Source organism: Oncorhynchus mykiss, chromosome 5, assembly GCF_013265735.2.
Source record: "Oncorhynchus mykiss isolate Arlee chromosome 5, USDA_OmykA_1.1, whole genome shotgun sequence".
Classification (NCBI taxonomy): domain Eukaryota; kingdom Metazoa; phylum Chordata; class Actinopteri; order Salmoniformes; family Salmonidae; genus Oncorhynchus; species Oncorhynchus mykiss.
This window is the reverse complement of record NC_048569.1, coordinates 80,393,403-80,463,398: the sequence shown is the minus strand read 5'-3', so window position 1 is coordinate 80,463,398 and position 69,996 is coordinate 80,393,403. Positions and strand designations below refer to the sequence as shown.

The window sequence follows — 69,996 nt, the reverse complement described above, 5'->3', positions numbered from 1 at the left end:
CTTTTTAGCATATGCTATTGTTTCCATGGCATCTGTCAATAAGTTTTCCATGGATAGGATTCGCCCCTCTGCCTCGTCCAGGCGCCCCGCGTTTATGGTTATCTTGTTGTTGATGTCAGGCAAAGCGTTTTCCAGGATTGTCACATTGCCCCCTATCGCACTGAGCTGAGAGTTAATGGCATCTAATTTAGTGTTTAGTTCTGTACGTTGGGATCTCAACTCAGAATGGATGTCTTCGACAGAGTGCGAGGTTGGCATTCGTTGTGCCTCGTGGGGGAGCGGGTTCTCTTGCTCCTGGCTAATGGCGCTAGTTTTTTCTGAAGCTAGCTTCTTCTTGGAGGCTTTTTCCGTCGCTAATACTCGAGTCCGGGTAAAAATGTCACCTGTAGTGTCGCCGCCATGACTTTTTCTTACTAAAGCTAAATGAGTTTGAACTTGGAGTGGAGGTAAGATTAGGAATTGGAAACTACTTGTGCGGAGCTCTTAGTTCATGCGACCATCTCGTCCAAGGGTCACGTGATCCCCAACAGTGCTATTTTAAGTGATTTTCAAGACACCCAAAGTCAATTTAAATCCACAACAAAATCTGCAGGATAAAAATAAATATAATCAAACATTCAAATAAGTAAACAGGCTATATTAAAGTGCACTAAACATAGAGACAGATTAACCATGGAGAACACGAAACATGATGACAGATTAACCAGGGAAGTGAATTTAACAGAGGTTAAAGCTAAAACAACAGAATCTGGGTACGTCTGTGTGAAGAGGTGTGGCTTTAGTGTGGATTTGAATAGTACACAAGTAGGCCTACGCTATTTTTGCACTGTAAAACTTTTTTTTAAGTGTTATGTTTTCCCAGATTCATAGTGTTATGCAGCCCAGGCCTATCTAGGAAGGCTGGCCATAAATTGTTTGCTCACAGCATCACATGATGACGTGGGCAACATAAACACTTAAACTCTGTAGATTAAAGTTAATAGTAATCAAAACTAATTTCACCACGAAAGGAAGTGCAATCGAAATGAATGAAGAAGACAATGTAATTCTAGTGAGTTAATAAAATGACAAGGTGTTGCCTGTCAGCGTTGTAGACTACTGCCTCACAAGCCCGGGCTTTAGTGGCACTGGCATACGCGCTTGCATCTGCACTGAAGGAGCCACCGAACGCGTCCGCGTTGCAGCTCTCACTTTCTCCCGCTACAGTATGTCCTACAATGACATATTTGGTGGGGATTGGCAGCCAACAATAGGATTGGATTGGGACTAAATCAAAGAATAAAACGACATTGAAATGAATATTATTAACAAATATTTCCCAGCAGATTTTGGGTTCAACCTAAGGCTGACTAGGACAGATCAATCAACTTGATCCGACACAGTAAGCCTACATGTCATACGTAAGTAAATCCACAAGAGAGACAATATTGCAAAGGCAGGACCATGTTCGATGGAAGGCGTAGGGGTAGGCAATCGAAAACGTTTGACGGGGAAATTTCTGTCAATATTAGCTAGTCCTACTGAGTGGGCAAGTAACCTTTCCCGCGCTCTTCCTAAAAATACTATTTGTGATGTCATAAAGGTCTAACGTTCCATGACGTAGCATGTAGCCCTAAATTACAGTCCCTGCTTGCAATATTGTCCTCACTCTCGACCTGAACTCAACTTGAATGTAACCAACACAGACAAGGAAATGCTTTTTGAGATATAAAATAGCTTGAATGGATGAAGAAAGGGTATGCTAAATTACTTCATGCAATATTGGGGGAAAATAAAAAAGGGTAAAGCAATATAAGCGGATATTTCTTGTAAAAAGCTATAACATATTGTAAAGCAAATGTACCATTCTTTATAAAGTCACCAGCTTAGCGCTGATATGGCTGTAGCTCTATTTATGATGTCCTCTGCACAGATCTACTCTGACATTGACATATTATTACTTATTGGAATGTCTGTCCTTCAGGTAGCACAGAGGGAGGATGGTGATCCTCAGAGGGAAGGAAAGGAAGTTGTTGAGGAAGAACCGGTGGCCACGCCCAAAGAGGAGGCCAAGAAAGGAAGGAAGGTAAGATGGCAGGAGTGACAGAGCACATAATAGGCCTACTGGGTTACACTCTGTACCTGATAGCAGTCATACCATAGATATCTATATATCTCAGATAACAACATACGTAGTAGCTGTTTTCAAAACGTGTTTTAAGAGCTGCTTTGACCTGGCCCATAGCCTATTCATAAATTGTCTCAGAGTAGGAGTGCTTATCTAGGATCAGTTTTGCATTTGAGATCCTAATGAATACAATTATTTGGGCAAGGTTGAGCCCACTCCTTATCTGATGAACTTTATGTATACGGGCCCTGGTGTTACATGTCTGCCATCATTTGAGATCTAGAATCTGTTCTGTTCTATCCTAGGCAAAAAGTAAGAGGAGTGGCAAGAAGTCAAGGAAGCTGGGCACTGACAACGATGCAGGTCAGAGATTTACCTCTGTAGTACTACATTGTTTCTCTATTCTGTCTGTGATGTGCAGGTTGTGCTATCCATTTTCAATGAAACTGTAGTCTTCTGTAATCAGTAAGAAAGGTCACATAAATAGCTTTATTAAAATAGGCCTATTCTAAAACCCTTAAACAATGAAATCAGAGTATTAAGAGATAAAACGTCTGATTTCTCTTTAATTTTGTTTCTACTTCCTCTACGGCAATCACATCTTTAGTCTCCAGGAATAAACACCTGGATAGAGGATCTGTAATTGAGCTCCTGGAGAAGAAAGCTGTTAAGGCTGCATTCGGCCCAGGCAACAAGGATGAGATGGAATACTCCTACCCAATCCTCATCTCATTCCTGCGCAATCTTACTGATGAGTATGTTAAAAGTTTTTCTGTAATGTTCAACATTTATGAAATATTGTGCAGTGGGAACTAAACACTAACTAAAACACTTATTTTAAATTGTCTAGGCAGTGGCAAGTGATCTACAAAGGACTAAAAAACCCTGTAAGTTTCCCTACCTGCCTTTGACCTTTGATGTGTCAATGATCTGTTGAATTCAGAGATTAGCCATCAAGTCATATTCTGTTATTCATGTTCTCTGTCAGACTTCATCAAACTTTGAATTCAGTCACAGACAAGAATAACAATGTTGATCAAATGCATTCTGTTCGATCTAGAATACTTTACATCACAGTTCCATTGAAAAGACTGTTTTTGTTCTGTTTGTTCAAAACAGATGACGAAGGAACAGCTTGCCAAATTGTGCAAGACAATTGTAACCTTCATCGCACAGACCACCCTGCAGATCCTGCTGCCAGCCCTGGCCCGCGTACTTGGGGTAAAGGACTTTGCTGACGACGACACTGACTCACCCAAGAGGGGTGGCAGTGCAAGATCCTTTGCTGCCTTTGATCAGGAAAGACTGGAGCTCATCCAGGAAGTTAGATATCTGGCGAAGAAAATGTATAAGGGCGGCACAGGGGCTCAACATCTCAGGTCCCTAACACCCTCTTCTAAGAGGTATGTTCCCCTCAAGGTTTTCATGTATGGATTTCACCAAGATCATCTATCCCAGTGTTAGCCAATGCAATTTACTCTATCTGATGTAGTACAAAATGTCATGTATCAGCCTTTGAGCATATTCAAATGAATGAGCATGTAAAGCGATCAAAAGGACATGTAGATATTTAGAATACTAAAATTACAACGCTTGACCGATTTGCCAAGTTAAGACAGGAATTATCATGCTTTGCTTGTTCGTTTTAAAGTTCCCAGACTTCAGTGAAAGTCCTCCTGGGAATGACAGAGGACAGAATCATCAAAAGTGTCCAGGAGCAACTGTCTGATCATAATATCCTGTCCTCTTGCCCACCTGAGCTGACTGTTGGTCTTATCAAGGTGGTGGTCGAACAGCTTAACTCTGCCCTCTCTGCGACCATCAGCAGAGCCATTTCAGGGCGATCCTCCCCTATTTCTTCTGGTACCCAGGCCGCTGAACAAATGGTCAACATGGTCCAGAAATGTTTTGATGATCACACCACCCCAGAGGACCAGAGCTCTACCTCTGTATTAGAGTCATGCATTCCACCTGCAACAGAAGAAGTGATGACTGTTATCGCAGAGATGGTGGGTGAATTGGAAAAAGAAGATCCGGAATTGGCTAAGGTTTTTCGAGAAGTGGCTGTGAAAGTTAAAATGTTGGCATCTGGCAGTGACCTTGTAGTGGAGCACCTGGATGTTGAAGACTCTCCTGTTCCAGAGGAGCTGAACATAATATGTACATCTTGCAAAGCAATGATGCAAAATCTTGGCACTCTGTTTAGTGTGAAGTTCAAGACCAAAGCCTCAAAGGCTGTGAGTGAAATTCTTGTGAGAAGGTTAATGAGCGATATCTCTGGTATGGTTCAACCTTCTCATTCGTTTAGTACCACTCCAAGCTTGATGAATGCATCTAGCCCATCTGACAGGATCCTTGATTCTGCGGCCACTGAGCTCATACAGACCAAAGTAGAATCTGAGGCATCACAAATAATTGATAACTTTGTTGAAGATGTCAAGGACATTGTGCAGTATGCTGAATTAGATCAGCCAACAAGCACCCAGAGAGATACCCAAGTGGGACACTGTACGACAAAGCGGAAACCCTTCCATGCAGCTCGTAGACTCTGCGAGAGACTTCAGGCAAAGCTGGAGACATTGTTCCTCAGAATGGGTGGAGCTCCAGTCCAAGGGGAAGAACTTATGGAAAAAGCTGACTCCAGTGCTGTGCTTCTGGAGCATACTGACTCCAGTGATCTGCCTGTTTCAATCCTGAGCTTGCCTTCCCCATGTAGGAGTGAATCCCCTATATCAGAACGTAGTTCATCTTCTTTATCTGATGGATGTGATTCAACTGACTCTGTAGGAGAGAAAACACCAAAGCAACCTGAAACCAGTAAGAGTGAGGCAATACTGCAAGTGGTCAACTCAACAGGACTTGGTTCTCTCCGTCAATGCCAAAGTGAGAACTCTCAACCATTACTGTCTCTCTGTGATTCCAACATGGTGCCCTGCACCAAAGAGGTCTTGTCCCAGATTGTGACCATGTATAGGTCAGAGGTGGCAGATTTGGAATGCACATCATCTGTTGCAGAGGGTTCCTCTTACAACTCCCTTGAAGTCTGTGGCTTTTTGGACAGTGTCATGTCTTATCTAGAAGACATGCCTGTGTCTGGTTCTTCATGGTTGGAAGGATTAAGAGATACTCCAGCCTCAGTCATTGAGAAACTCTCCAGTGAGGAGTTCCAGATGAACGCTACCAACGAAGTGCGAAAAATACTGATCAAATCAGTCAGTAGCTTTCCCAGCAAAGTCAGTTCCAGCCAGACAGATTCTCAGATGTTGCCAGCAAAATCAACAATTTCCTTAAGGCATACAGATATAACTGCTTTTGAAATCGTTGGATCAATTACAAATGACATGAAGAGCCTTTTCCCACCCACAGAGTCTTCTACTACTCTATGGCAGGCAGACTCTATGCTTCAACAGAGTGATGAGAAAACCTCAGAGTACACTGAGGCCACACCCAAAGGCTCACAGTCTGGTTTGGAAGTATCTGAGAAGAAGATCTGGACAACTGCAAATACTATTTACCACAATGTGAAGACAAAGATGAGGAATTATTTTGCATGGCAAAATCAAGTCAAAGCAACAACGGCTCAAGCCAAAAAGACCCTCAGCCATATTCTGGTTTTAATTCAGAAAGAGCTGTCAAAATCTGACCAAACGGTGACTGCGCTTTCACAAATAGAGAATGTGGTTGGAATGATGCTGAAGGATGTTGAAAGGGTAAGCAGTGAATGTGGTGAGGAACTGATCTATCAAGCGCCACAGCGTTCTTCCTCCTCGTTGTCATCCTCATCTGCCAGATCAAAGAAGTCAGAGTGGGAATTTTCACTCCCTGGCACTCCCATCTCTTCTGATTTACCAGAGAGTATTACTCAGCCCATTGTGAGATGCTCAGTCATCGACATGGGCAAATCTACTAAGCCAAAAACATTGGTGTGTGATGCCAGGGAAAGCATGTCTGCAATAGTGGATACCATCATAAAGGAGGTACATCCAGAGGAAGAAGGGGAGGTTGCATTCCACCCTGATCTAACAGCTGCAATAGCAAGACTGGAGGAGCTCATATCTCAGGGTAGGATTGGTGCTCTCTCACGTGATCTTACTCACCAAGTCAACCGCATCATTTCTGAGAGCAACTTGACCCCTCTGGTTCTGACAGTGGCGGCTGGAAAGAGTGCATCCGATACAGTCCTTACTGAGCTGAAGAGGAATGACAAGACGGTGGGGAAGCCCACAGCTTACAAGCTGGTTCAGCTTTTTGCAGAGGAGTCTGTGAAGCGCCTCTTGCTTCCTAGCCTTGTGCCCTCTACAGCTTCAATGAGTTTGGCTCAGGGAGTTAGTGTGCCGGCTAGCGTATCTGAAGATAGGATTTCATGTTCTTTTTCTACATCAGCATTTAGTGACACAGTCAGCCTGTTTACCAAAGTAATGGTAAGCCAGGTCATGGACTCTGTGGTTTCTGATGCACAAAGCAGAGGGTCATCTCCAACCGGAACTGTAACTGATATAGGCAGTCTACTGAGTGGTAAGTCCTACCCTCTGCCATCTTTCTCCGCCATCAGCATGACAACAAGTGGGACCTCCAATGCTGCACGAGGCTTTGAGGACAACATAGATGCTGAGGAAAGGGATACCATCAGTTGTTTCGGTGTACCTCAGAGCATTGTTTGTGATCAGAATTCAACCAGCCCGGATGTTGCCTCGCTTTCAACCCCATCCACTGTTAACTTAGTCGGTGATGATGACTTCACCGGCCTCATCAGCATGTTAGTGGTGAGACTTCTGTCAAAAATACAAACCCAAACTGATCTGTACCCAACTGACGTCACACGCACGTCACAAGACCTGATTCCAAAAGTTATAGCTGCCTTCTGTGCATGGTCAGGCTGCTCTGAGACCCAAGCTTATCCCAAGAACCTGAAGAGTCACAAAGTATACAGCACCGTCTACAAACATCTGTTGAAGGAGTTTGGCTCAGAGAAAATACTCCAACTGGCCGTGTCGACTCAGGACTCCACTTTCAATAGGATTCTTGTGAAGTCATTGAGCAAGGAGCTTCTCCACAGTTGTAACGAGGCATCAAGAGCAGCCTCAAGAACATCTTTCGAAGCCACCAGGCCAGAAGCTCTTCTCATGGCTGAAGATGTGAAGGCTACCAGAGGGAAGCTGTCTTTCCTACAAAGGCTTGCCAGACTGAAATTCAACTTAAAGGTACATCACACTTATTTAAGTTAACAATTGTGTCAATGTGAGTAAACAATGTTATTTAGAGAAAATGTAAAACCATCCATTAATTCCAAAACCATTTATAAATCTTGTTGTGCTGGTGTGTAAGATGTGATCGTTATTACCGTGAGATTGTTCTGCTGTGACAGTTGTTTTGACATGTTTTTGTTTTAGCCATTCATGATGGGAAACAAGAAGAATTCCCGCCATTCTGAATCCAAAGACCAGACTACTGCTGAAGAGATCATGTGTAAGTCCATACAGCAGGACATTTACTGTTTGAGATATTGGTGTACAAAGCTGCTATTGCAAAAATATTAAACCCTATATACAGTACATTATATATTATCGATAGTAATCTCTTATGTAAAATTATTTATAGTTTCCAAATCTCAAGATTCTGGTTCTCATTTATTTGTGAAAGTAATAATGAGTTGAAACTAAGAATACAATATATCATCATTTCTAAATGAAAGTACATGTCAACTCTCTCTCTCTTCTGTCGCCCAACATAGTGGCACATCCTGCCACGTTTGGACTCCCAGAGGGTCTTCCCTCCACCTCTCAACAGGAGAAGCCTCGCAAACGTCCCCTTCTAATCAGGATGTTTTCCACCATCTCCATAGGCCTATCCAAGCCATTCAAACGGTTTTCAAAGCAAGCTTAATACAACAATTTCCTTTAATACAGTAATATTTGCATTGAATTGATGGCCTTTGTCTTCTTTTGTGTTGCCCTGTTAACACATTTGATTAGAAAATACATAGTATATTTAGTTTAGTTTATTATGCAGTCATAGTCACGGTGTAGGCTAAACAAAGTAATGTTGTCCTGAATAATGTATAGAACATGCACCCCCCCCCCCCCCCCCCCCCCCCACCCACACACACACACACACACACACACACACACACACACACACACACACACACAGTGTGATTCATTGAGCACACACACATACTACTTCAGATATGTCCCACTGTCACACCCTGACCATAGTTTGCTTTGTATGTTTCTATGTTTTGGTTGGTCAGGGTGTGATCTGAGTGGGCATTTTATGTTGGATGTCTTGTTTGTCTATTTCTATGTCTGGCCTGATATGGTTCTCAATCAGAGGCAGGTGTTAGTCATTGTCTCTGATTGGGAACCATATTTAGGTGGCCTGGGTTTCACTGTGTGTTTGTGGGTGATTGTTCCTGTCTCTGTGTTTGCACCAGATAGGACTGTTTAGGTTTTCACATTTCATTGTTTTGTAGTTTATTCATGTATAGTTTTCCTTTATTAAACAAACATGAATCATCACCATGCTGCGTTTTGGTCCGCCTCTCCTTCACCGCAAGAGAACCGTTACAGAATCACCCACCACAACAGGACCAAGCGGCGTGGTAACGGGCAACAGCTACAGCAGCGAAAAGAGGAATGGACATGGGAGGAAGAATTGGAAGGTAAAGGACCCTGGGCACAGCCTAGAGAATATCGCCGCCCCAAAGAAGAGCTGGAGGCGGCGAAGGCGGAGAGGCGCTGGTATGAGGAGGCAGCACGGCGGCGTGGATGGAAGCCCGAGAGTCAGCCCCAAAAATGTCTTGGGGGGGGGGGGGGGCACACAGGAAGTGTGGCGAAGCCAGGTAGGAGACCTGCGCCAACTTCCTGTGTTTACCGGTTGGGCTGGAGAGACCGGGCAGGCACCGTGTTATGCTGTGAAGCGCACGGTGTCCCCAGTGCGGGTGCATAGCCCGGTGCGGTACATTCCAGCTCCGCGTATCGGCCGGGCTAGAGTGGGCATCGAGCCAAGTGCCATGAAGCCGGCTCTACGCATCTGGTCTCCAGTGCGTCTCCTTGGGCCGGCTTACATGGCACCAGCCTTGCGCACGGTGTCCCCGGTTCGCCTGCATAGCCCAGTGCGGGCTATTCCACCTCGCCGCACTGGCAGGGCGACCGGGACCATTCAACCGGGTAAGGTTGGGCAGGCTCGGTGCTCAAGAGCTCCAGTGCGCCTGCACGGTCCGGTCTATCTGTCACCACCTCCACGCACCAGCCCTCCGGTGGCAGCCCCCTGCACCAGGCTGTCTCTCCGGCTCATCCTTACAGGGGCTCCCGCCTGTCCAGCGCTGCCGGAGCCTTCCTCCTCTCCAGCACTGTCGGAGTCTCCCTCCTCTCCAGCGCTGCCAGAGCCTTCCTCCTCTCCAGCGCAGCCGGAGTCTCCCGCCTGTTCGGCGCTACAAGAGCTACTCAGTCCAGCGTTGCCGGAGCCACCCGTCTGCCCAGCGCCGCCTGAGCCACCCGTCTGCCCAGCGCCGCCTGAGCCACCTGTCTGCCCAGCGCCGCCTGAGCCACCTGTCTGCCCAGCGCCGCCTGAGCCGCCAGTCTGCAAGGAGCCGCCAGTGCCGCCAGTCTGCAAGGGGCAGCCAGTGCCGCCAGTCTGCAAGGGGCAGCCAGTGCCGCCAGTCTGCCAGTGCCGCCAGTCTGCCAGGGGCCGCCAGTGCCGCCAGTCTGCCAGGGGCCGCCAGTCTGCCAGGGGCCGCCAGTCTGCCAGGGGCCGCCAGTCTGCCAGGTGCCGCCAGTCTGCCAGGGGCCGCCAGTGCCGCCAGTCTGCCAGGGGCCGCCAGTGCCGCCAGTCTGCCAGGGGCCGCCAGTCTGCCAGGGGCCGCCAGTGCCGCCAGTCTGCCAGGGGCCGCCAGTGCCGCCAGTCTGCCAGGGGCCGCCAGTCTGCCAGGGGCTGCCAGTGCCGCCAGTCTGCCAGGGGCCGCCAGTCTGCCAGGTGCCGCCAGTCAGCCAGGTGCCGCCAGTCTGCCAGGGGCCGCCAGGGGCCGCCAGTCTTCCAGGGGCCGCCAGTCTGCCAGAGGCCGCCAGGGGCCGCCAGTCTGCCAGGGGCCGCCAGTCTGCCAGAGGCCGCCAGGGGCCGCCAGTGCCGCAAGTCAGACAGGGGCCGCCAGAGCCCCTCAGCCCAGAGGGGCCAGAGCCCCTCAGCCCAGAGGCGCCAGTTACACCGTTACAACCACAACCAACATTCAACCAGATATCAATGATTCAGTGTAAAATACATGTACTGTAAAATAAACCGTATTTAATTTACAACCAATAAAATAATACATGATGCAGGACACTCAGTTATAAGGGAATTAACTGGTTTAACTTCTCAAACAGAAACACACACATTTTCTGTGGATCGCCCATGTTTACATTTTACTGAATGCCAGTCTGACCTTTGACCTGTAGATGACAATAAAGGTCTACTTTTGCTGCAGATCCACTTCTAAAGCTCAAACCTCTCTGGACAAGTAGCCAAAACATTTGTCCCTAGTGAGAGAGAGTATGTGTGTGTGGCAAAAAAGGGAATATTGCACTACACTTTTATGATACAGATACATTTTGCATTCGGTAGCATAGCACAGCTGTAGTTTTTTCAAATGCCAAATGTACATGTAGCATGCTTCTGCCTACAGATGCTTTTCTGAGTGACTTGTGTTGTGAGAGAACCAGAATTCAAACATAAACTCCTGGATTACATTTTATAATATTGTCAGCTCTTTTTAGTAACATATGGTAGCATACATGTTTCACACGGTGGCAAGTCAAGCTAGTTAGTTACATGTAACAACATTACATTATATGGTCAATGTTTGTGTGTATCCTCTTAGCTTTTACCTTTGACATCAGCAAGCGACGCACGGGCTGGTCCTGCAGACTCCCACGCCCATGGCCCAGGAGAAGGCTGGGGGCCACCTGCTCACTCACGTCACAGCCATCTCCTTTGAGACCGACTCTACTGTGGAGTGCACCTCCAAGAGGACTCCGGAAGAGAGGGAACGGGTGAAGGTTAAACTGGCCAACATGGCCTTGATGGGAAGGATCAAAAGTCTTGGCTGTGAAATGCCCATTATGTGTGATTATCGAATTGATCATTTTCCACTTTTGAAACAACAATGGGAAAGACAGGGTTTATAGCAAAGGTTGGTCAGATTGGGCTTTTGGAAAAATTGGGAGAATGAAAGTGCACTCCTGATTCAGAGAGAAAGATCCAGCTTAATCATCCATACCATTGTTTAAATTACAATAAAAAAACATTCAAACTGTTCCTGAGTTTCGAAAGACAGAGAAAGGAAAACATCATTATCTTCAGTCTGTTCACACCTGTTCACACAAGTCCTACTGTCCACAATCTCAGGGTTCTTCAATACAAACACACCTGTTTCAGAAAACCTGATCACTTTCACATTCGAACAATGTTTGTAGGATACTTTTCAATAACTCAATAAATGTAAGTGTTGAAACCATACATAGCTGGTAACTTGAGCTCGGCAGAGTAGTTTTGACCTGTGTCCAGATGCAGTCATTTATGTTGTCTAAAGGCAATTTGTCTCTTATAACAATGTTATTTTTCTGAATAATCTAATTTAATTGACTGGTAGGTAGTCACTAACTATTTGTAGCATGTGTTCCTCTGTTTATTGATATTTACATGGTGTGTATGTGTTAAGATGTTAAGTAATTAATGTTGATATTATCCAAAGGGTTTTTAACTGAAATGTTTAATGTTACATTTACGCTCATATTTGTAAATGGTATTTCAAAAATGGCGGAATCAAAAAGTATTGGAATAGTGACTTGTATTTTGCATCTAGAAGTGTAAGAATTTTAGAAGAATGCTATTTCATCAGTCAAATGTTGCACTGTTTGATAAGACAGGGTAAAGAAAACCTCCATTTTAATGAGTTTAGTTGTGAGTTTGACATTTTACCACAAGAAGTCACTATAATGCAAAAAAAACTTTCTCAAGCAATAATTTTGCTAGGACTGTCTGGGAGTGGTCAGTGTGGAGGGGAAATTAAAACTAGCTGTTATTGGCACTCTCATTGTCGTTGGTCTATAAACCAATTTACACATGGTGATGTCGCCATGGAAAGCCAAAATTCTGGCCCATGCAAACCTGCTGATTAGAAGGTGCTGTATAGATGTGAGAAACTCTTTTTTCATGGCACTTCAATATTGAAGTGAATTTTTCGTAGCAGGTTAGGAAACTGAGGTTAAGGTTAGGAAAAGGGTTAGTGAAAATGCTCTCCAAACCTTCTACGAAAATTACTTTGCATTGAAGTGCTGTGAAAAGAATGTGTCCCTGCTCAGGTGTTGTGTGCCAAGTCATCCATTGTGTCATCGACTGACAGATTGTTATAACATATGATGTGGTTAGCTGACACACAAAATACCTATCCAGGCAGTGTAAGATCTGGCAAGTGTCAGCAAGGCCTGGGCAGAGGAACATGCTCCGTATTTTCAACCAGAACTATCAGGAAGCAACCCCGATCACATTTTTGTAAAACACATTTACAGTGTTAGTTTCATCAGCTGTTGTACAATATGAAATACAATTATTTTGACTTCACAGGGCCTTTAAATGTAGGCAAACAAGTTTTCAGCATTCAAACTAATCTACCCAGCCAGATTCAGCACCATGGACAGTGAAGATCAGAATACCTGCGATCTGACGATTAGAACAACAGTGCTATTTTTTTTTTTTTTTCAATTTAAAGTTTTATTGAAGTTCTTTTTTTTTCAATCAACCAACAAAACACATTCCACATTCACAGGCTTAAAAAAAGAAAAAGTCAAAAAATAATAATACATGAAAAAATAAAAATACAATTAAAATGAATGATAAAGTCAAATAAAAGCATTTATTTTCCTTGGTGCACACGTACTCAAAAACGAAATTAAAATAAAAACACACAAAAAAAACATTTAACACTTGCAGCAGCACTATCAAGGTTCTTATCAGCTATTTCAAGCATTCGCTGAGACGACGGGCCAATAATTCGTTTTTAGGTTTTACAGTACCTTACACAACATGTATCTGCGCATTTCCCTAGTCACCCCGTTCACTCTGTCCAGTTTGAAATATAGTTGAATAGTGAAGACCAGAGTATATCAAACTTGGGCTGTCTCTTGTGGAGGTCATAAGTGAGCTTTTCAAGAGGAAGAAAGTCAACAATCTGGTCAATCCACATTTTAAATGTAGGAGGGGTATTTGAGGCCCACAATAGAAGAATACATTTCTTAGCAAAGTATGTAATAGTCATAAGCAAATTTTCTCTGTCAGGATCAAGAACAAAGTCCTGCTGGGCATTAAGAAGATAGATACACGGGGTCATATCAAACTGTACCTCTAGTATTTTCTGTGCAGCAGTAGGTAGATTGCCAGAATCTGGCAATCTCCCTACAGCTCCAAAATACATGCATATAGGTTCCACTTTCAGAGGTACATCTTTTACAGTTAGGAGACATATCTGTTTTCATTCTATGGAGTCTCAAAGGAGTATAATACAATTTGTACAAAAATTTGTAATTAGATTATTTCATTTTTACACTGGTAGAGGAGCAGTATACCCTGTCGCAAACCTCCGCCCATAACTCATCACTGATAGTCAGACCAAGGTCCTTTTCCAGATTATTTTCAAAGGAGTAAAGGAGGAGCTTCCTTTCTCAGAAAGGAGTCTATAGATGTAAGATATTTTGCCTTTAATGGATTGTGCTGTGACAAGAAGGGTTTCAACTTCATTCAACTGAGTTCTAAACCTCCTCTCGGAGGTAAATGAGGAAATTACATGTCTAATTTGGAAGATATTTGAAAAAATGGGATCTTGGCACATCGAATTCACTGCAGAGCTCTTGAAAGGATTTCAGTGTAGTGGTTTTCTGATGAAATAGGTCTGAAAAGGTCCTGATTCCTAGAGTATGCCAAAGATTAAAGTTGGCCTCCCTCAGGGCTTTTGGCAAGTCTGGGTTGCCCACTATAGGCGAGTGAGAACATATTTGGGAGGAAATGCCCAGGTATTTCTTACAGTCCCTCCACGCTAGTAGGGTGCTGTAAATCACAAAGGTTTTGGCTATGTTGCCCACTTCACTAAAGTTATTAATGAATATAATTGAGCTTAAGGGCAATGAACCACAGGATTGGGCTTCTATCTGAATCCACGTTGACTCTTGTCTGTTTGTGATCCATGTTAGCATGTTGCGGATTTGGGCAGACCAGTAGTACAATTGAAGGGAGGGAAGGGCAAGACCACCCTTAGATTCAGGTTTCGATAGAGTGGAAAACTTGATCCTAGGTTTTTTATTGCCCCATATAAATTTGGTGATGCTTTGGTTAGTTGTTTTGAAAAAGGAAACTGGGAGATAGCATGGGAGCATCTGAAATAAGTAGTTCAGCCTAGGGAGGACGTTCATACGGATTACATTAATTCTTCCTACTAAGCTAATTGGGAGGGAGATCCAGGTTTGGAGATCGTTCTTGATTCGGTCCAGGAGTGGAAGATCATTTTCCTTAAAAAGGCTATTCAGATCTGGTGTTATGAAGATCCCGAGGTATTGAAACCCCTGTGTTTTCCATTGGAAAGGACAAAGTGTCTTCATAGAGCTGGTGAGTGTAATATTGAGAGGTCAGGCAGTGGATTTGTTAAAATTGATCGTATAACCTGAAAACTTGCCATACTGAGCAATTGTGTCTAAAATGAGAGGGAGGGATTTCTCAGGGTTGGATATGTAGAGCAGGACATCATCCGCGTAAAGCGAAATCTTGTGCTGCAGGCTGCCTGCAGAAACACCCATAATACTTGGATTGCTCCTTATCAGCTCTGCCAGAGGCTCCGCCCCCAACAAGTAGAGCAGCGGGGACAGCGAGCACCCTTGTCTTGTGCCCCGTTCCAGAGGGAATCTGTCAGAGTTCAGTCCATTAGTAGTCACCATGGCATTTGGATGAGAGTATAGTGATTTGATCCATTTAATACAATTTGGGCCCATATTGAACTTTTCTAAGAATGAAAACAGAAAGTTCCACTCCATCCTGTCAAACGCCTTCTCAGCATCCAGTGAAGCCAGTAGGACAGGGGTCTTCTGTGCGTTTACTTGATCAATAATTTCAAAAAGACGGCGAATCTTATCAGAAGAGTATCTGTCTCTAATAAATCCAGTTTGGTCCGCTTTTATTATTTTGAGAAGAAGAGTGTTAAGTCTTTTGGCGAGCAATTTGGTAATGACCTTTAGGGGGTGGGTCTCTGGATATCGGCTATATGTCGTCTTACCTCCTTTAGTAATGGCATTAATCGCATTTAGTCATTGGTCTGTTTCTCATTGGCCAGGATTGTCTTTCAAAAAACGTTTTGCCTCTTCGGGAGTTTTGAAGTGTCGCAAGGCTCCTTGGTGAAGAATCCTGAGCTCGTTTGGGTATTTGAATCCCCTGAAGATGCCTCGGTCAATGGAGTATTTCTTCACTTCGTCAAATTCTTGGCGCTTTCGGCGTATTCCAGCTGACAGGTCCTGGTGTAAAGCGAGTTTGGCGTTTCCCACTGTGATGGTGTTGTTTTTCGCCGCCTGTAGGACTCGTTCCTTGTCGGTGAATCTCAGGAAACGTATGGTGATTGGGCGCGGTGGTTGTTTACCTCTTCTTTTTCGCCCAGGTTGAATAGAACACAATTATTCCTTCGCCCCCTGTTTTCCAGGTCCTCTGTTTTCTCTTCCAGATGCTCGATTTTCTTTTTAGCATATGCTATTGTTTCCATGGCATCTGTCAATAAGTTTTCCATGGATAGGATTCGCCCTTCTGCCTCGTCCAGGCGCCCCGCGTTTATGGTTATCTTGTTGTTGATGTCAGGCAAAGCGTTTTCCAGGATTGTCACCTTGCCCCCTATCGCACTGAGCTGAGAGTTAATGGTATCTAATTTAGTGTTTAGTTCTGTACGTTGGGATCTCAACTCAGAAAGGATGTCTTCGACAGAGTGTGAGGTTGGCATTCGTTGTGCCTCGTGGGGGAGCGGGTTCTCTTGCTCCTTGCTAATGGCGCTAGTTTTTTCTGAAGCTAGCTTCTTCTTGGAGGCTTTTTCCGTCGCTAATACTCGAGTCCGGGTAAAAATGTCACCTGTAGTGTCGCCGCCATGACTTTTTCTTACTAAAGCTAAATGAGTTTGAACTTGGAGTGGAGGTAAGATTAGGAATTGGAAACTACTTGTGCGGAGCTCTTAGTTCATGCGACCATCTCGTCCAAGGGTCACGTGATCCCCAACAGTGCTATTTTAAGTGATTTTCAAGACACCCAAAGTCAATTTAAATCCACAACAAAATCTGCAGGATAAAAATAAATATAATCAAACATTCAAATAAGTAAACAGGCTATATTAAAGTGCACTAAACATAGAGACAGATTAACCATGGAGAACACGAAACATGATGACAGATTAACCAGGGAAGTGAATTTAACAGAGGTTAAAGCTAAAACAACAGAATCTGGGTACGTCTGTGTGAAGAGGTGTGGCTTTAGTGTGGATTTGAATAGTACACAAGTAGGCCTACGCTATTTTTGCACTGTAAAACTTTTTTTTAAGTGTTATGTTTTCCCAGATTCATAGTGTTATGCAGCCCAGGCCTATCTAGGAAGGCTGGGTGTAACGGATGTGAAACGGCTAGCTTAGTTAGCGTGGGCGCTAAATAGCGTTTCAATCAGTGACGTCACTTGCTCTGAGACCTTGAAGTAGTAGTTCCCCTTGCTCTGCAAGGACGCGGATTTTGTGGAGCGATGGGTAACGACGCTTCGTAGGTGTCAGTTGTTTGATGTGTGCAGAAGGTCCCTGGTTCGCGCCCGGGTATGGGCGAGGGGACGGTTTAAACTTATACTGTTACATGGGCATAAATTGTTTGCTCACAGCATCACATGATGACGTGGGCAACATAAACACTTAAACTCTGTAGATTAAAGTTAATAGTGTTATATAAATATTCATACACATAGCTCATATAAACAAAGACATTCCGTCGTAAGAACACATACACCCAGCCATAAGACTGACCCCCTCTTCCTTATATAAACACACATCTCATCTCCCTCTAACTGGCCGGTCCCAAGAGCAAAGAACTTTTGCTGTGCACCAATGGGGCCCGCTCTGGCTAGAGCAAGGCCCGCCTCCAACCCTCCGACCAGTCAAGAAGACCGAAACGACAAGACTCCACCTACTTTATTCTATGTATAAAAATGTATGTAACCATTGTATAGGCCTCTTTTTCACCTGGCTCCTTGCCGAGTTATGTGAACTAGGTCCGTGCACGTAAAACTGCGGGACAAGATATCTCTGACTCATTAAAACTGTCTTTTGTTACAACTGAAATCCACTCTGTCCAGCGTCCGTGATTTGGTCTCAACTCTCCAGTATTTGAACACTAACAAAATTGGTAGCAGAGGATGGTTGTTCTTGAATTCGATCTATTATAAGTTAGTGTGAGAGGACGAGACTGATCACGGCTAAAAAATCAGACGGAAGAGTGACTTCCCCAGCCATTCATCTTGCCTCAGGAAATCTGATCGGAGCGCTCTATATAAAGGTGAGCAGAGCCCGTTATATCGAAATCTGCATATTGTATTATAGCCTAAACCAAATTTTGATCAGAAAGTACTGGGCGTGAGTATGAATCGGTGCCCAAATTTTTTACATAAGAACCTAAGACATTGATTAAAGATATCTTGTTTTGTAAAAATATATATATATTCTTATTAATGGGCCTATACTCAGTTATTTTAATAGGAATGTGTGAATTGTGATTGACCAATGTGTTAAATTCCTCCAGGGACCCTATTTGTTCTGAAATCTGCATAGAAAACTGTCCTAATTATATATGTATTGGGTTGTGTATAGAGGTGACGTTAAATAGTGGCTGTGTTTTAACACGTAAAGGACACAATTATGGATGTTGGAAATTCAATGAGAATTTCATACGAATGAATGAATGATAGATGAACCGAATCTGCAAGTAAAAATGTTCTATACTATCGAATAAGGTCTTGTGGAGGTGTGGTTATAGATGAACCGAATCTGCAAGTAAAAATTTCCTATTTTTGATACGTTCTATACTATCGAATAAGGTCTTGTGGAGGTGTGGTTATAGTTGAATTATGGATGAACCAGATCTGCAAGTAAAATCTCCTGTTGATACATATAACATCGAATAGGTCTTGTGGAGGTGTGGTTGGATTGAATGAATCTGCATGAAAAATGCCCTATTAAAAAAGCTGTGTATTATTTAATAGGTTTTGTAAGAGGTGTAGTCGAGTAGATACAGGATATGTAAGTTTGGCGTTCCACAAGACAGAGATCGGGAATGAGGTGGCTATTGCACATCAAACAATAAACATAATATGAACCAGAGTTGACATTCCATGATTTGGAGATGGGGGAAATTAAATTGAAAGAAACGTTTGTTGCGGAGTAGGTTGGGATACGTACCTGGGCTATTAGGCACACGTCCTGGTAGACAAAGCCACCTTAGTATCGAATGGCCGTGCAATTTTGATTGACAGCAGCCGGGCTGGAATACTGATTTTCGTTTTTTTCATTCCTGTTGATATTGCCTAAAGTTTAAAATTATTCTGACAATTGCTATAGAATCGCTGGAATTTACTGATATAAGTTCATAAAGGAACTTACTGAATTGTTTCTAGAAATTATTTAAATAAGCCGCCGAGCTTAGTACAGACTTTGTTTGACAGACGCTAAAAGCTACACACTGATTTTTGGGTTTTTCTATTCTATCCATATTTCCTAAAGATATAGAATTATTCTGACAATTGCTATAGAATCGTTCGAATTTACTGATATAAGTTCATAAAGGAATTTACCGAATTGTTTACAGAAAGTATTTAAATAATTCACTGAACAACTCTTAGTTGTCTAGAAATTCTATCTATATTTCCTAAAGAGCTAGAATTACTCTGAAAATTGTTATAGAACCGCATATATTCACTGATATATTGTTCCAAAAGGAAATCGCCGAATCATTTTTAGAAAATACCTAAACGAATCGCTGAACAAATTCAAATAAAATACCAGAGAAACAGACACGTGGCGGGCGTCACATACTGATAACCCCCTTTGTATGCGAGGGTGGGGGTAGAAGAGATAAGCCATTGCCAGTACAGCAGTATATCTAAGCATACAACGATAGAAATAAACACCACATAGTAAGGATTGAATATACCTAAATAACGCATTATACACATTATCAGACGAACTAGATAAAATGTCTGCAGCTACCACGCCCAAACTAAAATTCAATGAATATTTAGATCAGAGTATGATTGATAGAGCGTGAGGTAAAGAACAGATTGGGAAAGTGGAGAAAGTGTGGATAGGATTACGGATAAGATGGACACAAGCAGGTTATTTTAGTGGAGGACCACCTACAGGGGGGAAACTCCAAGATATGCAGACAGAATTAGAGGACGCAGTAGAGCATGCAAAAGCGAGTGAGGCGGAGAGAAACAAGATACACAGGTTCAAAAAAGTAGGTACAAGAGAGAGAGAGAGAGCGGAGGGGGAGCTCAAGATAGGTACATGGGCCATACAGGAGAGTAGGAGGGTGCTACCCAAAAACACACCAGACATGATTTGCGTGGCTATTGTGGCGTCGGGGGATGTTAAAGCTCCGCCTGAGAACTTGCCCACGGCTCCCCCTGTGGCCGTTTCTCCCTCACTATATCCACAATTGACAATGGAGGCAGTTCAGCCCCAGCCATACTCAAAGGGACAAAATCACCGGAGCCCGTCACACAACCCATTCCTGCCCAGGGCACCTCCCACAATACAGGCTCCAGTTCTGAGAATAGACCAAGGGGAGTTAAAAGGGGAAATTACCCTGGGGATAACGGCTGGCCATATGGTATGTGAACAGTTCGAAACTGGGATTCCAGGAGCAGGAGACCTCCCCCAGGAACGGAGGCCGCAATGCTCCTCTGTGAACTCTCTCACCTCTGAAACCAGAGGACACCTACAAACAAGATTAGATTCAAACCACTTCTATCAGACGGATAGGGAGGACTGTCATCAGAACATGGATATCGAAAACGAAGAAGAAATTGACATGGTGCTCACCCCAGCTCCGATGGGAGCTCCAAACGTGACTAAGATGCAGGAGCTGCTGAAATCATCAATAGCTCGAGCTAAGGAACTCAGGGAGCTAATAGCTAACCAAGATAACAACAGAGAGGGAGCCTACCGTGTGGAAGGCATAATGAGAGGAACAGTAACCAAAGTTACCGAATCAATGGGGTCCGAAACACTCCGTCGGTCCTCCAGAATTGCTGATAGAAGAGAGCGAGAGCAGGAGATGGCAGGACAGTACCCCCTGCGACCGACACCAGGTGATGCACACACTGTGGAGTACCAGCCCTGGAAAATGACTGATTTAACAACACTGATGGGACAGATGCCTAGCCTACATGGAGGAGCTTCAGCGTGGCTACTTCAACTGCAGACACTTACGTCAGGCCTGCAACTCTGCCTAGGAGACATGAAAGCACTTCTAGCAAGAGCCACCGACCACGGAACCATGGAGGCCCTCATGACAGCAGCTGACCTTGGATGGCGGGCCCCAACACTGCCCATAGACCACTTCCATACCAGATTATGGGAAGTTCTACGGAGAGCATACCCTACAGAAAGAAACCATGCCACCTTATCCTCCTTCACAATCAACCCAGGTGAGCAACCTGCAGCATACCTGGACAGGGCTAAGACCACATGGAGATCGGTCCACGAAGAACCATTCGATCACACTGATACCACACTCAGCATGTGGAAGGAAATGGTGGTCAACGGGTGTCCTGGAGATGTTAAAACCAAACTCAGAGGAACGGTAGGGTTGATTGCACTTCCTCTGACCCAATTCAATACGCATGTGCACCACCATGTGACCCAGCACAACAAGGAAAGAGGGGGTGCTGAGAGCCAGGTGCAGTCCCTCCAGGTACAACTCCTGAAACTCCAATTGAAGGAAGCACAACAAGGAGAAAAACCTAAGAAACAGATGGTGGCGGAAGAAACGAAGGAGCCGGGAACCAAAACAGACATCTCCCAAATAGTGGCCCAGACTGTCGCTCAGATGATCCAACAGCAGGCAGCCTCACTCACGGCCACTAGGGGGGCCCAACCACCCCAATACCCTCCCCCACAGCAGTATATCCTGCAACAACAACACCCAGTATGGGCTCGACGGGGTCCCTACACTGGACAACACAGAGGGGTAACTACCAGTGTTTTAACTGCGGAATTACCGGTCATTTTGCCAGAGATTGCATGAAACCACTCTCCCCGCAGCAACAGCAATGGAGAGCAAGAGGAAGTGGGGGAAACCCACCTCTGCAACATCAGCAACCAGGACCCACACCCATGCATCAGCAACAGCCAGCATACAACCACCCAGAATCTAGCCACATGCAGCAGGAGCAGCAAGATTACAACCAACCCTCCCACTTCAACACCTGATCACCCAGTAAGAATGATGAGGATGCCACTCCTGCCGATGACCACACTGTCTGAAGCCCAAGAAGTGTACTGGCTAAAATGCCTACCCACAGGGCCTGCCACCCCTCACATCCAGTTTAAGTTCAACCAACTGAAAGCTCAAATCTACACTCTGCACCCATATAAGACTCCCCAAGCTGAGATCCATTGCACACTCAATGCAACAGAAACTGATGACTGCCTCTACACTGCAGACTGGGACGAAGACATGATGCACCTGACCCCACCTATCAGGTGTTGTACCATTGGGTGTGGCCCAGAGGGGGTGGCAGCACCGGTCATCCTACGATCAAGGAACCTCCATGCACCCCTGGCCTGGACGGCTGAAGCATCAACAGCCATAGCACTCCTGAAAACAGATCTATCAGCGGCAGCAGCTCTGACTGCACCTGACTACAAGAACAAGTTCCATTTGGATGTTTCTGAAAGGGAAGGATTCACCTCATCCGTCCTATTCCAGAAACAAGAGGGGGAGAGAAGGGTCTTGATGTACTACTCTTCAAACTTGACCACATTGAGGTAGGACAGTCAACATGCTCCAGATACGTTGCTGCAGTAGCAAAAGCTATTGAAAAAACAGCTCACCTCGTGATGTCACCCTTCAATCAGCCATCATCCCTCAACCAGCATCGGCCAAATTAGCTGAAATCATCGGATTGACGCAGGTCCTCATCAGAGGAAAAGGAAAGACTGAATATCTATACAGACTCAGCCCATGCCCATGAAGCAGGCCACACTGATGGACCCAGAACTTTTATGAGAAACACATGGCCCCACACACGAAGGCAAACTAAAGACCCTCCAAAAAGGCCTCGCACATCTGGTGGCACCCTCACATAAAAAATATGACTGACTTATTTTATGACGATGATTTATTTTGTGACGAATGCAATGGTTGTGACAGACACAACCCAAAGACACCATATCAAACACCAATGGGCTCATACGTAATACCTAATGCATGTTTTCAGGATATTAGAATAGACTACACCGACATGGGCCCCGAAAATGTATCTAAAGGCAAACTCTATCTCCTAGTCATAGTAGATAGGTTCTCCAAATGGGTAGAGGCAATAATAACAAAAGGGGAGGATGCTAGGTCAGTCTTTAAGTGGCTACAAACCAAACTAATACCCAGGTATGGCATCCCAAGACAAATCAAATTTGACAAATGGCTCACATTTAACAAACACCTGAGACAGGTGGAAGAAAGATTTGGCATAACCCACAGATTTGGATCTAAGTACAGGCCCCAATCCCAAAATCTGGTGGAACGTCAAACCAAAAGCAAAAGCTAAGATAGCTAAAGTATGTGCCTCATGGGATAATGACTGGTAGAGTCATGCATGGTCCACCAAGGGAGGGAGGTCATATGCCCGCCCTTGATGTACAACAAATTGTAATGTCTAATTATGTGAAAAAACTGACGGTTCTCTCTGCAGCACTCTCTACCCAGGTTCACAAGGTCCAGGAGGGGGAGCTGCCGGGGGACACGCCACTACTGAAGGTAAAGGTTGGTGACGGGGTGAGGGTTACAGTCCACAAGAGAAAGTGGCTGGAACCCAGGTGGACTGGACCGTACGAAGTGAAGGAGGTTACTTCACACTCAGTCCAGGTCAAAGGTAAATCAGGCACACCTTGGCACCGCCTTACACATTGCACCCCAGCCCCAATTCCTTCTAGAACACTGACTGAAGTCAGAGCTGATTTGAGCGGCCTAAATTCGATTCCAAATGAAGACACTCCTTCCTCAGGTGATGCGGCATCAAACTCCGCCTCCCCTGAGAAGGGAACCTCGCCCAGTTAGAGGGAAATTTCTCCCTCTCTGGGTGAGGCTGGGGATATCTGGTCCCTTATTTGTGATATTCCTACTGATATTTGGAGTAACCCTAGGACTTTCACATGGTTAATTGAACAACTATTTCACCCTGCCACATCACATACACCAACCCCTACACATGTCCCTAACTCCTTTCCTGATATCACTCCCTCCAATCACTCCCGTCCCAAACGTAGCACTACACCTACAGACCCACCATGCAAACCAGACAAGGTTAGGAGCACCACCTTATGTATACCCACGATTGCAACCGCCACCTTTCTGCTATAGTTTTCACGTCTAATAGACGTGAAGAGGGGGATTTGTTATATAAATATTCATACACATAGCTCATATAAACAAAGACATTCCGTCGCACCAATGGGGCCCGCTCTGGCTAGAGCAAGGCCCGCCTCCAACCCTCCGACCAGTCAAGAAGACCGAAACGACAAGACTCCACCTACTTTATTCTATGTATAAAAATGTATGTAACCATTGTATAGGCCTCTTTTTCACCTGGCTCCTTGCCGAGTTATGTGAACTAGGTCCGTGCACGTAAAACTGCGGGACAAGATATCTCTGACTCATTAAAACTGTCTTTTGTTACAACTGAAATCCACTCTGTCCAGCGTCCGTGATTTGGTCTCAACTCTCCAGTATTTGAACACTAACAATAGTAATCAAAACTAATTTCACCACGAAAGGAAGTGCAATCGAAATGAATGAAGAAGACAATGTAATTCTAGTGAGTTAATAAAATGACAAGGTGTTGCCTGTCAGCGTTGTAGACTACTGCCTCACAAGCCCGGGCTTTAGTGGCACTGGCATACGCGCTAGCCTCTGCACTGAAGGAGCCACCGAACGCGTCCGCGTTGCAGATCTCACTTTCTCCCGCTACAGTATGTCCTACAATGACATATTTGGTGGGGATTGGCAGCCAACAATAGGATTGGATTGGGACTAAATCAAAAAATAAAACGACATTGAAATGAATATTATTAACAAATATTTCCCAGCTGATTTTGGGTTCAACCTAAGGCTGACTAGGACAGATCAATCAACTTGATCCGACACAGTAAGCCTACATGTCATACGTAAGTAAACCCACAAGAGAGACAATATTGCAAAGGCAGGACCATGTTCGATGGAAGGCGTAGGGGTAGGCAATCGAAAACGTTTGACGGGGAAATTTCTGTCAATATTAGCTAGTCCTACTGAGTGGGCAAGTAACCTTTCCCGCGCTCTTCCTAAAAATACTATTTGTGATGTCATAAAGGTCTAACGTTCCATGACGTAGCATGTAGCCCTAAATTACAGTCCCTGCTTGCAATATTGTCCTCACTCTCGACCTGAACTCAACTTGAATGTAACCAACACAGACAAGGACATGCTTTTTGAGATATAAAATAGCTTGAATGGATGAAGAAAGGGTAAGCTAAATTACTTCATGCAATATTGGGGGAAAGTAAAAAAGGGTACAGCAATATAAGCAGATATTTCTTGTAAAAAGCTATAACATATTGTAAAGCAAATGTACCATTCTTTATAAAGTCACCAGCTTAGCGCTGATATGGCTGTAGCTCTATTTATGATGTCCTCTGCACAGATCTACTCTGACATTGACATATTATTACTTATTGGAATGTCTGTCCTTCAGGTAGCACAGAGGGAGGATGGTGATCCTCAGAGGGAAGGAAAGGAAGTTGTTGAGGAAGAACCGGTGGCCACACCCAAAGAGGAGGCCAAGAAGGGAAGGAAGGTAAGATAGCAGTAGTGACAGAGCACATAATAGGCCTACTGGGTTACACTCTGTACCTGATAGCAGTCATACCATAGATATCTATATATCTCAGATAACAACATACGTAGTAGCTGTTTTCAAAACGTGTTTTAAGAGCTGCTTTGACCTGGCCCATAGCCTATTCATAAATTGTCTCAGAGTAGGAGTGCTTATCTAGGATCAGTTTTGCATTTGAGATCATAATGAATACAATTATTTGGGCAAGGTTGAGCCCACACCTTATCTGATGAACTTTATGTATACGGGCCCTGGTGTTACATGTCTGCCATCATTTGAGCTCTGGAATCTGTTCTGTTCTATCCTAGGCAAAAAGTAAGAGGAGTGGCAAGAAGTCAAGGAAGCTGGGCACTGACAATGATGCAGGTCAGAGATTTACCTCTGTAGTACTACATTGTTTCTCTATTCTGTCTGTGATGTGCAGGTTGTGCTATCCATTTTCAATGAAACTGTAGTCTACTGTAATCAGTAAGAAAGGTCACATAGATAGCTTTATTAAAATAGGCCTATTCTAAAACCCTTAAACAATGAAATCAGAGTATTAAGAGATAAAACGTCTGATTTCTCTTTAATTTTGTTTCTACTTCCTCTACGGCAATCACATCTTTAGTCTCCAGGAATAAACACCTGGATAGAGGATCTGTAATTGAGCTCCTGGAGAAGAAAGCTGTTAAGGCTGCATTCGGCCCAGGCAACAAGGATGAGATGGAATACTCCTACCCAATCCTCATCTCATTCCTGCGCAATCTTACTGATGAGTATGTTAAAGGTTTTTCTGTAATGTTCAACATTTATGAAATATTGTGCAGTGGGAACTAAACACTAACTAAAACACTTATTTTAAATTGTCTAGGCAGTGGCAAGTGATCTACAAAGGACTAAAAAACCCTGTAAGTTTCCCTACCTGCCTTTGACCTTTGATGTGTCAATGATCTGTTGAATTCAGAGATTAGCCATCAAGTCATATTCTGTTATTCATGTTCTCTGTCAGACTTCATCAAACTTTGAATTCAGTCACAGACAAGAATAACAATGTTGATCAAATGCATTCTGTTCGATCTAGAATACTTTACATCACAGTTCCATTGAAAAGACTGTTTTTGTTCTGTTTGTTCAAAACAGATGACGAAGGAACAGCTTGCCAAATTGTGCAAGACAATTGTAACCTTCATCGCACAGACCACCCTGCAGATCCTGCTGCCAGCCCTGGCCCGCGTACTTGGGGTAAAGGACTTTGCTGACGACGACACTGACTCACCCAAGAGGGGTGGCAGTGCAAGATCCTTTGCTGCCTTTGATCAGGAAAGACTGGAGCTCATCCAGGAAGTTAGATATCTGGCGAAAAAAATGTATAAGGGCGGCACAGGGGCTCAACATCTCAGGTCCCTAACACCCTCTTCTAAGAGGTATGTTCCCCTCAAGGTTTTCATGTATGGATTTCACCGAGATCATCTATCCCAGTGTTAGCTAATGCAATTTACTCTATCTGATGTAGTACAAAATGTAATGTATCAGCCTTTGAGCATATTCAAATGAATGAGCATGTAAAGCGATCAAAAGGACATGTAGATATTTAGAATACTAAAATTACAACGCTTGACCGATTTGCCAAGTTAAGACAGGAATTATCATGCTTTGCTTGTTCGTTTTAAAGTTCCCAGACCTCAGTGAAAGTCCTCCTGGGAATGACAGGACAGAATCATCAAAAGTGTCCAGGAGCAACTGTCTGATCATAATATCCTGTCCTCTTGCCCACCTGAGCTGACTGTTGGTCTTATCAAGGTGGTGGTCGAACAGCTTAACTCTGCCCTCTCTGCGACCATCAGCAGAGCTATTTCAGGGCGGTCCTCCCCTATTTCTTCTGGTACCCAGGCCGCTGAACAAATGGTCAACATGGTCCTGAAATGTTTTGATGATCACACCACCCCAGAGGACCAGAGCTCTACCTCTGTATTAGAGTCATGCATTCCACCTGCAACAGAAGAAGTGATGACTGTTATCGCAGAGATGGTGGGTGAATTGGAAAAAGAAGATCTGGAATTGGCTAAGGTTTTTCGAGAAGTGGCTGTGAAAGTTAAAATGTTGGCATCTGGCAGTGACCTTGTAGTGGAGCACCTGGATGTTGAAGACTCTCCTGTTCCAGAGGAGCTGAACATAATATGTACATCTTGCAAAGCAATGATGCAAAATCTTGGCACTCTGTTTAGTGTGAAGTTCAAGACCAAAGCCTCAAAGGCTGTGAGTGAAATTCTTGTGAGAAGGTTAATGAGCGATATCTCTGGTATGGTTCAACCTTCTCATTCGTTTAGTACCACTCCAAGCTTGATGAATGCATCTAGCCCATCTGACAGGATCCTTGATTCTGCAGCCACTGAGCTCATACAGACCAAAGTAGAATCTGAGGCATCACAAATAATTGATAACTTTGTTGAAGATGTCAAGGACATTGTGCAGTATGCTGAATTAGATCAGCCAACAAGCACCCAGAGAGATACCCAAGTGGGACACTGTACGACAAAGCGGAAACCCTTCCATGCAGCTCGTAGACTCTGCGAGAGACTTCAGGCAAAGCTGGAGACATTGTTCCTCAGAATGGGTGGAGCTCCAGTCCAAGGGGAAGAACTTATGGAAAAAGCTGACTCCAGTGCTGTGCTTCTGGAGCATACTGACTCCAGTGATCTGCCTGTTTCAATCCTGAGCTTGCCTTCCCCATGTAGGAGTGAATCCCCTATATCAGAACGTAGTTCATCTTCTTTATCTGATGGATGTGATTCAACTGACTCTGTAGGAGAGAAAACACCAAAGCAACCTGAAACCAGTAAGAGTGAGGCAATACTGCAAGTGGTCAACTCAACAGGACTTGGTTCTCTCCGTCAATGCCAAAGTGAGAACTCTCAACCATTACTGTCTCTCTGTGATTCCAACATGGTGCCCTGCACCAAAGAGGTCTTGTCCCAGATTGTGACCATGTATAGGTCAGAGGTGGCAGATTTGGAATGCACATCATCTGTTGCAGAGGGTTCCTCTTACAACTCCCTTGAAGTCTGTGGCTTTTTGGACAGTGTCATGTCTTATCTAGAAGACATGCCTGTGTCTGGTTCTTCATGGTTGGAAGGATTAAGAGATACTCCAGCCTCAGTCATTGAGAAACTCTCCAGTGAGGAGTTCCAGATGAACGCTACCAACGAAGTGTGAAAAATACTGATCAAATCAGTCAGTAGCTTTCCCAGCAAAGTCAGTTCCAGCCAGACAGATTCTCAGATGTTGCCAGCAAAATCAACAATTTCCTTAAGGCATACAGATATAACTGCTTTTGAAATCGTTGGATCAATTACAAATGACATGAAGAGCCTTTTCCCACCCACAGAGTCTTCTACTACTCTATGGCAGGCAGACTCTATGCTTCAACAGAGTGATGAGAAAACCTCAGAGTACACTGAGGCCACACCCAAAGGCTCACAGTCTGGTTTGGAAGTATCTGAGAAGAAGATCTGGACAACTGCAAAGACTATTTACCACAATGTGAAGACAAAGATGATGAATTATTTTACATGGCAAAATCAAGTCAAAGCAACAACGGCTCAAGCCAAAAAGACCCTCAGCCATATTCTGGTTTTAATTCAGAAAGAGCTGTCAAAATCTGACCAAACGGTGACTGCGCTTTCACAAATAGAGAATGTGGTTGGAATGATGCTGAAGGATGTTGAAAGGGTAAGCAGTGAATGTGGTGAGGAACTGATCTATCAAGCGCCACAGCGTTCTTCCTCCTCGTTGTCATCCTCATCTGCCAGATCAAAGAAGTCAGAGTGGGAATTTTCACTCCCTGGCACTCCCATCTCTTCTGATTTACCAGAGAGTATTACTCAGCCCATTGTGAGAAGCTCAGTCATCGACATGGGCAAATCTACTAAGCCAAAAACATTGGTGTGTGATGCCAGGGAAAGCATGTCTGCAATAGTGGATACCATCATAAAGGAGGTACATCCAGAGGAAGAAGGGGAGGTTGCATTCCACCCTGATCTAACAGCTGCAATAGCAAGACTGGAGGAGCTCATATCTCAGGGTAGGATTGGTGCTCTCTCACGTGATCTTACTCACCAAGTCAACCGCATCATTTCTGAGAGCAACTTGACCCCTCTGGTTCTGACAGTGGCGGCTGGAAAGAGTGCATCCGATACAGTCCTTACTGAGCTGAAGAGGAATGACAAGACGGTGGGGAAGCCCACAGCTTACAAGCTGGTTCAGCTTTTTGCAGAGGAGTCTGTGAAGCGCCTCTTGCTTCCTAGCCTTGTGCCCTCTACAGCTTCAATGAGTTTGGCTCAGGGAGTTAGTGTGCCGGCTAGCGTATCTGAAGATAGGATTTCATGTTCTTTTTCTACATCAGCATTTAGTGACACAGTCAGCCTGTTTACCAAAGTAATGGTAAGTCAGGTCATGGACTCTGTGGTTTCTGGTGCACAAAGCAGAGGGTCATCTCCAACCGGAACTGTAACTGATATAGGCAGTCTACTGAGTGGTAAGTCCTACCCTCTGCCATCTTTCTCTGCCATCAGCATGACAACAAGTGGGACATCCAATGCTGCACAAGGCTTTGAGGCCAACATAGATGCTGAGGAAAGTTGTTTCGGTGTACCTCAGAGCATTGTTTGTGATCAGAATTCAACCAGCCCGGATGTTGCCTCGCTTTCAACCCCATCCACTGACAACTTAGTCGGTGATGATGACTTCACCGGCCTCATCAGCATGTTAGTGGTGAGACTTCTGTCAAAAATCCAAACCCAAACTGATCTGTACCCAACTGACGTCACACGCACGTCACAAGACCTGATTCCAAAAGTTATAGCTGCCTTCTGTGCATGGTCAGGCTGCTCTGAGACCCAAGCTTATCCCAAGAACCTGAAGAGTCACAAAGTATACAGCACCGTCTACAAACATCTGTTGAAGGAGTTTGGCTCAGAGAAAATACTCCAACTGGCCGTGTCGACTCAGGACTCCACTTTCAATAGGATTCTTGTGAAGTCATTGAGCAAGGAGCTTCTCCACAGTTGTAACGAGGCATCAAGAGCAGCCTCAAGAACATCTTTCGAAGCCACCAGGCCAGAAGCTCTTCTCATGGCTGAAGATGTGAAGGCTACCAGAGGGAAGCTGTCTTTCCTACAAAGGCTTGCCAGACTGAAATTCAACTTAAAGGTACATCACACTTATTTAAGTTAACAATTGTGTCAATGTGAGTAAACAATGTTATTTAGAGAAAATGTAAAACCATCCATTAATTCCAAAACCATTTATAAATCTTGTTGTGCTGGTGTGTAAGATGTGATCGTTATTACCGTGAGATTGTTCTGCTGTGACAGTTGTTTTGACATGTTTTTGTTTTAGCCATTCATGATGGGAAACAAGAAGAATTCCCGCCATTCTGAATCCAAAGACCAGACTACTGCTGAAGAGATCATGTGTAAGTCCATACAGCAGGACATTTACTGTTTGAGATATTGGTGTACAAAGCTGCTATTGCAAAAATATTAAACCCTATATACAGTACATTATATATTATCGATAGTAATCTCTTATGTAAAATTATTTATAGTTTCCAAATCTCAAGATTCTGGTTCTCATTTATTTGTGAAAGTAATAATGAGTTGAAACTAAGAATACAATATACCATCATTTCTAAATGAAAGTGCATGTCAACTCTCTCTCTTCTGTCGCCCAACATAGTGGCACATCCTGCCACGTTTGGACTCCCAGAGGGTCTTCCCTCCACCTCTCAACAGGAGAAGCCTCGCAAACGTCCCCTTCTAATCAGGATGTTTTCCACCATCTCCATAGGCCTATCCAAGCCATTCAAACGGTTTTCAAAGCAAGCTTAATACAACAATTTCCTTTAATACAGTAACATTTGCATTGAATTGATGGCCTTTGTCTTCTTTTGTGTTGCCCTGTTAACACATTTGATTAGAAAATATATAGTATATTTAGTTTAGTTTATTATGCAGTCATAGTCACGGTGTAGGCTAAACAAAGTAATGTTGTCCTGAATAATGTATAGAACATGCACCCTCCCACCCCCCCACCCACACACACAGTGTGATTCATTCAACACACACACATAGTACTTCAGTTATGTCCCACAACCAACATTCGACCAGATATCAATGATTCAGTGTAAAATACATGTACTGTAAAATAAACCGTATTTAATTTACAACCAATAAAATAATACATGATGCAGGACACTCAGTTATAAGGGAATTAACTGGTTTAACTTCTCAAACAGAAACACACACATTTCCATTTTCTGTGGATCGCCCATGTTTACGTTTTACTGAATGCCAGTCTGACCTTTGACCTGTAGATGCCAGTAAAGGTCTACTTTTGCTGCAGATCCTTTTCTAAAGCTCAAACCTCTCTGGACAAGGAGCCAAAACATTTGACCCTAGTGAGAGAGAGTGTGTGTGTGTGTGTGTGTGTGTGTGTGTGTGTGTGGCAAGAAAAGGGAATATTGCACTACACTTTTATGATACAGATACATTTTGCATTCGGTAGCATAGCACAGCTGTAGTTTTTTCAAATGCCAAATGTACATGTAGCATGCTTCTGCCTACAGATGCTTTTCTGAGTGACTTGTGTTGTGAGAGAACCAGAATTCAAACATAAACTCCTGGATTACATTTTATAATATTGTCAGCTCTTTTTAGTAACATATGGTAGCATACATGTTTCACACGGTGGCAAGTCAAGCTAGTTAGTTACATGTAACAACATTACATTATATGGTCAATGTTTGTGTGTATCCTCTTAGCTTTTACCTTCGACATCAACAAGCGACGCACGGGCTGGTCCTGCAGACTCCCACGCCCATGGCCCAGGAGAAGGCTGGGGGCCACCTGCTCACTCACGTCCCAGCCATCTCCTTTGAGACCGACTCTACTGTGGAGTGCACCTCCAAGAGGACTCCGGAAGAGAGGGACCGGGTGACGGTTAAACTGGCCAACATGGCCTTGATGGGAAGGATCAAAAGTCTTGGCTGTGAAATGCCCATTATGTGTGATTATCGAATTGATCATTTTCCACTTTTGAAACAACAATGGGAAAGACAGGGTTTATAGCAAAGGTTGCTCAGATTGGGCTTTTGGAAAAATTGGGAGAATGAAAGTGCACTCCTGATTCAGAGAGAAAGATCCAGCTTAATCATCCATACCATTGTTTAAATTACAATAAAAAAACATTCAAACTGTTCCTGAGTTTCGAAAGACAGAGAAAGGAAAACATCATTATCTTCAGTCTGTTCACACCTGTTCACACAAGTCCTACTGTCCACAATCTCAGGGTTCTTCAATACAAACACACCTGTTTCAGAAAACCTGATCACTTTCACATTCGAACAATGTTTGTAGGATACTTTTCAATAACTCAATAAATGTTAGTGTTGAAACCATACATAGCTGGTAACTTGAGCTCGGCAGAGTAGTTTTGACCTGTGTCCAGATGCAGTCATTTATGTTGTCTAAAGGCAATTTGTCTCTTATAACAATGTTATTTTTCTGAATAATCTAATTTAATTGACTGGTAGGTAGTCACTAACTATTTGTAGCATGTGTTCCTCTGTTTATTGATATGTACATGGTGTGTATGTGTTAAGATGTTAAGTAATTAATGTTGATATTATCCAAAGGGTTTTTAACTGAAAAGTTAAATGTATTTCAAAAATGGCAGAGTCAAACAGTATTGGAATAGTGACTTGTATTTTGCATTTAGAAGTGTAAGAATTTTAGAAGAATGCTATTTCATCAGTCAAATGTTGCACTGTTTGATAAGACAGGGTAAAGAAAACCTCCATTTTAATGAGTTTAGTTGTGAGTTTGACATTTTACCACAAGAAGTCACTATAATACTATACGTTATCAAACAGGGTTGTGCTGAAAATCAAATGAACCACAGCCAAATTAATTATTTGCAACTAAGAGTAAGATTAAAAAAGACATGTATAACTTACTTTCTTGATAAAATACATTCTAAAATGTCAATATATGTGATTTCTGAGTATGTAGTGCACATATCTTTTTAAGGCCCAAAGCAGACGTTTTTATATCAATATCAAATCATTTCTGGGTAACAATTAAGTACCTTACTGTAATAGATTACGATGAAAATGGTCAAAAATGTATTTTTTGCAAAAAAAACTTTCTCAAGCAATAATTTTGCTAGGACTGTCTGGGAGTGGTCAGTGTGGAGGGGAAATTAAAACTAGCTGTTATTGGCACTCTCTTTGTCGTTGGTCTATAAACCAATTTACACATGGTGATGTCGCCATGGAAAGCCAAAACTCTCGCCCATGCAAACCTGCTGATTAGAATGTGCTGTATAGATGTGAGAAACTCTCTTTTCATGGCACTTCAATATCGAAGTGAATTTTTCGTAGCAGGTTAGGAAACTGAGGTTAAGGTTAGGAAAAGGGTTAGGGTTAGTGAAAATGCTCTCCAAACCTTCTACGAAAATGACTTTGTATTGAAGTGCTGTGAAAAGAATGTGTCCCTGCTCAGGTGTTGCATGCATCAACCAATGGTTGTGTGCCAAGTCATCCATTGTGTCATCGACTGACAGATTGCTATAACATATGATGTGGTTAGCTGACACACAAAATACCTATCCAGGCAGTGTAAGATCTGGCAAGTGTCAGCAAGGCCTGGGCAGAGGAACATGCTCCGTATTTTCAACCAGAACTATCAGGAAGCAACCCCGATCACATTTTTGTAAAACACATTTACAGTGTTAGTTTCATCAGCTGTTGTACAATATGAAATCAAATTATTTTGACTTCACAGGGCCTTTAAATGTAGGCAAACAAGTTTTCAGCATTCAAACTAATCTACCCAGCCAGATTCAGCACCATGGACAGTGAAGATCAGAATACCTGCGATCTGACGATTAGAACAACAGTGCTATTTTTTTTTTTTTTCAATTTAAAGTTTTATTAAAGTTCTTGTTTTTCAATCAACCAACAAAACACATTCCACATTCACAGGCTTTAAAAAAAGAAAAAGTAAAAAAATAATAATACATATGAAAAAATACTATTAAATGAATGATAAAGTCAAATAAAAGCATTTATTTTCCTTGGTGCACACGTACTCAAAAACGAAATTCAAATAAAAACACACAAAAAAAACATTTAACAGCAGCAGCACTATCAAGGTTCTTATCAGCTATTTCAAGCATTCGCTGAGACGACGGGCCAATAATTTGTTTTTAGGTTTTACAGTACCTTACACAACATGCATCTGCGCATTTCCCTAGTCACCCCGTTCACTCTGTCCAGTTTGAAATATAGTTGAATAGTGAAGACCAGAGTCTATCAAACTTGGGCTGTCTCTTGTGGAGGTCATAAGTGAGCTTTTCAAGAGGAAGAAAGTCAACAATCTGGTCAATCCACATTTTAAATGTAGGAGGGGTATTTGAGGCCCACAATAGAAGAATACATTTCTTAGCAAAGTATGTAATAGTCATAAGCAAATTTTCTCTGTCAGGATCAAGAACAAAGTCCTGCTGGGCATTAAGAAGATAGATACACGGGGTCATATCAAACTGTACCTCTAGTATTTTCTGTGCAGCAGTATGTACAGATTGCCAGAATCTGGCAATCTCCCTACAGCTCCAAAATACATGCATATAGGTTCCACTTTCAGAGGTACATCTTTTACAGTTAGGAGACATATCTGTTTTCATTCTATGGAGTCTCAAAGGAGTATAATAAAATTTGTACAAAAATTTGTAATTAGATTATTTCATTTTTACACTGGTAGAGGAGCAGTATACCCTGTCGCAAACCTCCGCCCATAACTCATCACTGATAGTCAGACCAAGGTCCTTTTCCCAGATTATTTTCAAAGGAGTAAAGGAGGAGCTTCCTTTCTCAGAAAGGAGTCTATAGATGTAAGATATTTTGCCTTTAATGGATTGTGCTGTGACAAGAAGGGTTTCAACTTCATTCAACTGAGTTCTAAACCTCCTCTCGGAGGTAAATGAGGAAATTACATGTCTAATTTGACGATATTTGAAAAAATGGGATCTTGGCACATCGAATTCACTGCAGAGCTCTTGAAAGGATTTCAGTGTAGTGGTTTTCTGATGAAATAGGTCTGAAAAGGTCCTGATTCCTAGAGTATGCCAAAGATTAAAGTTGGCCTCCCTCAGGGCTTTTGGCAAGTCTGGGTTGCCCACTATAGGCGAGTGAGAACATATTTGGGAGGAAATGCCCAAGTATTTCTTACATTCCCTCCACGCTAGTAGGGTGCTGTAAATCACAAAGGTTTTGGCTATGTTGCCCACTTCACTAAAGTTATTAATGAATATAATTGAGCTTAAGGGCAATGAACCACAGGATTGGGCTTCTATCTGAATCCACGTTGACTCTTGTCTGTTTGTGATCCATGTTTGCATGTTGCGGATTTGGGCAGACCAGTAGTACAATTGAAGGGAGGGAAGGGCAAGACCACCCTTAGATTCAGGTTTCGATAGAGTGGAAAACTTGATCCTAGGTTTTTTATTGCCCCATATAAATTTGGTGATGCTTTGGTTAGTTGTTTTGAAAAAGGAACCTACTGGGAGATAGCATGGGAGCATCTGAAATAAGTAGTTCAGTCTAGGGAGGACGTTCATACGGATTACATTAATTCTTCCTACTAAGCTAATTGGGAGGGAGATCCAGGTTTGGAGATCGTTCTTGATTCGGTCCAGGAGTGGAAGATAATTTTCCTTAAAAAGGCTATTCAGATCTGGTGTTATGAAGATCCCGAGGTATTGAAACCCCTGTGTTTTCCATTGGAAAGGACAAAGTGTCTTCATAGAGCTGGTGAGTGTAATATTGAGAGGGCAGGCAGTGGATTTGTTAAAATTGATCGTATAACCTGAAAACTTGCCATACTGAGCAATTGTGTCTAAAATGAGAGGGAGGGATTTCTCAGGGTTGGATATGTAGAACAAGACATCATCCGCGTAAAGCGAAATCTTGTGCTGCAGGCCGCCTGCAGAAACACCCATAATACTTGGATTGCTCCTTATCAGCTCTGCCAGAGGCTCCGCCCCCAACAAGTAGAGCAGCGGGGACAGCGAGCACCCTTGTCTTGTGCCCCGTTCCAGAGGGCATCTGTCAGAGTTCAGTCCATTAGTAGTCACCATGGCATTTGGATGAGAGTAAAGTGATTTGATCCATTTAATAAAATTTGGGCCCATATTGAACTTTTCTAAGACTGAAAACAGAAAGTTCCACTCCATCCTGTCAAACGCCTTCTCAGCATCCAGTGAAGCCAGTAGGACAGGGGTCTTCTGTGCGTTTACTTGATCAATAATATCAAAAAGACGGCGAATGTTATCAGAAGAGTATCTGTCTCTAATAAATCCAGTTTGGTCCGCTTTTATTATTTTGGGAAGAAGAGTGTTAAGTCTTTTGGCGAGCAATTTGGTAATTATTTTATAGTCGAAATCCAACAAGCTTATGGGCCGGAAGGACGAGCAGGATAGGGGGTCCTTGTCTTTTTTTAGCAACACTGTAATGCGAGCTGTGTGCATTGAGTCTGAGAGAACTCCATTTTTGCAAAAATCCTCCAGCATTGGCATGAAGATAGGGCTGAGCTGGGGCCAAAAAGCTTTGTAGAACTCTCTGGGGAATCCATCTGGGCCTGGGGACTTATTAGGTGGCATGGAGGTAATTGCCTCCAGGATCTCCTCAGGAGTGAAGGGGGAGTTGAGATCTTCTTGGTCGGTCTCTGATAGTTTAGGTAGCGAGATTCCCTCTAGGAAAGAGTGGAGTTCTGCCTCCGTGTGTTTTCTCTCAGAGGTATATAGTTTGCAGTAAAAATCATGAAAAGTTAAATGGATCTTTTTTGGGTCATATGTGACCTCGTCCTCTGCTGTTCGGATAGCCATGATTGTACGCTCTGACTGCTCCTTTTTTAATTGGTAAGCAAGCAATCTACTGGGCCTATTGCTATACTCATGGTATTTCTGTTTAGTAAAGAAAACTTTTTTTTTTATCTCCCGAGTGTAGTCCAAATTCAGTTTGGCTTTGGATGCTTTAAGATGACTCCAGGAGGTGCTGTCTAGTGATTGTTTATGTATTTTTTCACAGCATTCAAGCTCCCTCTCAAGATCTAGCCTGTGTGCTTCCATTGCTTTTTTCTTAGAGGAAGCATATGCAATTAGATGACCTCTTAGTGTGGCTTTAGCAGCGTCCCACATTGTGGCCGGAGAAACAGGAGAATCTTTATTGTCTTGTGTGTAGTTGTCTATCCATGTAGTTACTAATGTATGGAACGCTTCGTTTGATAGCATGGAGGTGTTGAATTTCCAGCTCTTTGACCTCGGGATGTTTTTGCAGAGGTCAAAGCGGAGGTGGACAAAGGCGTGATCTGAAAGTGCTATGGGTCCGATTGTACAAGTGGCTGAATTTATGAAACTCTTTGGGATAAAAATGTAATCTATACGGGAGTAGGTGTTATGGACATTAGAGTAGTATGTATAGTCCATAGATGAGCTATTAGTCTCTCTCCAGATATCTATCAGTCCCATCTCTTTAGTAAGAGTTCAACATCTTTGCAGATCTAGGATTTGTGGTGGGGACTTGAGATGAGTTGTCTAGGGTTGGGTTAAGGGTACAATTAAAATCTCCGGCCACCACGCCAAAGGAGACAATGCTCATTGAACAGGGTTATAATTTTTGACATGAAGGCAGGAGTATCTGTGTTAGGGGCGTATATGTTTAATATAGTAATTGGTTGACCATATAGTGACCCAGTTATCAAAATAAATCTCCCCTCCGGGTCAGATATGTTTTTGTCAATTATGAATGGAACATTTTTATGGATAAGTATGGCTGTGCCTCTACTGTTTGATTTGAAAGATGAGAAATACACCTGTCCCACCCAAGCTCTGCGGAGTTTGGCATGTTCAGCATCACAGAAGTGTGTCTCTTGTAATAGCGATGTCTGCTTTTTCCTTTTTTAGAGCACATAGTATCTTTTTTCGTTTTATTGCATGCCCTAGACCATGGCAGTTCCATGTCAATAGATTCAAGGTACTAGTCATCGTCATCGAGCAGTAATCGAACTTTAGTGCAAGTCATCGCTGGGTAAAAATGGATAGTAATTACAGCTGCGTTCACATAAAAGGAAAATAAATGGTGTACATAAAATAATAATCTCTGAACACCCCAGCTGAGTTCCCAAACAACTCGACACATCCCGTTGGATCTATTACCCCCCCGCTCAGTCTCAATTCTGTGTTCCGAATAAAACAAAAACCGGGAACAGTTAGCAACGCACAATGTCTCCCTCTCCCCACCAAAGAAATGCCTCATCCTCTCCACCCCGCATTGAGTAAATAACATAGTTGCCCTCGTCCAGACCACAGTAAAAGAGGGGAGAAAAATAAAATCAATAGCCAAGCCTACATATACCTCCCCCGAGGGACATAGGGAACCCCAAGTAATAATAGCAACTTAAAAGTAGGCTGAAACATTAGTAGGCCTAGGTTAGGCTATACAGCCCATCCCTCTCAGTTAAAGGAAAATAAATATAAATTGGACGGCTATAATGACCTTTAGGGGGTGGGTCTCTGGATATCGGCTATATGTCGTGTTTAGTGTTTAGTTCTGTACGTTGGGATCTCAACTCAGAATGGATGTCTTCGACAGAGTGCGAGGTTGGCATTCGTTGTGCCTCGTGGGGGAGCGGGTTCTCTTGCTCCTGGCTAATGGCGCTAGTTTTTTCTGAAGCTAGCTTCTTCTTGGAGGCTTTTTCCGTCGCTAATACTTGAGTCCGGGTAAAAATGTCACCTGTAGTGTCGCCGCCATGACTTTTTCTTACTAAAGCTAAATGAGTTTGAACTTGGAGTGGAGGTAAGATTAGGAATTGGAAACTACTTGTGCGGAGCTCTTAGTTCATGCGGCCAACTCGTCCAAGGGTCACGTGATCCCCAACAGTGCTATTTTAAGTGATTTTTAAGACACCCAAAGTCAATTTAAATCCACAACAAAATCTGCAGGATAAAAAGCAATATAATCAAACATTCAAATAAGTAAACAGGCTATATTAAAGTGCACTAAACAAAGAGACAGATTAACCATGGAGAACACGAAACATGATGACAGATTAACCAGGGAAGTGAATTTAACAGAGGTTAAAGCTAAAACAACAGAATCTGGGTACGTCTGTGTGAAGAGGTGTGGCTTTAGTGTGGATTTGAATAGTATACAAGTAGGCCTATGCTATTTTTGCACTGTAAAACTTTTTTTTAAGTGTTATGTTTTCCCAGATTCATAGTGTTATGCAGCCCAGGCCTATCTAGGAAGGCTGGGCATAAATTGTTTGCTCACAGCATCACATGATGACGTGGGCAACATAAACACTTAAACTCTGTAGATTAAAGTTAATAGTAATCAAAACTAATTTCACCACGAAAGGAAGTGCAATCGAAATGAATGAAGAAGACAAGGTAATTCTAGTGAGTTAATAAAATGACAAGGTGTTGCCTGTCAGCGTTGTAGACTACTGCCTCACAAGCCCGGGCTTTAGTGGCACTGGCATACGCGCTTGCCTCTGCACTGAAGGAGCCACCGAACGCGTCCGCGTTGCAGATCTCACTTTCTCCCGCTACAGTATGTCCTACAATGACATATTTGGTGGGGATTGGCAGCCAACAATAGGATTGGATTGGGACTAAATCAAAGAATAAAACGATATTGAAATGAATAGTATTAACAAATATTTCCCAGAAGATTTTGGGTTCAACCTAAGGCTGACTAGGACAGATCAATCAACTTGATCCGACACAGTAAGCCTACATGTCATACGTAAGTAAATCCACAAGAGAGACAATATTGCAAAGGCAGGACCATGTTCGATGGAAGGCGTAGGGGTAGGCAATCGAAAACGTTTGACGGGGAAATTTCTGTCAATATTAGCTAGTCCTACTGAGTGGGCAAGTAACCTTTCCCGCGCTCTTCCTAAAAATACTATTTGTGATGTCATAAAGGTCTAACGTTCCATGACGTATCATGTAGCCCTAAATTACAGTCCCTGCCTGCAATATTGTCCACACTCTCGACCTGAACTCAACTTGAATGTAACCAACACAGACAAGGACATGCTTTTTGAGATATAAAATAGCTTGAATGGATGAAGAAAGGGTAAGCTAAATTACTTCATGCAATATTGGGGGAAAGTAAAAAAGGGTAAAGCAATATAAGCAGATATTTCTTGTAAAAAGCTATAACATATTGTAAAGCAAATGTACCATTCTTTATAAAGTCACCAGCTTAGCGCTGATATGGCTGTAGCTCTATTTATGATGTCCTCTGCACAGATCTACTCTGACATTGACATATTATTACTTATTGGAATGTCTGTCCTTCAGGTAGCACAGAGGGAGGATGGTGATCCTCAGAGGGAAGGAAAGGAAGTTGTTGAGGAAGAACCTGTGGCCACACCCAAAGAGGAGGCCAAGAAGGGAAGGAAGGTAAGATGGCAGGAGTGACAGAGCACATAATAGGCCTACTGGGTTACACTCTGTACCTGATAGCAGTCATACCATAGATATCTATATATCTCAGATAACAACATACGTAGTAGCTGTTTTCAAAACGTGTTTTAAGAGCTGCTTTGACCTGGCCCATAGCCTATTTATAAATTGTCTCAGAGTAGGAGTGCTTATCTAGGATCAGTTTTGCATTTGAGATCATAATGAATACAATTATTTGGGCAAGGTTGAGCCCACACCTTTTCTGATGAACTTTATGTATACGGGCCCTGGTGTTACATGTCTGCCATCATTTGAGCTCTGGAATCTGTTCTGTTCTATCCTAGGCAAAAAGTAAGAGGAGTGGCAAGAAGTCAAGGAAGCTGGGCACTGACAACGATGCAGGTCAGAGATTTACCTCTGTAGTACTACATTGTTTCTCTATTCTGTCTGTGATGTGAGGTTGTGCTATCCATTTTCAATGAAACTGTAGTCTACTGTAATCAGTAAGAAAGGTCACATAGATAGCTTTATTAAAATAGGCCTATTCTAAAACCCTTAAACAATGAAATCAGAGTATTAAGAGATAAAACGTCTGATTTCTCTTTAATTTTGTTTCTACTTCCTCTACGGCAATCACATCTTTAGTCTCCAGGAATAAACACCTGGATAGAGGATCTGTAATTGAGCTCCTGGAGAAGAAAGCTGTTCAGGCTACATTCGGCCCAGGCAACAAGGATGAGATGGAATACTCCTACCCAATCCTCATCTCATTCCTGCGCAATCTTACTGATGAGTATGTTAAAAGTTTTTCTGTAATGTTCAACATTTATGAAATATTGTGCAGTGGGAACTAAACACTAACTAAAACACTTATTTTAAATTGTCTAGGCAGTGGCAAGTGATCTACAAAGGACTAAAAAACCCTGTAAGTTTCCCTACCTGCCTTTGACCTTTGATGTGTCAATGATCTGTTGAATTCAGAGATTAGCCATCAAGTCATATTCTGTTATTCATGTTCTCTGTCAGACTTCATCAAACTTTGAATTCAGTCACAGACAAGAATAACAATGTTGATCAAATGCATTCTGTTCGATCTAGAATACTTTACATCACAGTTCCATTGAAAAGACTGTTTTTGTTCTGTTTGTTCAAAACAGATGACGAAGGAACAGCTTGCCAAATTGTGCAAGACAATTGTAACCTTCATCGCACAGACCACCCTGAAGATCCTGCTGCCAGCCCTGGCCCGCGTACTTGGGGTAAAGGACTTTGCTGACGACGACACTGACTCACCCAAGAGGGGTGGCAGTGCAAGATCCTTTGCTGCCTTTGATCAGGAAAGACTGGAGCTCATCCAGGAAGTTAGATATCTGGCGAAGAAAATGTATAAGGGCGGCACAGGGGCTCAACATCTCAGGTCCCTAACACCCTCTTCTAAGAGGTATGTTCCCCTCAAGGTTTTCATGTATGGATTTCACCAAGATCATCTATCCCAGTGTTAGCTAATGCAATTTACTCTATCTGATGTAGTACAAAATGTAATGTATCAGCCTTTGAGCATATTCAAATGAATGAGCATGTAAAGCGATCAAAAGGACATGTAGATATTTAGAATACTAAAATTACAACGCTTGACCGATTTGCCAAGTTAAGACAGGAATTATCATGCTTTGCTTGTTCGTTTTAAAGTTCCCAGACCTCAGTGAAAGTCCTCCTGGGAATGACAGAGGACAGAATCATCAAAAGTGTCCAGGAGCAACTGTCTGATCATAATATCCTGTCTTCCTGCCCACCTGAGCTGACTGTTGGTCTTATCAAGGTGGTGGTCGAACAGCTTAACTCTGCCCTCTCTGCGACCATCAGCAGAGCCATTTCAGGGCGGTCCTCCCCTATTTCTTCTGGTACCCAGGCCGCTGAACAAATGGTCAACATGGTCCAGAAATGTTTTGATGATCACACCACCCCAGAGGACCAGAGCTCTACCTCTGTATTAGAGTCATGCATTCCACCTGCAACAGAAGAAGTGATGACTGTTATCGCAGAGATGGTGGGTGAATTGGAAAAAGAAGATCCGGAATTGGCTAAGGTTTTTCGAGAAGTGGCTGTGAAAGTTAAAATGTTGGCATCTGGCAGTGACCTTGTAGTGGAGCACCTGGATGTTGAAGACTCTCCTGTTCCAGAGGAGCTGAACATAATATGTACATCTTGCAAAGCAATGATGCAAAATCTTGGCACTCTGTTTAGTGTGAAGTTCAAGACCAAAGCCTCAAAGGCTGTGAGTGAAATTCTTGTGAGAAGGTTAATGAGCGATATCTCTGGTATGGTTCAACCTTCTCATTCGTTTAGTACCACTCCAAGCTTGATGAATGCATCTAGCCCATCTGACAGGATCCTTGATTCTGCGGCCACTGAGCTCATACAGACCAAAGTAGAATCTGAGGCATCACAAATAATTGATAACTTTGTTGAAGATGTCAAGGACATTGTGCAGTATGCTGAATTAGATCAGCCAACAAGCACCCAGAGAGATACCCAAGTGGGACACTGTACGACAAAGCGGAAACCCTTCCATGCAGCTCGTAGACTCTGCGAGAGACTTCAGGCAAAGCTGGAGACATTGTTCCTCAGAATGGGTGGAGCTCCAGTCCAAGGGGAAGAACTTATGGAAAAAGCTGACTCCAGTGCTGTGCTTCTGGAGCATACTGACTCCAGTGATCTGCCTGTTTCAATCCTGAGCTTGCCTTCCCCATGTAGGAGTGAATCCCCTATATCAGAACGTAGTTCATCTTCTTTATCTGATGGATGTGATTCAACTGACTCTGTAGGAGAGAAAACACCAAAGCAACCTGAAACCAGTAAGAGTGAGGCAATACTGCAAGTGGTCAACTCAACAGGACTTGGTTCTCTCCGTCAATGCCAAAGTGAGAACTCTCAACCATTACTGTCTCTCTGTGATTCCAACATGGTGCCCTGCACCAAAGAGGTCTTGTCCCAGATTGTGACCATGTATAGGTCAGAGGTGGCAGATTTGGAATGCACATCATCTGTTGCAGAGGGTTCCTCTTACAACTCCCTTGAAGTCTGTGGCTTTTTGGACAGTGTCATGTCTTATCTAGAAGACATGCCTGTGTCTGGTTCTTCATGGTTGGAAGGATTAAGAGATACTCCAGCCTCAGTCATTGAGAAACTCTCCAGTGAGGAGTTCCAGATGAACGCTACCAACGAAGTGCGAAAAATACTGATCAAATCAGTCAGTAGCTTTCCCAGCAAAGTCAGTTCCAGCCAGACAGATTCTCAGATGTTGCCAGCAAAATCAACAATTTCCTTAAGGCATACAGATATAACTGCTTTTGAAATCGTTGGATCAATTACAAATGACATGAAGAGCCTTTTCCCACCCACAGAGTCTTCTACTACTCTATGGCAGGCAGACTCTATGCTTCAACAGAGTGATGAGAAAACCTCAGAGTACACTGAGGCCACACCCAAAGGCTCACAGTCTGGTTTGGAAGTATCTGAGAAGAAGATCTGGACAACTGCAAAGACTATTTACCACAATGTGAAGACAAAGATGATTAATTATTTTACATGGCAAAATCAAGTCAAAGCAACAACGGCTCAAGCCAAAAAGACCCTCAGCCATATTCTGGTTTCAATTCAGAAAGAGCTGTCAAAATCTGACCAAACGGTGACTGCGCTTTCACAAATAGAGAATGTGGTTGGAATGATGCTGAAGGATGTTGAAAGGGTAAGCAGTGAATGTGGTGAGGAACTGATCTATCAAGCGCCACAGCGTTCTTCCTCCTCGTTGTCATCCTCAACTGCCAGATCAAAGAAGTCAGAGTGGGAATTTTCACTCCCTGGCACTCCCATCTCTTCTGATTTACCAGAGAGTATTACTCAGCCCATTGTGAGATGCTCAGTCATCGACAAGGGCAAATCTACTAAGCCAAAAACATTGGTGTGTGATGCCAGGGAAAGCATGTCTGCAATAGTGGATACCATCATAAAGGAGGTACATCCAGAGGAAGAAGGGGAGGTTGCATTCCACCCTGATCTAACAGCTGCAATAGCAAGACTGGAGGAGCTCATATCTCAGGGTAGGATTGGTGCTCTCTCACGTGATCTTACTCACCAAGTCAACCGCATCATTTCTGAGAGCAACTTGACCCCTCTGGTTCTGACAGTGGCGGCTGAAAAGAGTGCATCCGATACAGTCCTTACTGAGCTGAAGAGGAATGACAAGACGGTGGGGAAGCCCACAGCTTACAAGCTGGTTCAGCTTTTTGCAGAGGAGTCTGTGAAGCGCCTCTTGCTTCCTAGCCTTGTGCCCTCTACAGCTTCAATGAGTTTGGCTCAGGGAGTTAGTGTGCCGGCTAGCGTATCTGAAGATAGGATTTCATGTTCTTTTTCTACATCAGCATTTAGTGACACAGTCAGCCTGTTTACCAAAGTAATGGTAAGCCAGGTCATGGACTCTGTGGTTTCTGATGCACAAAGCAGAGGGTCATCTCCAACCGGAACTGTAACTGATATAGGCAGTCTACTGAGTGGTAAGTCCTACCCTCTGCCATCTTTCTCCGCCATCAGCATGACAACAAGTGGGACCTCCAATGCTGCACGAGGCTTTGAGGACAACATAGATGCTGAGGAAAGTTGTTTCGGTGTACCTCAGAGCATTGTTTGTGATCAGAATTCAACCAGCCCGGATGTTGCCTCGCTTTCAACCCCATCCACTGACAACTTAGTCGGTGATGATGACTTCACCGGCCTCATCAGCATGTTAGTGGTGAGACTTCTGTCAAAAATCCAAACCCAAACTGATCTGTACCCAACTGACGTCACACGCACGTCACAAGACCTGATTCCAAAAGTTATAGCTGCCTTCTGTGCATGGTCAGGCTGCTCTGAGACCCAAGCTTATCCCAAGAACCTGAAGAGTCACAAAGTATACAGCACCGTCTACAAACATCTGTTGAAGGAGTTTGGCTCAGAGAAAATACTCCAACTGGCCGTGTCGACTCAGGACTCCACTTTCAATAGGATTCTTGTGAAGTCATTGAGCAAGGAGCTTCTCCACAGTTGTAACGAGGCATCAAGAGCAGCCTCAAGAACATCTTTCGAAGCCACCAGGCCAGAAGCTCTTCTCATGGCTGAAGATGTGAAGGCTACCAGAGGGAAGCTGTCTTTCCTACAAAGGCTTGCCAGACTGAAATTCAACTTAAAGGTACATCACACTTATTTAAGTTAACAATTGTGTCAATGTGAGTAAACAATGTTATTTAGAGAAAATGTAAAACCATCCATTAATTCCAAAACCATTTATAAATCTTGTTGTGCTGGTGTGTAAGATGTGATCGTTATTACCGTGAGATTGTTCTGCTGTGACAGTTGTTTTGACATGTTTTTGTTTTAGCCATTCATGATGGGAAACAAGAAGAATTCCCGCCATTCTGAATCCAAAGACCAGACTACTGCTGAAGAGATCATGTGTAAGTCCATACAGCAGGACATTTACTGTTTGAGATATTGATGTACAAAGCTGCTATTGCAAAAATATTAAACCCTATATACAGTACATTATATATTATCGATAGTAATCTCTTATGTAAAATTATTTATAGTTTCCAAATCTCAAGATTCTGGTTCTCATTTATTTGTGAAAGTAATAATGAGTTGAAACTAAGAATACAATATACCATCATTTCTAAATGAAAGTGCATGTCAACTCTCTCTCTTCTGTCGCCCAACATAGTGGCACATCCTGCCACATTTGGACTCCCAGAGGGTCTTCCCTCCACCTCTCAACAGGAGAAGCCTCGCAAACGTCCCCTTCTAATCAGGATGTTTTCCACCATCTCCATAGGCCTATCCAAGCCATTCAAACGGTTTTCAAAGCAAGCTTAATACAACAATTTCCTTTAATACAGTAATATTTGCATTGAATTGATGGCCTTTGTCTTCTTTTGTGTTGCCCTGTTAACACATTTGATTAGAAAATACATAGTATATTTAGTTTAGTTTATTATGCAGTCATAGTCACGGTGTAGGCTAAACAAAGTAATGTTGTCCTGAATAATGTATAGAACATGCACCCCCACCCACACACACAAACAGTGTGATTCATTGAACACACACACATAGTACTTCAGTTATGTCCCACAACCAACATTCAACCAGATATCAATGATTCAGTGTAAAATACATGTACTGTAAAATAAACCGTATTTAATTTACAACCAATAAAATAATACATGATGCAGGACACTCAGTTATAAGGGAATTAACTGGTTTAACTTCTCAAACAGAAACACACACATTTCCATTTTCTGTGGATCGCCCATGTTTACATTTTACTGAATGCCAGTCTGACCTTTGACCTGTAGATGGCAGTAAAGGTCTACTTTTGCTGCAGATCCTCTTCTAAAGCTCAAACCTCTCTGGACAAGGAGCCGAAACATTTGTCCCTAGTGAGAGAGTGTGTGTGTGTGTGTGTGTGTGGCAAGAAAGGGGAATATTGCACTACACTTTTATGATACAGATACATTTTGCATTCGGTAGCATAGCACAGCTGTAGTTTTTTCAAATGCCAAATGTACATGTAGCATGCTTCTGCCTACAGATGCTTTTCTGAGTGACTTGTGTTGTGAGAGAACCAGAATTCAAACATAAACTCCTGGATTACATTTTATAATATTGTCAGCTCTTTTTAGTAACATATGGTAGCATACATGTTTCACACGGTGGCAAGTCAAGCTAGTTAGTTACATGTAACAACATTACATTATATGGTCAATGTTTGTGTGTATCCTCTTAGCTTTTACCTTCGACATCAACAAGCGACGCACGGGCTGGTCCTGCAGACTCCCACGCCCATGGCCCAGGAGAAGGCTGGGGGCCACCTGCTCACTCACGTCCCAGCCATCTCCTTTGAGACCGACTCTACTGTGGAGTGCACCTCCAAGAGGACTCCGGAAGAGAGGGACCGGGTGACGGTTAAACTGGCCAACATGGCCTTGATGGGAAGGATCAAAAGTCTTGGCTGTGAAATGCCCATTATGTGTGATTATCGAATTGATAATTTTCCACTTTTGAAACAACAATGGGAAAGACAGGGTTTATAGCAAAGGTTGCTCAGATTGGGCTTTTGGGAAAATTGGGAGAATGAAAGTGCACTCCTGATTCAGAGAGAAAGATCCAGCTTAATCATCCATACCATTGTTTAAATTACAATAAAAAAACATTCAAACTGTTCCTGAGTTTCGAAAGACAGAGAAAGGAAAACATCATTATCTTCAGTCTGTTCACACCTGTTCACACAAGTCCTACTGTCCACAATCTCAGGGTTCTTCAATACAAACACACCTGTTTCAGAAAACCTGATCACTTTCACATTCGAACAATGTTTGTAGGATACTTTTCAATAACTCAATAAATGTTAGTGTTGAAACCATACATAGCTGGTAACTTGAGCTCGGCAGAGTAGTTTTGACCTGTGTCCAGATGCAGTCATTTATGTTGTCTAAAGGCAATTTGTCTCTTATAACAATGTTATTTTTCTGAATAATCTAATTGAATTGACTGGTAGGTAGTCACTAACTATTTGTAGCATGTGTTCCTCTGTTTATTGATATGTACATGGTGTGTATGTGTTAAGATGTTAAGTAATTAATGTTGATATTATCCAAAGGGTTTTTAACTGAAAAGTTAAATGTATTTCAAAAATGGCAGAGTCAAACAGTATTGGAATAGTGACTTGTATTTTGCATTTAGAAGTGTAAGAATTTTAGAAGAATGCTATTTCATCAGTCAAATGTTGCACTGTTTGATAAGACAGGGTAAAGAAAACCTAAATTTTAATGAGTTTAGTTGTGAGTTTGACATTTTACCACAAGAAGTCACTATAATACTATACGTTATCAAACAGGGTTGTGCTGAAAATCAAATGAACCACAGCCAAATTAATTATTTGCAACTAAGAGTAAGATTAAAAAAGACATGTATAACTTACTTTCTTGATAAAATACATTCTAAAATGTCAATATATGTGATTTCTGAGTATGTAGTGCACATATCTTTTTAAGGCCCAAAGCAGACGTTTTTATATCAATATCAAATCATTTCTGGGTAACAATTAAGTACCTTACTGTAATAGATTACGATGAAAATGGTCAAAAATGTATTTTTTGCAAAAAAAACTTTCTCAAGCAATAATTTTGCTAGGACTGTCTGGGAGTGGTCAGTGTGGAGGGGAAATTAAAACTAGCTGTTATTGGCACTCTCTTTGTCGTTGGTCTATAAACCAATTTACACATGGTGATGTCGCCATGGAAAGCCAAAACTCTCGCCCATGCAAACCTGCTGATTAGAAGGTGCTGTATAGATGTGAGAAACTCTCTTTTCATGGCACTTCAATATCGAAGTGAATTTTTCGTAGCAGGTTAGGAAACTGAGGTTAAGGTTAGGAAAAGGGTTAGGGTTAGTGAAAATGCTCTCCAAACCTTCTACGAAAATTACTTTGCATTGAAGTGCTGTGAAAAGAATGTGTCCCTGCTCAGGTGTTGCATGCATCAACCAATGGTTGTGTGCCAAGTCATCCATTGTGTCATCGACTGACAGATTGCTATAACATATGATGTGGTTAGCTGACACACAAAATACCTATCCAGGCAGTGTAAGATCTGGCAAGTGTCAGCAAGGCCTGGGCAGAGGAACATGCTCCGTATTTTCAACCAGAACTATCAGGAAGCAACCCCGATCACATTTTTTGTAAAACACATTTACAGTGTTAGTTTCATCAGCTGTTGTACAATATGAAATACAATTATTTTGACTTCACAGGGCCTTTAAATGTAGGCAAACAAGTTTTCGGCATTCAAACTAATCTACCCAGCCAGATTCAGCACCATGGACAGTGAAGATCAGAATACCTGCGATCTGACGATTAGAACAACAGTGCTATTTTAAGTGATTTTCAAGACACCCAAAGTCAATTTAAATCCACAACAAAATCTGCAGGATAAAAAGCAATATAATCAAACATTCAAATAAGTAAACAGGCTATATTAAATTGCACTAAACATAGAGACAGATTAACCATGGAGAACACGAAACATGATGACAGATTAACCAGGGAAGTGAATTTAACAGAGGTTAAAGTTAAAACAACAGAATCTGGGTACGTCTGTGTGAAGAGGTGTGGCTTTAGCGTGGATTTGAATAGTACACAAGTAGGCCTACGCTATTTTTGCACTGTAAAACTTTTTTTTTTTAAGTGTTATGTTTTCCCAGATTCATAGTGTTATGCAGGCCAGGCCTATCTAGGAAGGCTGGGCATAAATTGTTTGCTCACAGCATCACATGATGACGTGGGCAACATAAACACTTAAACTCTGTAGATTAAAGTTAATAGTAATCAAAACTAATTTCACCACGAAAGGAAGTGCAATCGAAATGAATGAAGAAGACAATGTAATTCTAGTGAGTTAATAAAATGACAAAGTGTTGCCTGTCAGCGTTGTAGACTACTGCCTCACAAGCCCGGGCTTTAGTGGCACTGGCATACGCGCTTGCCTCTGCACTGAAGGAGCCACCGAACGCGTCCGCGTTGCAGCTCTCACTTTCTCCCGCTACAGTATGTCCTACAATGACATATTTGGTGGGGATTGGCAGCCAACAATAGGATTGGGACTAAATCAAAGAATAAAACGACATTGAAATGAATATTATTAACAAATATTTCCCAGCAGATTTTGGGTTCAACCTAAGGCTGACTAGGACAGATCAATCAACTTGATCCGACACAGTAAGCCTACATGTCATACGTAAGTAAATCCACAAGAGAGACAATATTGCAAAGGCAGGACCATGTTCGATGGAAGGCGTAGGGGTAGGCAATCGAAAACGTTTGACGGGGAAATTTCTGTCAATATTAGCTAGTCCTACTGAGTGGGCAAGTAACCTTTCCCGCGCTCTTCCTAAAAATACTATTTGTGATGTCATAAAGGTCTAACGTTCCATGACGTAGCATGTAGCCCTAAATTACAGTCCCTGCTTGCAATATTGTCCTCACTCTCGACCTGAACTCAACTTGAATGTAACCAACACAGACAAGGACATGCTTTTTGAGATATAAAATAGCTTGAATGGATGAAGAATGGGTAAGCTAAATTACTTCATGCAATATTGGGGGAAAGTAAAAAAGGGTAAAGCAATATAAGCGGATATTTCTTGTAAAAAGCTATAACATATTGTAAAGCAAATGTACCATTCTTTATAAAGTCACCAGCTTAGCGCTGATATGGCTGTAGCTCTATTTATGATGTCCTCTGCACAGATCTACTCTGACATTGACATATTATTACTTATTGGAATGTCTGACCTTCAGGGAGCACAGAGGGAGGATGGTGATCCTCAGAGGGAAGGAAAGGAAGTTGTTGAGGAAGAACCGGTGGCCACACCCAAAGAGGAGGCCAAGAAGGGAAGGAAGGTAAGATAGCAGGAGTGACAGAGCACATAATAGGCCTACTGGGTTACACTCTGTACCTGATAGCAGCCATACCATAGATATCTATATATCTCAGATAACAACATACGTAGTAGCTGTTTTCAAAATGTGTTTTAAGAGCTGCTTTGACCTGGCCCATAGCCTATTCATAAATTGTCTCAGAGTAGGAGTGCTTATCTCTCCCTAGTGAGAGAGTGTGTGTGTGTGTGTGTGTGTGTGTGTGGCAAGAAAAGGGAATATTGCACTACACTTTTATGATACAGATACATTTTGCATTCGGTAGCATAGCACAGCTGTAGTTTTTTCAAATGCCAAATGTACATGTAGCATGCTTCTGCCTACAGATGCTGTTACGAATCCCTTTTGGCCCGACAGTCTAGGGGGGATGGTAGTGAGACCCGTAACATAACTCATGTAGATTATAATTGTGACAAAGTAAGTGTGAACGAAATAACCACGACAACTGAAATAATACCGTCAAACTCAGGGTTTATTTATAAACACACGGTAATGGGGGGAGCAGGGAAAAGGGGCTGAGCTGGACCCAAGGAAAGAAACAATAAATATACAAAAACACCCCTAAGTTAGACTAGCCTACTTTAATAACAGCTAACTAACTAACCAAAAATACAGTGGGTGGTCCGCCCAGTTCTAACTAGTGTGTTTAACAAAGTTTACCTACGGGTAGTGTATGCCCATGGGCGACTTGTCTTGGTTTCCCCCTTTTCCCACCAGCAACAAACAAACACCATAACCAAAACAATACTCACAGGAGATGAGTGATTTGGAGGTGCTCAAACAAAAGAAGAGGTTAATTAATACACAGAGAGCGAGTCAAACACAGAGCTCTACCAACATGGCATTAACAAAGGTATTGAGCTACCGAAATCTATAAAGAACAGAGCTCTACCAACATGGCATTAACAAAGAGATTGAGCTACCGAAATCTATGAAGAACAGAGATCTACCCACATTGCATTACAAAGATTGAGCTACTGAAATCTATGAAGAATAGAGATCTACCCACATGGCATTACAAAGATTGAGCTTGAGCAAACAAATGATGGGGTTTTTAAACCATGGGGAAGGAACTGTGATAGGGTAGGAAACAGGAGGAGGTGTGTCTTCTGATTGATGGGTTGATTGTTGACTGATTGGGGAGTGATGATGTTCACCTGTGAGGGGAGACAGAGAGAAAAGAAACACACAGGATACACACACACACAGGATAATGGTATCCGTAACAGATGCTTTTCTGAGTGACTTGTGTTGTGAGAGAACCAGAATTCAAACATAAACTCCTGGATTACATTTTATAATATTGTCAGCTCTTTTTAGTAACATATGGTAGCATACATGTTTCACACGGTGGCAAGTCAAGCTAGTTAGTTACATGTAACAACATTACATTATATGGTCAATGTTTGTGTGTATCCTCTTAGCTTTTACCTTCGACATCAACAAGCGACGCACGGGCTGGTCCTGCAGACTCCCACGCCCATGGCCCAGGAGAAGGCTGGGGGCCACCTACTCACTCACGTCCCAGCCATCTCCTTTGAGACCGACTCTACTGTGGAGTGCACCTCCAAGAGGACTCCGGAAGAGAGGGACCGGGTGAAGGTTAAACTGGCCAACATGGCCTTGATGGGAAGGATCAAAAGTCTTGGCTGTGAAATGCCCATTATGTGTGATTATCGAATTGATCATTTTCCACTTTTGAAACAACAATGGGAAAGACAGGGTTTATAGCAAAGGTTGCTCAGATTGGGCTTTTGGAAAAATTGGGAGAATGAAAGTGCACTCCTGATTCAGAGAGAAAGATCCAGCTTAATCATCCATACCATTGTTTAAATTACAATAAAAAAACATTCAAACTGTTCCTGAGTTTCGAAAGACAGAGAAAGGAAAACATCATTATCTTCAGTCTGTTCACACCTGTTCACACAAGTCCTACTGTCCACAATCTCAGGGTTCTTCAATACAAACACACCTGTTTCAGAAAACCTGATCACTTTCACATTCGAACAATGTTTGTAGGATACTTTTCAATAACTCAATAAATGTAAGTGTTGAAACCATACATAGCTGGTAACTTGTGCTCGGCAGAGTAGTTTTGACCTGTGTCCAGATGCAGTCATTTATGTTGTCTAAAGGCAATTTGTCTCTTATAACAATGTTATTTTTCTGAATAATCTAATTTAATTGACTGGTAGGTAGTCACTAACTATTTGTAGCATGTGTTCCTCTGTTTATTGATATTTACATGGTGTGTATGTGTTAAGATGTTACGTAATTAATGTTGATATTATCCAAAGGGTTTTTAACTGAAATGTTAAATGTATTTCAAAAATGGCAGAATCAAACAGTATTGGAATAGTGACTTGTATTTTGCATCTAGAAGTGTAAGAATTTTAGAAGAATGCTATTTCATCAGTCAAATGTTGCACTGTTTGATAAGACAGGGTAAAGAAAACCTCCATTTTAATGAGTTTAGTTGTGAGTTTGACATTTTACCACAAGAAGTCACTATAATACTATACGTTATCAAACAGGGTTGTGCTGAAAATCAAATGAACCACAGCCAAATTAATTATTTGCAACTAAGAGTAAGATTAAAAAAGACATGTATAACTTACTTTCTTGATAAAATACATTCTAAAATGTCAATATATGTGATTTCTGAGTATGTAGTGCACATATCTTTTTAAGGCCCAAAGCAGACGTTTTTATATCAATATCAAATCATTTCTGGGTAACAATTAAGTACCTTACTGTAATAGATTACGATGAAAATGGTCAAAAATGTATTTTTTGCAAAAAAAACTTTCTCAAGCAATAATTTTGCTAGGACTGTCTGGGAGTGGTCAGTGTGGAGGGGAAATTAAAACTAGCTGTTATTGGCACTCTCTTTGTCGTTGGTCTATAAACCAATTTACACATGGTGATGTCGCCATGGAAAGCCAAAACTCTCGCCCATGCAAACCTGCTGATTAGAAGGTGAGAAACTCTCTTTTCATGGCACTTCAATATCGAAGTGAATTTTTCGTAGCAGGTTAGGAAACTGAGGTTAAGGTTAGGAAAAGGGTTAGGGTTAGTGAAAATGCTCTCCAAACCTTCTACGAAAATTACTTTGCATTGAAGTGCTGTGAAAAGAATGTGTCCCTGCTCAGGTGTTGCATGCATCAACCAATGGTTGTGTGCCAAGTCATCCATTGTGTCATCGACTGACAGATTGCTATAACATATGATGTGGTTAGCTGACACACAAAATACCTATCCAGGCAGTGTAAGATCTGGCAAGTGTCAGCAAGGCCTGGGCAGAGGAACATGCTCCGTATTTTCAACCAGAACTATCAGGAAGCAACCCCGATCACATTTTTGTAAAACACATTTACAGTGTTAGTTTCATCAGCTGTTGTACAATATGAAATACAATTATTTTGACTTCACAGGGCCTTTAAATGTAGGCAAACAAGTTTTCGGCATTCAAACTAATCTACCCAGCCAGATTCAGCACCATGGACAGTGAAGATCAGAATACCTGCGATCTGACGATTAGAACAACAGTGCTATTTTAAGTGATTTTCAAGACACCCAAAGTCAATTTAAATACACAACAAAATCTGCAGGATAAAAAGCAATATAATCAAACATTCAAATAAGTAAACAGGCTATATTAAAGTGCACTAAACATAGAGACAGATTAACCATGGAGAACACGAAACATGATGACAGATTAACCAGGGAAGTGAATTTAACAGAGGTTAAAGCTAAAACAACAGAATCTGGGTACGTCTGTGTGAAGAGGTGTGGCTTTAGTGTGGATTTGAATAGTACACAAGTAGGCCTACGCTATTTTTGCACTGTAAAACTTTTTTTTTTTAAGTGTTATGTTTTCCCAGATTCATAGTGTTATGCAGGCCAGGCCTATCTAGGAAGGCTGGGCATAAATTGTTTGCTCACAGCATCACATGATGACGTGGGCAACATAAACACTTAAACTCTGTAGATTAAAGTTAATAGTAATCAAAACTAATTTCACCACGAAAGGAAGTGCAATCGAAATGAATGAAGAAGACAATGTAATTCTAGTGAGTTAATAAAATGACAAGGTGTTGCCTGTCAGCGTTGTAGACTACTGCCTCACAAGCCCGGGCTTTAGTGGCACTGGCATACGCGCTAGCCTCTGCACTGAAGGAGCCACCGAACGCGTCCGCGTTGCAGCTCTCACTTTCTCCCGCTACAGTATGTCCTACAATGACATATTTGGTGGGGATTGGCAGCCAACAATAGGATTGGATTGGGACTAAATCAAAGAATAAAACGACATTGAAATGAATATTATTAACAAATATTTCCCAGCAGATTTTGGGTTCAACCTAAGGCTGACTAGGACAGATCAATCAACTTGATCCGACACAGTAAGCCTACATGTCATACGTAAGTAAATCCACAAGAGAGACAATATTGCAAAGGCAGGACCATGTTCGATGGAAGGCGTAGGGGTAGGCAATCGAAAACGTTTGACGGGGAAATTTCTGTCAATATTAGCTAGTCCTACTGAGTGGGCAAGTAACCTTTCCCGCGCTCTTCCTAAAAATACTATTTGTGATGTCATAAAGGTCTAACGTTCCATGACGTAGCATGTAGCCCTAAATTACAGTCCCTGCTTGCAATATTGTCCTCACTCTCGACCTGAACTCAACTTGAATGTAACCAACACAGACAAGGAAATGCTTTTTGAGATATAAAATAGCTTGAATGGATGAAGAAAGGGTAAGCTAAATTACTTCATGCAATATTGGGGGAAAGTAAAAAAGGGTAAAGCAATATAAGCGGATATTTCTTGTAAAAAGCTATAACATATTGTAAAGCAAATGTACCATTCTTTATAAAGTCACCAGCTTAGCGCTGATATGGCTGTAGCTCTATTTATGATGTCCTCTGCACAGATCTACTCTGACATTGACATATTATTACTTATTGGAATGTCTGTCCTTCAGGTAGCACAGAGGGAGGATGGTGATCCTCAGAGGGAAGGAAAGGAAGTTGTTGAGGAAGAACCGGTGGCCACGCCCAAAGAGGAAGCCAAGAAGGGAAGGAAGGTAAGATAGCAGGAGTGACAGAGCACATAATAGGCCTACTGGGTTACACTCTGTACCTGATAGCAGCCATACCATAGATATCTATATATCTCAGATAACAACATACGTAGTAGCTGTTTTCAAAACGTGTTTTAAGAGCTGCTTTGACCTGGCCCATAGCCTATTCATAAATTGTCTCAGAGTAGGAGTGCTTATCTAGGATCAGTTTTGCATTTGAGATCATAATGAATACAATTATTTGGGCAAGGTTGAGCCCACACCTTATCTGATGAACGTTATGTATACGGGCCCTGGTGTTACATGTCTGCCATCATTTGAGCTCTGGAATCTGTTCTGTTCTATCCTAGGCAAAAAGTAAGAGGAGTGGCAAGAAGTCAAGGAAGCTGGGCACTGACAATGATGCAGGTCAGAGATTTACCTCTGTAGTACTACATTGTTTCTCTATTCTGTCTGTGATGTGAGGTTGTGCTATCCATTTTCAATGAAACTGTAGTCTTCTGTAATCAGTAAGAAAGGTCACATAGATAGCTTTATTAAAATAGGCCTATTCTAAAACCCTTAAACAATGAAATCAGAGTATTAAGAGATACAACTTCTGATTTCTCTTTAATTTTGTTTCTACTTCCTCTACGGCAATCACATCTTTAGTCTCCAGGAATAAACACCTGGATAGAGGATCTGTAATTGAGCTCCTGGAGAAGAAAGCTGTTAAGGCTGCATTCGGCCCAGGCAACAAGGATGAGATGGAATACTCCTACCCAATCCTCATCTCATTCCTGCGCAATCTTACTGATGAGTATGTTAAACGTTTTTCTGTAATGTTCAACATTTATGAAATATTGTGCAGTGGGAACTAAACACTAACTAAAACACTTATTTTAAATTGTCTAGGCAGTGGCAAGTGATCTACAAAGGACTAAAAAACCCTGTAAGTTTCCCTACCTGCCTTTGACCTTTGATGTGTCAATGATCTGTTGAATTCAGAGATTAACCATCAAGTCATATTCTGTTATTCATGTTCTCTGTCAGACTTCATCAAACTTTGAATTCAGTCACAGACAAGAATAACAATGTTGATCAAATGCATTCTGTTCGATCTAGAATACTTTACATCACAGTTCCATTGAAAAGACTGTTTTTGTTCTGTTTGTTCAAAACAGATGACGAAGGAACAGCTTGCCAAATTGTGCAAGACAATTGTAACCTTCATCGCACAGACCACCCTGCAGATCCTGCTGCCAGCCCTGGCCCGCGTACTTGGGGTAAAGGACTTTGCTGACGACGACACTGACTCACCCAAGAGGGGTGGCAGTGCAAGATCCTTTGCTGCCTTTGATCAGGAAAGACTGGAGCTCATCCAGGAAGTTAGATATCTGGCAAAGAAAATGTATAAGGGCGGCACAGGGGCTCAACATCTCAGGTCCCTAACACCCTCTTCTAAGAGGTATGTTCCCCTCAAGGTTTTCATGTATGGATTTCACCGAGATCATCTATCCCAGTGTTAGCCAATGCAATTTACTCTATCTGATGTAGTACAAAATGTAATGTATCAGCCTTTGAGCATATTCAAATGAATGAGCATGTAAAGCGATCAAAAGGACATGTAGATATTTAGAATACTAAAATTACAACGCTTGACCGATTTGCCAAGTTAAGACAGGAATTATCATGCTTTGCTTGTTCGTTTTAAAGTTCCCAGACCTCAGTGAAAGTCCTCCTGGGAATGACAGAGGACAAAATCATCAAAAGGGTCCAGGAGCAACTGTCTGATCATAATATCCTGTCCTCTTGCCCACCTGAGCTGACTGTTGGTCTTATCAAGGTGGTGGTCGAACAGCTTAACTCTGCCCTCGCTGCGACCATCAGCAGAGCCATTTCAGGGCGGTCCTCCCCTATTTCTTCTGGTACCCAGGCCGCTGAACAAATGGTCAACATGGTCCAGAAATGTTTTGATGATCACACCACCCCAGAGGACCAGAGCTCTACCTCTGTATTAGAGTCATGCATTCCACCTGCAACAGAAGAAGTGATGACTGTTATCGCAGAGATGGTGGGTGAATTGGAAAAAGAAGATCCGGAATTGGCTAAGGTTTTTCGAGAAGTGGCTGTGAAAGTTAAAATGTTGGCATCTGGCAGTTACCTTGTAGTGGATCACCTGGATGTTGAAGACTCTCCTGTTCCAGAGGAGCTGAACATAATATGCACATCTTGCAAAGCAATGATGCAAAATCTTGGCACTCTGTTTAGTGTGAAGTTCAAGACCAAAGCCTCAAAGGCTGTGAGTGAAATTCTTGTGAGAAGGTTAATGAGCGATATCTCTGGTATGGTTCAACCTTCTCATTCGTTTAGTACCACTCCAAGCTTGATGAATGCATCTAGCCCATCTGACAGGATCCTTGATTCTGCGGCCACTGAGCTCATACAGACCAAAGTAGAATCTGAGGCATCACAAATAATTGATAACTTTGTTGAAGATGTCAAGGACATTGTGCAGTATGCTGAATTAGATCAGCCAACAAGCACCCAGAGAGATACCCAAGTGGGACACTGTACGACAAAGCGGAAACCCTTCCATGCAGCTCGTAGACTCTGCGAGAGACTTCAGGCAAAGCTGGAGACATTGTTCCTCAGAATGGGTGGAGCTCCAGTCCAAGGGGAAGAACTTATGGAAAAAGCTGACTCCAGTGCTGTGCTTCTGGAGCATACTGACTCCAGTGATCTGCCTGTTTCAATCCTGAGCTTGCCTTCCCCATGTAGGAGTGAATCCCCTATATCAGAACGTAGTTCATCTTCTTTATCTGATGGATGTGATTCAACTGACTCTGTAGGAGAGAAAACACCAGAGCAACCTGAAACCAGTAAGAGTGAGGCAATACTGCAAGTGGTCAACTCAACAGGACTTGGTTCTCTCCGTAAATGCCAAAGTGAGAACTCTCTACCATTACTGTCTCTCTGTGATTCCAACATGGTGCCCTGCACCAAAGAGGTCTTGTCCCAGATTGTGACCATGTATAGGTCAGAGGTGGCAGATTTGGAATGCACATCATCTGTTGCAGAGGGTTCCTCTTACAACTCCCTTGAAGTCTATGGCTTTTTGGACAGTGTCATGTCTTATCTAGAAGACATGCCTGTGTCTGGTTCTTCATGGTTGGAAGGATTAAGAGATACTCCAGCCTCAGTCATTGAGAAACTCTCCAGTGAGGAGTTCCAGATGAACGCTACCAACGAAGTGCGAAAAATACTGATCAAATCAGTCAGTAGCTTTCCCAGCAAAGTCAGTTCCAGCCAGACAGATTCTCAGATGTTGCCAGCAAAATCAACAATTTCCTTAAGGCATACAGATATAACTGCTTTTGAAATCGTTGGATCAATTACAAATGACATGAAGAGCCTTTTCCCACCCACAGAGTCTTCTACTACTCTATGGCAGGCAGACTCTATGCTTCAACAGAGTGATGAGAAAACCTCAGAGTACACTGAGGCCACACCCAAAGGCTCACAGTCTGGTTTGGAAGTATCTGAGAAGAAGATCTGGACAACTGCAAAGACTATTTACCACAATGTGAAGACAAAGATGAGGAATTATTTTACATGGCAAAATCAAGTCAAAGCAACAACGGCTCAAGCCGAAAAGACCCTCAGCCATATTCTGGTTTTAATTCAGAAAGAGCTGTCAAAATCTGACCAAACGGTGACTGCGCTTTCACAAATAGAGAATGTGGTTGGAATGATGCTGAAGGATGTTGAAAGGGTAAGCAGTAAATGTGGTGAGGAACTGATCTATCAAGCGCCACAGCGTTCTTCCTCCTCGTTGTCATCCTCATCTGCCAGATCAAAGAAGTCAGAGTGTGAATTTTCACTCCCTGGCACTCCCATCTCTTCTGATTTACCAGAGAGTATTACTCAGCCCATTGTGAGATGCTCAGTCATCGACATGGGCAAATCTACTAAGCCAAAAACATTGGTGTGTGATGCCAGGGAAAGCATGTCTGCAATAGTGGATACCATCATAAAGGAGGTACATCCAGAGGAAGAAGGGGAGGTTGCATTCCACCCTGATCTAACAGCTGCAATAGCAAGACTGGAGGAGCTCATATCTCAGGGTAGGATTGGTGCTCTCTCACGTGATCTTACTCACCAAGTCAACCGCATCATTTCTGAGAGCAACTTGACCCCTCTGGTTCTGACAGTGGCGGCTGGAAAGAGTGCATCCGATACAGTCCTTACTGAGCTGAAGAGGAATGACAAGACGGTGGGGAAGCCCACAGCTTACAAGCTGGTTCAGCTTTTTGCAGAGGAGTCTGTGAAGCGCCTCTTGCTTCCTAGCCTTGTGCCCTCTACAGCTTCAATGAGTTTGGCTCAGGGAGTTAGTGTGCCGGCTAGCGTATCTGAAGATAGGATTTCATGTTCTTTTTCTACATCAGCATTTAGTGACACAGTCAGCCTGTTTACCAAAGTAATGGTAAGTCAGGTCATGGACTCTGTGGTTTCTGATGCACAAAGCAGAGGGTCATCTCCAACCGGAACTGTAACTGATATAGGCAGTCTACTGAGTGGTAAGTCCTACCCTCTGCCATCTTTCTCTGCCATCAGCATGACAACAAGTGGGACCTCCAATGCTGCACAAGGCTTTGAGGCCAACATAGATGCTGAGGAAAGTGATATCATCAGTTGTTTCGGTGTACCTCAGAGCATTGTTTGTGATCAGAATTCAACCAGCCCGGATGTTGCCTCGCTTTCAACCCCATCCACTGACAACTTAGTCGGTGATGATGACTTCACCGGCCTCATCAGCATGTTAGTGGTGAGACTTCTGTCAAAAATACAAACCCAAACTGATCTGTACCCAACTGACGTCACACGCACGTCACAAGACCTGATTCCAAAAGTTATAGCTGCCTTCTGTGCATGGTCAGGCTGCTCTGAGACCCAAGCTTATCCCAAGAACCTGAAGAGTCACAAAGTATACAGCACCGTCTACAAACATCTGTTGAAGGAGTTTGGCTCAGAGAAAATACTCCAACTGGCCGTGTCGACTCAGGACTCCACTTTCAATAGGATTCTTGTGAAGTCATTGAGCAAGGAGCTTCTCCACAGTTGTAACGAGGCATCAAGAGCAGCCTCAAGAACATCTTTCGAAGCCACCAGGCCAGAAGCTCTTCTCATGGCTGAAGATGTGAAGGCTACCAGAGGGAAGCTGTCTTTCCTACAAAGGCTTGCCAGACTGAAATTCAACTTAAAGGTACATCACACTTATTTAAGTTAACAATTGTGTCAATGTGAGTAAACAATGTTATTTAGAGAAAATGTAAAACCATCCATTAATTCCAAAACCATTTATAAATCTTGTTGTGCTGGTGTGTAAGATGTGATCGTTATTACCGTGAGATTGTTTTGCTGTGACAGTTGTTTTGACATGTTTTTGTGTTAGCCATTCATGATGGGAAACAAGAAGGATTCCAATAAGAAATCCCGCCATTCTGAATCCAAAGACCAGACTACTGCTGAAGATATCATGTGTAAGTCCATACAGCAGGACATTTACTGTTTGAGATATTGGTGTACAAAGCTGCTATTGCAAAAATATTAAACCCTATATACAGTGCATTATATATTATCGATAGTAATCTCTTATGTAAAATTATTTATAGTTTCCAAATCTCAAGATTCTGGTTCTCATTTATTTGTGAAAGTAATAATGAGTTGAAACTAAGAATACAATATACCATCATTTCTAAATGAAAGTGCATGTCAACTCTCTCTCTTCTGTCGCCCAACATAGTGGCACATCCTGCCACGTTTGGACTCCCAGAGGGTCTTCCCTCCACCTCTCAACAGGAGAAGCCTCGCAAACGTCCCCTTCTAATCAGGATGTTTTCCACCATCTCCATAGGCCTATCCAAGCCATTCAAACGGTTTTCAAAGCAAGCTTAATACAACATTTTCCTTTAATACAGTAATATTTGCATTGAATTGATGGCCTTTGTCTTCTTTATTGTTGCCCTGTTAACACATTTGATTAGAAAATACATAGTATATTTAGTTTATTTATTATGCAGTCATAGTCACGGTGTAGGCTAAACAAAGTAATGTTGTCCCGAATAATGTATAGAACATGCACCCCCCCCCACCCCCCCCCCCACACACACACACACACACAGTGTGATTCATTGAGCACACACACATACTACTTCAGATATGTCCCACTGTCACACCCTGACCATAGTTTGCTTTGTATGTTTCTATGTTTTGGTTGGTCAGGGTGTGATCTGAGTGGGCATTCTATGTTGGATGTCTTGTTTGTCTATTTCTATGTCTGGCCTGATATGGTTCTCAATCAGAGGCAGGTGTTAGTCATTGTCTCTCATTGGGAACCATATTTAGGTAGCCTGGGTTTCACTGTGTGTTTGTGGGTGATTGTTCCTGTCTCTGTGTTTGCACCAGATAGGACTTTTTAGGTTTTCACATTTCATTGTTTTGTAGTTTATTCATGTATAGTTTTCCTTTATTAAACAAACATGAATCATCACCATGACCAAGCGGCGTGGTAACGGGCAACAGCTACAGCAGCGAAAAGAGGAATGGACATGGGAGGAAGAATTGGAAGGTAAAGGACCCTGGGCACAGCCTGGAGAATATCGCCGCCCCAAAGAAGAGCTGGAGGCGGCGAAGGCGGAGAGGCGCTGGTATGAGGAGGCAGCACGGCGGCGTGGATGGAAGCCCGAGAGTCAGCCCCACAAATTTCTTGGGGGGGGGGGGCACACAGGAAGTGTGGCGAAGCCAGGTAGGAGACCTGCGCCAACTTCCTGTGTTTACCGGTTGGGCTGGAGAGACCGGGCAGGCACTGTGTTATGCTGTGAAGCGCACGGTGTCCCCAGTGCAGGTGCATAGCCCGGTGCGGTACATTCCAGCTCCGCGTATCGGCCGGGCTAGAGTGGGCATCGAGCCAAGTGCCATGAAGCCGGCTCTACGCATCTGGTCTCCAGTGCGTCTCCTTGGGCCGGCTTACATGGCACCAGCCTTGCGCACGGTGTCCCCGGTTCGCCTGCATAGCCCAGTGCGGGCTATTCCACCTCGCCGCACTGGCAGGGCGACCGGGACCATTCAACCGGGTAAGGTTGGGCAGGCTCGGTGCTCAAGAGCTCCAGTGCGCCTGCACGGTCCGGTCTATCTGTCACCACCTCCACGCACCAGCCCTCCGGTAGCAGCCCCCTGCACCAGGCTGTCTCTCCGGCTCATCCTTACAGGGGCTCCCGCCTGTCCAGCGCTGCCAGAGCCTTCCTCCTCTCCAGCGCAGCCGGAGTCTCCCGCCTGTCCAGCGCTGCCAGAGCCTTCCTCCTCTCCAGCGCAGCCGGAGTCTCCCGCCTGTCCAGCGCTGCCAGAGCCTTCCTCCTCTCCAGCGCAGCCGGAGTCTCCCGCCTGTTCGGCGCTACGAGAGCTACTCAGTCCAGCGTTGCCTGAGCCACCCGTCTGCCCAGCGCCGCCTGAGCCACCTGTCTGCCCAGCGCCGCCAGTGCTGCCAGTCTGCAAGGAGCCGCCAGTGCCGCCAGTCTGCAAGGGGCAGCCAGTGCCGTCAGTCTGCAAGGGGACGCCAGTCTGCAAGGGGCCGCCAGTGCCGCCAGTCTGCAAGGGGCCGCCAGTCTGCCAGGGGCCGCCAGTCTGCCAGGGGCCGCCAGTGCCGCCAGTCTGCCAGGGGCCGCCAGTGCCGCCAGTCTGCCAGGTGCCGCCAGTCTGCCAGGGGCCGCCAGTGCCGCCAGTCTGCCAGGGGCCGCCAGTCTGCCAGGGGCCGCCAGTCTGCCAGGGGCCGCCAGTCTGCCAGGGGCCGCCAGTGCCGCCAGTCTGCCAGGTGCCGCCAGTCTGCCAGGTGCCGCCAGTCTGCCAGGGGCCGCCAGTGCCGCCAGTCTGCCAGGGGCCGCCAGTGCCGCCAGTCTGCCAGGGGCCGCCAGTGCCGCCAGTCTGCCAGGGGCCGCCAGTGCCGCCAGTCTGCCAGGGGCCGCCAGTGCCGCCAGTCTGCCAGGGGCCGCCAGTGCCGCCAGTCTGCCAGGTGCCGCCAGTCTGCCAGGGGCCGCCAGTCTGCCAGGGGCCGCCAGTCTGCCAGGGGCCGCCAGTCTGCCAGGGGCCGCCAGTCTGCCAGGGGCCGCCAGTCTGCCAGGGGCCGCCAGTTCGCCAGGGGCCGCCAGTCTGCCAGGGGCCGCCAGTCAGCCAGGGGCCGCCAGTCAGCCAGGGGCCGCCAGTGCCGCCAGGGGCCGCCAGGGGCCGCCAGTGCCGCCAGTCTGCCAGGGGCGGCCAGTGCCGCCAGTCCGCCAGGGGCCGCCATTCAGCCAGGGGCCGCCAGTCAGCCAGGGGCCGCCAGTGCCGCCAGTCAGCCAGGGGCCGCCAGTGCCGCCAGTCAGCCAGGGGCCGCCAGTGCCGCCAGGGGCCGCCAGTGCCGCCAGTCTGCCAGGGGCCGCCAGTGCCACCAGTCTGCCAGGGGCCGCCAGTGCCGCCAGTCTGCCAGGGGCCGCCAGTCTGCCAGGGGCCGCCAGTCTGCCAGGGGCCGCCAGTGCCGCCAGTCTGCCAGGGGCCGCCAGTCTGCCAGGGGCCGCCAGTGCCGCCAGTCTGCCAGGGGCCGCCAGTGCCGCCAGTCAGCCAGGGGCCGCCAGTGCCTCCAGGGGCCGCCAGTGCCGCCAGTCTGCCAGGGGCCGACAGTGCCGCCAGTCTGCCAGGTGCCGCCAGTCTGCCAGGGGCCGCCAGGGGCCGCCATTCAGCCAGGGGCCGCCAGTCAGCCAGGGGCCGCCAGTACCGCCAGTCAGCCAGGTGCCGCCAGGGGCCGCCAGTGCCGCCAGTCTGCCAGGGGCCGCCAGTCTGCCAGGGGCCGCCAGTGCCGCCAGTCTGCCAGGGGCCGCCAGTGCCGCCAGTCTGCCAGGGGCCGCCAGTGCCGCCAGTCTGCCAGGGGCCGCCAGTCTGCCAGGGGCCGCCAGTGCCGCCAGTCTGTCAGGGGCCGCCAGTCTGTCAGGGGCCGCCAGTCTGCCAGGGGCCGCCAGGGGCCGCCAGTCTGCCAGGGGCCGGCAGTGCCGCCAGTCTGCCAGGGGCCGCCAGGGGCCGCCAGTCTGCCAGGGGCCGCCAGTCAGCCAGGGGCCACCAGTGCCGCCAGTCAGCCAGGGGCCGCCAGTGCCGCCAGTAAGCCAGGGGCCGCCAGAGCCCCTCAGCCCAGAGGCGCCAGAGCCCCTCAGCCCAGAGGCATCAGTGCTGCCAGTCTGCCAGGGGCCGCCAGTCTGCCAGGGGCCGCCAGTCTGCCAGGGCCGCCAGTCAGCCAGGGGCCTCCAGTCAGCCAGGGGCCGCCAGTGCCGCCAGTCAGCCAGGGGCCGCCAGTCAGCCAGGGGCCGCCAGGGGCCGCCAGTCAGCCAGGGGCCGCCAGTGCCGCCAGTCAGCCAGGGGCCGCCAGTGCCGCCAGTCAGCCAGGGGCCGCCAGAGCGCCTCAGCCCAGAGGCGCCAGAGCCCCTCAGCCCAGAGGCGCCAGAGCCCCTCAGCCCAGAGGCGCCAGAGCCCCTCAGCCCAGAGGCGCCAGTTACAACGTTACACCCACAACCAACATTCAACCAGATATCAATGATTCAGTGTAAAATACATGTACTGTAAAATAAACCGTATTTAATTTACAACCAATAAAATAATACATGATGCAGGACACTCAGTTATAAGGGAATTAACTGGTTTAACTTCTCAAACAGAAACACACACATTTCCATTTTCTGTGGATCGCCCATGTTTACATTTTACTGAATGCCAGTCTGACCTTTGACCTGTAGATGGAAATAAAGGTCTACTTTTGCTGCAGATCCACTTCTAAAGCTCAAACCTCTCTGGACAAGGAGCCGAAACATTTGTCCCTAGTGAGAGAGAATATGTGTGTGTGGCAAGAAAAGGGAATATTGCACTACACTTTTATGATACAGATACATTTTGCATTCGGTAGCATAGCACAGCTGTAGTTTTTTCAAATGCCAAATGTACATGTAGCATGCTTCTGCCTACAGATGCTTTTCTGAGTGACTTGTGTTGTGAGAGAACCAGAATTCAAACATAAACTCCTGGATTACATTTTATAATCTTGTTTGCACTTTTTAGTAACATATGGTAGCATACATGTTTCACACGGTGGCAAGTCAAGCTAGTTAGTTACATGTAACAACATTACATTATATGGTCAATGTTTGTGTGTATCCTCTTAGCTTTTACCTTTGACATCAGCAAGCGACGCACGGGCTGGTCCTGCAGACTCCCACGCCCATGGCCCAGGAGAAGGCTGGGGGCCACCTGCTCCCTCACGTCCCAGCCATCTCCTTTGAGACCGACTCTACTGTGGAGTGCACCTCCAAGAGGACTCCGGAAGAGAGGGACCGGGTGAAGGTTAAACTGGCCAACATGGCCTTGATGGGAAGGATCAAAAGTCTTGGCTGTGAAATGCCCATTATGTGTGATTATCGAATTGATCATTTTCCACTTTTGAAACAACAATGGGAAAGACAGGGTTTATAGCAAAGGTTGGTCAGATTGGGCTTTTGGGAAAATTGGGAGAATGAAAGTGCACTCCTGATTCAGAGAGAAAGATCCAGCTTAATCATCCATACCATTGTTTAAATTACAATAAAAAAACATTCAAACTGTTCCTGAGTTTCGAAAGACAGAGAAAGGAAAACATCATTATCTTCAGTCTGTTCACACCTGTTCACACAAGTCCTACTGTCCACAATCTCAGGGTTCTTCAATACAAACACACCTGTTTCAGAAAACCTGATCACTTTCACATTCGAACAATGTTTGTAGGATACTTTTCAATAACTCAATAAATGTAAGTGTTGAAACCATACATAGCTGGTAACTTGAGCTCCGCAGAGTAGTTTTGACCTGTGTCCAGATGCAGTCATGTATGTTGTCTAAAGGCAATTTGTCTCTTATAACAATGTTATTTTTCTGAATAATCTAATTTAATTGACTGGTAGGTAGTCACTAACTATTTGTGGCATGTGTTCCTCTGTTTATTGATATTTACATGGTGTGTATGTGTTAAGATGTTAAGTAATTAATGTTGATATTATCCAAAGGGTTTTTAACTGAAATGTTAAATGTTGGTGTCTCGATCTGACATTTACGCTCATATTTGTAAATGGTATTTCAAAAATGGCATAATCAAACAGTATTGGAATAGTGACTTGTATTTTGCATCTAGAAGTGTAAGAATTTTAGAAGAATGCTATTTCATCAGTCAAATGTTGCACTGTTTGATAAGACAGGGTAAAGAAAACCTCCATTTTAATGAGTTTAGTTGTGAGTTTGACATTTTACCACAAGAAGTCACTATAATACTATACGTTATCAAACAGGGTTGTGCTGAAAATCAAATGAACCACAGCCAAATTAATTATTTTCAACTAAGAGTAAGATTAAAAAAGACATGTATAACTTACTTTCTTGATAAAATACATTCTAAAATGTCAATATATGTGATTTCTGAGTATGTAGTGCACATATCTTTTTAAGGCCCAAAGCAGACGTTTTTATATCAATATCAAATCATTTCTGGGTAACAATTAAGTACCTTACTGTAATAGATTACGATGAAAATGGTCAAAAATGTATTTTTTGCAAAAAAAACTTTCTCAAGCAATAATTTTGCTAGGACTGTCTGGGAGTGGTCAGTGTGGAGGGGAAATTAAAACTAGCTGTTATTGGCACTCTCTTTGTCGTTGGTCTATAAACCAATTTACACATGGTGATGTCGCCATGGAAAGCCAAAACTCTCGCCCATGCAAACCTGCTGATTAGAAGGTGAGAAACTCTCTTTTCATGGCACTTCAATATCGAAGTGAATTTTTCGTAGCAGGTTAGGAAACTGAGGTTAAGGTTAGGAAAAGGGTTAGGGTTAGTGAAAATGCTCTCCAAACCTTCTACGAAAATTACTTTGCATTGAAGTGCTGTGAAAAGAATGTGTCCCTGCTCAGGTGTTGCATGCATCAACCAATGGTTGTGTGGCAAGTCATCCATTGTGTCATCGACTGACAGATTGCTATAACATATGATGTGGTTAGCTGACACACAAAATACCTATCCAGGCAGTGTAAGATCTGGCAAGTGTCAGCAAGGCCTGGGCAGAGGAACATGCTCCGTATTTTCAACCAGAACTATCAGGAAGCAACCCCGATCACATTTTTGTAAAACACATTTACAGTGTTAGTTTCATCAGCTGTTGTACAATATGAAATACAATTATTTTGACTTCACAGGGCCTTTAAATGTAGGCAAACAAGTTTTCAGCATTCAAACTAATCTACCCAGCCAGATTCAGCACCATGGACAGTGAAGATCAGAATACCTGCGATCTGACGATTAGAACAACAGTGCTATTTTTTTTTTTTTTCAATTTAAAGTTTTATTAAGTTTTCTTGTTTTTCAATCAACCAACAAAACACATTCCACATTCACAGGCTTTAAAAAAAGAAAAAGTCAAAAATTAATAATACATGAAAAAATAAAAATACAATTAAAATGAATGATAAAGTCAAATAAAAGCATTTATTTTCCTTGATGCACACGTACTCAAAAACGAAATTAAAATAAAAACACACAAAAAAAACATTTAACACTTGCAGCAGCACTATCAAGGTTCTTATCAGCTATTTCAAGCATTCGCTGAGACGACGGGCCAATAATTCGTTTTTAGGTTTTACAGTACCTTACACAACATGCATCTGCGCATTTCCCTAGTCACCCCGTTCACTCTGTCCAGTTTGAAATATAGTTGAATAGTGAAGACCAGAGTCTATCAAACTTGGGCTGTCTCTTGTGGAGGTCATAAGTGAGCTTTTCAAGAGGAAGAAAGTCAACAATCTGGTCAATCCACATTTTAAATGTAGGAGGGGTATTTGAGGCCCACAATAGAAGAATACATTTCTTAGCAAAGTATGTAATAGTCATAAGCAAATTTTCTCTGTCAGGATCAAGAACAAAGTCCTGCTGGGCATTAAGAAGATAGATACACGGGGTCATATCAAACTGTACCTCTAGTATTTTCTGTGCAGCAGTATGTAGATTGCCAGAATCTGGCAATCTCCCTACAGCTCCAAAATACATGCATATAGGTTCCACTTTCAGAGGTACATCTTTTACAGTTAGGAGACATATCTGTTTTCATTCTATGGAGTCTCAAAGGAGTATAATAAAATTTGTACAACAATTTGTAATTAGATTATTTCATTTTTACACTGGTAGAGGAGCTGTATACCCTGTCGCAAACCTCCGCCCATAACCTCCCATAACCTCCGCCCATCGGGGCGGCAGGGTAGCCTAGTGGTTAGAGCGTTGGACTAGTAACCGGAAGGTTGCGAGTTCAAACCCCCGAGCTGACAAGATACAAATCTGTCGTTCTGCCCCTGAACAGGCAGTTAACCCACTGTTCCCAGGCCGTCATTGAAAATAAGAATTTGTTCTTAACTGACTTGCCTGGTTAAATAAAGGTAAAATAAAAAAATAAAAAAAAAATAAAAATAACTCATCACTGATAGTCAGACCAAGGTCCTTTTCCCAGATTCTTTTCAAAGGAGTAAAGGAGGAGC

At 43.6% G+C, this 69,996-nt stretch overlaps 6 protein-coding genes across 7 annotated transcripts; all 6 read left to right on the top strand.

The window, feature by feature from the left end:
- Positions 1-630: 630 nt before the first annotated feature.
- On the top strand, positions 631-8,027 carry LOC118964660. 2 transcript variants are annotated; one of them, XM_036978515.1, is made up of 8 exons: positions 631-2,065; positions 2,413-2,470; positions 2,715-2,862; positions 2,958-2,994; positions 3,227-3,510; positions 3,759-7,308; positions 7,498-7,573; positions 7,839-8,027. In XM_036978515.1, the coding sequence occupies exons 1-8, from the start codon at positions 1,877-1,879 to the stop codon at positions 7,988-7,990; spliced, it is 4,494 nt and encodes a 1,497-aa protein (XP_036834410.1). In that variant the 5' UTR covers positions 631-1,876; the 3' UTR covers positions 7,991-8,027. The 2 variants fall into 2 exon arrangements, with proteins under 2 accessions (XP_036834410.1, XP_036834411.1); XM_036978516.1 differs by lacking the exons at positions 7,498-7,573; positions 7,839-8,027 and having other exon boundaries at positions 3,227-3,875.
- A 16,956-nt stretch (positions 8,028-24,983) lies between these two features.
- On the top strand, positions 24,984-42,312 carry LOC118964666. The gene is made up of 5 exons (XM_036978525.1): positions 24,984-25,237; positions 25,585-25,642; positions 41,438-41,585; positions 41,681-41,717; positions 41,950-42,312. The coding sequence occupies exons 1-5, from the start codon at positions 25,049-25,051 to the stop codon at positions 42,292-42,294; spliced, it is 777 nt and encodes a 258-aa protein (XP_036834420.1). The 5' UTR covers positions 24,984-25,048; the 3' UTR covers positions 42,295-42,312.
- Positions 28,812-32,247, top strand: LOC118964663. Its single transcript, XM_036978521.1, has 3 exons — positions 28,812-30,731; positions 30,995-31,127; positions 32,079-32,247. The coding sequence occupies exon 1, from the start codon at positions 28,814-28,816 to the stop codon at positions 30,488-30,490; it is 1,677 nt and encodes a 558-aa protein (XP_036834416.1). The 5' UTR covers positions 28,812-28,813; the 3' UTR covers positions 30,491-30,731; positions 30,995-31,127; positions 32,079-32,247.
- A 3,044-nt stretch (positions 42,313-45,356) lies between the features above and the next one.
- Positions 45,357-48,456, top strand: LOC118964727. Its single transcript, XM_036979067.1, has 5 exons — positions 45,357-46,019; positions 46,209-46,284; positions 46,548-46,680; positions 47,610-47,852; positions 48,450-48,456. Exons 1-5 carry the CDS (start codon positions 45,384-45,386, stop codon positions 48,454-48,456), a joined length of 1,095 nt encoding a protein of 364 aa, XP_036834962.1. The 5' UTR covers positions 45,357-45,383.
- Positions 48,457-50,966: 2,510 nt separating this feature from the next.
- LOC118964726 lies at positions 50,967-58,596 on the top strand. The gene is made up of 7 exons (XM_036979066.1): positions 50,967-51,281; positions 56,752-56,809; positions 57,053-57,200; positions 57,296-57,332; positions 57,565-57,848; positions 58,097-58,454; positions 58,588-58,596. The coding sequence occupies exons 1-7, from the start codon at positions 51,093-51,095 to the stop codon at positions 58,594-58,596; spliced, it is 1,083 nt and encodes a 360-aa protein (XP_036834961.1). The 5' UTR covers positions 50,967-51,092.
- Positions 58,597-60,039: 1,443 nt separating this feature from the next.
- On the top strand, positions 60,040-62,368 carry LOC118964658. Its single transcript, XM_036978512.1, has 3 exons — positions 60,040-61,646; positions 61,836-61,923; positions 62,187-62,368. Exons 1-3 carry the CDS (start codon positions 60,132-60,134, stop codon positions 62,336-62,338), a joined length of 1,755 nt encoding a protein of 584 aa, XP_036834407.1. The 5' UTR covers positions 60,040-60,131; the 3' UTR covers positions 62,339-62,368.
- Positions 62,369-69,996: the final 7,628 nt, after the last annotated feature.

What these genes read in the sequence shown, in the direction of transcription:
- LOC118964663 (XM_036978521.1), top strand. Translation starts at nt 28,814, where the DNA reads ATGAATTATTTTACATGGCAAAATCAAGTCAAAGCAACAACGGCTCAA.
- LOC118964658 (XM_036978512.1), top strand. Translation starts at nt 60,132, where the DNA reads ATGATGCTGAAGGATGTTGAAAGGGTAAGCAGTAAATGTGGTGAGGAA. An exon ending in GACTGAAATTCAACTTAAAG is followed by an intron (nt 61,647 to 61,835) that starts GTACATCACACT and finishes TTTTTGTGTTAG; the next exon opens with CCATTCATGATGGGAAACAA. An exon ending in TACTGCTGAAGATATCATGT is followed by an intron (nt 61,924 to 62,186) that starts GTAAGTCCATAC and finishes CGCCCAACATAG; the next exon opens with TGGCACATCCTGCCACGTTT.
- LOC118964727 (XM_036979067.1), top strand. Translation starts at nt 45,384, where the DNA reads ATGACAACAAGTGGGACCTCCAATGCTGCACGAGGCTTTGAGGACAAC. An exon ending in GACTGAAATTCAACTTAAAG is followed by an intron (nt 46,020 to 46,208) that starts GTACATCACACT and finishes TTTTTGTTTTAG; the next exon opens with CCATTCATGATGGGAAACAA. An exon ending in TACTGCTGAAGAGATCATGT is followed by an intron (nt 46,285 to 46,547) that starts GTAAGTCCATAC and finishes CGCCCAACATAG; the next exon opens with TGGCACATCCTGCCACATTT.
- LOC118964726 (XM_036979066.1), top strand. Translation starts at nt 51,093, where the DNA reads ATGGCTGTAGCTCTATTTATGATGTCCTCTGCACAGATCTACTCTGAC. An exon ending in CTGCGCAATCTTACTGATGA is followed by an intron (nt 57,201 to 57,295) that starts GTATGTTAAACG and finishes TAAATTGTCTAG; the next exon opens with GCAGTGGCAAGTGATCTACA. An exon ending in ACAAAGGACTAAAAAACCCT is followed by an intron (nt 57,333 to 57,564) that starts GTAAGTTTCCCT and finishes TGTTCAAAACAG; the next exon opens with ATGACGAAGGAACAGCTTGC.
- LOC118964666 (XM_036978525.1), top strand. Translation starts at nt 25,049, where the DNA reads ATGGCTGTAGCTCTATTTATGATGTCCTCTGCACAGATCTACTCTGAC. An exon ending in AGGCCAAGAAGGGAAGGAAG is followed by an intron (nt 25,238 to 25,584) that starts GTAAGATAGCAG and finishes GTTCTATCCTAG; the next exon opens with GCAAAAAGTAAGAGGAGTGG. An exon ending in ACAAAGGACTAAAAAACCCT is followed by an intron (nt 41,718 to 41,949) that starts GTAAGTTTCCCT and finishes TGTTCAAAACAG; the next exon opens with ATGACGAAGGAACAGCTTGC.
- LOC118964660 (XM_036978515.1), top strand. Translation starts at nt 1,877, where the DNA reads ATGGCTGTAGCTCTATTTATGATGTCCTCTGCACAGATCTACTCTGAC. An exon ending in GGGCACTGACAACGATGCAG is followed by an intron (nt 2,471 to 2,714) that starts GTCAGAGATTTA and finishes TCACATCTTTAG; the next exon opens with TCTCCAGGAATAAACACCTG. An exon ending in ACAAAGGACTAAAAAACCCT is followed by an intron (nt 2,995 to 3,226) that starts GTAAGTTTCCCT and finishes TGTTCAAAACAG; the next exon opens with ATGACGAAGGAACAGCTTGC.